The sequence below is a fragment of the Halichoeres trimaculatus genome, unplaced genomic scaffold (genome assembly GCF_033239565.1).
Source record: "Halichoeres trimaculatus isolate MK-OKI-2021-1 unplaced genomic scaffold, fHalTri1.1 fHalTri1_scaffold_11, whole genome shotgun sequence".
NCBI lineage: Eukaryota > Metazoa > Chordata > Actinopteri > Labriformes > Labridae > Halichoeres > Halichoeres trimaculatus.
Genome location: NW_027437189.1, coordinates 28,357,344 through 28,428,906, shown reverse-complemented (window position 1 = coordinate 28,428,906; position 71,563 = coordinate 28,357,344). Strand labels below are relative to the sequence as shown.

Here is a 71,563-nt window from a genome sequence, read left to right as displayed (position 1 = left end):
GGAGAAGGAGACCATTTAAAGAGCTTCTGGATCTGGATTAATGAGCACATCTTCTCTGTGATTTGATGGCATAAAGTACTGACTGGAAACACCATGAGAAGGATGATGGAACATGAGATGAGTGATGAGCTCAGACAATGCATGCTTGCATCTTTACACTGTTCTAAAAACCTTGGCACTGTGGATGTGTCTTTTGGGAGACAAATTGAAAGAGGACTCATGGAGGATGTTCAATTGAGGCTTCATCAAAACAAACATACTTGTGCAACACTGTCTGCACACGTTGAAGCTGTAGCTGAAATGGCTTCACTGATTGCTGTTGGCTCATGCACTTGAGGAACAGGAGAAGGAGCTATGAAAAAGGAAAAAATCATTTTCACTTGAAGCAGACATGTCTGCATTCATGGGAAAGGATATCACTTAGGAGCTTCTGGATCTGCATTAATGAGCACATTTTCTCTGTGATCTGATAGCATGGAGTACTGACCGGAAACACTGAAAAAAAGGATGATGGAACATGTGATGAGTGGTGAGAACAGACATTGAATACTTGCATTAACTCACCTCACTAAAAACCTGGGGACTGTGGATGCATCTCTTGGGAGACAAATCACAATACAAGGTAGGTGCTGAAACATGGAGACATGTTTTTATCAGGTTCTTAAGTGTAAGAGGGTTTTTTTTTCAGGTTGGATGATGAAGTTTTACAATCCCCTTACTTTGGATATTACATGGGGAAACTGGAGCTGATTGGGATACAGATATTAAGGCTTCGTCATAATCAAATATTTCAGTAACGTTGTCTGCACAAGTTAAAGTTGAGGCTGAAATGGCTTCACTGGTTGCTCATCAATCATGCACTTAAGAAACAGGAGAAGCAGCTGTGAAAAAGGAAAGGATGGTTTGGTAAAGGAGACCATTTAAGACCTTCTCAATCTGGATTAATGAGCAGATCTTATCTGTTATCTGATGGCATGGAGTACTGACTGGAAAGACTCCAAAAAAATAGGATGGTGGAACATGAGATGTGTGATGAGCACAGACAATGCATGCTTGCATCAATATACTGTTCTAAAAACTTGGGCACTTTGGATGTGTTTCTTTGGAGACAAATCAATGTAGGATTCATGGAGGATGTTCAGTTATGGTAAACACAGCAGGATTAAGCCACCAGCTGGCTCCAAACTCTGCACCAAGAAGACCAGGATAATTTACTTCCTTGTGACAGCTTGTGAAACCACAGCAACAAAGAGAATGGATGAAAGTCTTTTATTTCCCTTATGTTGTCTGCACAAGTTAAAGCTGTGGCTGAAATGGCTTCACTGATTGCTGGTCAATCATGTCCTCGAAGAACAGGAGGAGCAGCTATGAAAAAGGAAAGAACGGATTGACTTGAAGCAGACATGGCTGCATTGATGGAGAAGGAGACCATTTAATGAGCTTCTGGATCTGGATTAATGAGCACATTTTCTCTGTGATCTGATAGCATGGAGTACTGACTGGAAACACTGAAAAAAAGGATGATGGAACATGTGATGAGTGGTGAGAACAGACATTGAATACTTGCATTAACTCACCTCACTAAAAACCTGGGGACTGTGGATGCATCTCTTGGGAGACAAATCACAATACAAGGTAGGTGCTGAAACATGGAGACATGTTTTTATCAGGTTCTTAAGTGTAAGAGGGTTTTTTTTTCAGGTTGGATGATGAAGTTTTACAATCCCCTTACTTTGGATATTACATGGGGAAACTGGAGCTGATTGGGATACAGATATTAAGGCTTCGTCATAATCAAATATTTCAGCAACGTTGTCTGCACAAGTTAAAGCTGTGGCTGAAATTGCTTCACTGATTGCTGGTTAATCATGTCCATGAAGAACTGAAGGAGAAGCTATGGAAAAAGGAAAGAACGGATTGACTTGAAGCAGACATGGCTGCATTGATGGAGAAGGAGACCATTTAAAGAGCTTCTGGATCTGGATTAATGAGCACATCTTCTCTGTGATTTGATGGCATAAAGTACTGACTGGAAACACCATGAGAAGGATGATGGAACATGAGATGAGTGATGAGCTCAGACAATGCATGCTTGCATCTTTACACTGATCTAAAAACCTTGGCACTGTGGATGTGTCTTTTGGGAGACAAATTGAAAGAGGACTCATGGAGGATGTTCAATTGAGGCTTCATCAAAACAAACATACTTGTGCAACACTGTCTGCACACGTTGAAGCTGTAGCTGAAATGGCTTCACTGATTGCTGTTGGCTCATGCACTTGAGGAACAGGAGAAGGAGCTATGAAAAAGGAAAAAATCATTTTCACTTAAAGCAGACATGTCTGCATTCATGGGAAAGGATATCACTTAGGAGCTTCTGGATCTGGATTAATGAGCACATTTTCTCTGTGATCTGATAGCATGGAGTACTGACTGGAAACACTGAAAAAAAGGATGATGGAACATGTGATGAGTGGTGAGAACAGACATTGAATACTTGCATTAACTCACCTCACTAAAAACCTGGGGACTGTGGATGCATCTCTTGGGAGACAAATCACGATACAAGGTAGGTGCTGAAACATGGAGACATGTTTTTATCAGGTTCTTAAGTGTAAGAGGGTTTTTTTTCAGGTTGGATGATGAAGTTTTACAATCCCCTTACTTTGGATATTACATGGGGAAACTGGAGCTGATTGGGATACAGATATTAAGGCTTCGTCATAATCAAATATTTCAGTAACGTTGTCTGCACAAGTTAAAGTTGAGGCTGAAATGGCTTCACTGGTTGCTCATCAATCATGCACTTAAGAAACAGGAGAAGCAGCTGTGAAAAAGGAAAGGATGGTTTGGTAAAGGAGACCATTTAAGACCTTCTCAATCTGGATTAATGAGCAGATCTTATCTGTTATCTGATGGCATGGAGTACTGACTGGAAAGACTCCAAAAAAATAGGATGGTGGAACATGAGATGTGTGATGAGCACAGACAATGCATGCTTGCATCAATATACTGTTCTAAAAACTTGGGCACTTTGGATGTGTTTCTTTGGAGACAAATCAATGTAGGATTCATGGAGGATGTTCAGTTATGGTAAACACAGCAGGATTAAGCCACCAGCTGGCTCCAAACTCTGCACCAAGAAGACCAGGATAAATTACTTCCTTGTGACAGCTTGTGAAACCACAGCAACAAAGAGAATGGATGAAAGTCTTTTATTTCCCTTATGTTGTCTGCACAAGTTAAAGCTGTGGCTGAAATTGCTTCACTGATTGCTGGTTAATCATGTCCTTGAAGAACTGGAGGAGAAGCTATGGAAAAAGGAAAGAACGGATTGACTTGAAGCAGACATGGCTGCATTGATGGAGAAGGAGACCATTTAATGAGCTTCTGGATCTGGATTAATGAGCACATCCTCTCTGTGTTCTTATAGCATGCAGTACTGAATGGAAAAAAGGATGATGGAACATGAGATGACTGGTGAGAACAGACATTGAATACTCGCATTAACACACCTCACTGAAACCTTGGCACTGTGGATGCATCTCTTGGAAGACAAATCAAAATACAAGGTAGGTACCGGGGACATGTGGTTGTTGTCATTAGGTTCTTATGTCTAAGGGTGTTCCCCCTCAGGGGGGGATGATGAAGTTTTGCAATCTCCTCACAATGGTCATTACCTTGGGATGCTGGAGCTGATTTTAAATAAACTTTTTCAGAAGTGTGTGATCATGGCAAAGGATACCACTTAGGAGCTTCTGGATTAATGAGCACATCTTCTCTTTGATCTGATGACATGGAGTACTGACTGGAAAGACTCTGAGAGAAGGATGATGGAACATGAGATGAGTGATGAGATCAGACAATGCATGTTTGCTTAAATTCACTTCTCTAAAAACCTGGGAACTGAGGATGTGTCTCTTGGAAGACTAATCAAAACAGGACTCATGGAGGATGTTGAATGGAGGCTTCATTAAGGCTACATCAAAACAAAAATACTTCAACATATTCTGCACAAGATAAAGCTGTGCCCAAAATGGCTTCACTGATATTGCTCGTCAATCATTTACTTGAGGAACAGGAGGAGCAGCTATGAAAGGGTAAAGAACCATTTTCCCTTGAAGCAGACATGGCTGCATTCATGGTGAAGGAGACCATTTAAGACCTTCTGAATCTGGATTAATGAGCAGATCTTATCTGTTATCTGATGGCATGGAGTACTGACTGGAAAGACTCCAAAAAAAAAAAAAGGATGATGGAACATGAGATGAGTGATGAGCTCAGACAATGCATGCTTGCATCTATACACTGTTCTTTAAAACTTGGCACTGTGGATGCGTTTCTTTGGAGACAAATCCAAGTAGGATTCATGGAGGATGTTCATTAATGGCTAACACAGGTTGATAAAGCCACCAGCTGGCCCCCATCTCTACACCGTGAAGACCTGGAAAAATGTACTGCCGTGTGACTGCATATCAAACCTAGGCTCAATAAGAATGGATCAATGGGAAATATTTCAGCACCGTTGTCTCCACAAGTGCACAGTCTGATAGCATGGAGTACTAACTGGACACACTGAGAGAAGGATGATGGAACATGTGATGAGTGGTGAGAACAGACATTGAATACTTGCATTAACTCACCTCACTAAAAACCTGGGGACTGTGGATGCATCTCTTGGGAGACAAATCACAATACAAGGTAGGTGCTGAAACATGGAGACATGTTATTATCAGGTTCTTAAGTGTAAGAGGGTTTCTTTTCAGGTCGGATGATGAAGTTTTACAATCCCCTTACTATGGATATTACATGGGAAAACTGGAGCTGATTGGGATACAGATAATAAGGCTTCGTCATAATCAAATATTTCAGCAACGTTGTCAGCACAAGTTAAAGCTGTGGCTGAAATGGCTTCACTGGTTGCTGGTCAATCATGTCCTTGAAGAACTGGAGGAGAAGCTATGGAAAAAGGAAAGAACGGATTGACTTGAAGCAGACATGGCTGCATTGATGGAGAAGGAGACTATTTAAAGAGCTTCTGGATCTGGATTAATGAGCACATCGTCTCTGTGATTTGATGGCATAAAGTACTGACTGGAAACACCATGAGAAGGATGATGGAACATGAGATGAGTGATGAGCTCAGACAATGCATGCTTGCATCTTTACACTGTTCTAAAAACCTTGGCACTGTGGATGCGTTTCTTAGGAGACAAATCCAAGTATGATTCATGGAGGATGTTCATTAATGGCTAACACAGGTTGATTAAGCCACCAGCTGGCCCCAATCTCTACACCGTGAAGACCTGGAAAAAAGTACTGCAGTGTGGCAGCATATCAAACCTAGGCTCAATAAGAATGGATCAATGGGAAATATTTCAGCACCTTTGTCTGCACAAGTGCACGGTCTGATAGCATGGAGTACTAACTGGACACACTGAGAGAAGGATGATGGAACATGTGATGAGTGGTGGGAACAGACATTGAGTGCTTGCATTAACTCACCTCACTAAAAACCTGGGGACTGTGGATGCATCTCTTGGGAGACAAATCACAATACAAGGTAGGTGCTGAAAGATGGAGACATGTTTTTATCAGGTTCTTAAGTGTAAGAGGGTTTCTTTTCAGGTTGGATGATGAAGTTTTATGATTCCCTCACTATGGATATTACATGGGGAAACTGGAGCTGATTGGGATACAGATATTAAAGCTTCATCATTATCAAATATTTCAGCAACGTTGTCTGCACAAGTTAAAGCTGTGGCTGAAATGGCTTCACTGATTGCTCGTCAATCATGCACTTGAGAAACAGGAGGAGCAACTGTGAAAAAGGAAAGAATGGTTTGGTAAAGGAGACCATTTAAGACCTTCTGAATCTGGATTAATGACCAGATCTTATCTGTTTTCTGTGGCTGAAATGGCTTCACTGATTGCTGGTCAATCATGTCCTCGAAGAACAGGAGGAGCAGCTGTGAAAAAGAACAGAACTGTTTTGACTTGAAGCAGACATGCCTTCATTGATGGATAAGGAGACCATCCAGAAGCTTCTTGATCTGGATTAATGAGCACATCTTTTTGGCAATCCAATAGCATGGAGTACTGACTGGATATACTGAGAGAAGGATGATGGAACATGATGTAAGTGATGTGCACAGACAATGAATGCCTTAATTCGAACACTGTACTCAAAACCTGGGCACTGTGGATGAATTTCTTCTGAGACAAATCAAAGTTGGAATTATGGAGGATGTTCAGTTATGGTTAACACAGCCTGATTAAGCCACCATCAGGCCCAGATCCCTACACCGAGAAGATCCAAGATGCAGTACCGCTCTGCGGCAACATTTCAAACCACAGAAGCAATAAGAATGGATCAAATTTGTATATTTAAGCAACATTGTCTGCAAGAGATAAAGCTGTGGTTGAAATGGCTTCACTGATTCCTCATCAAACGTGCACTTGAGAAAAAGGAGGAGCAGCTGTGAAAATGGTAAGAACCATTTCCAGTTGAAGCAGACATGGCTGCAATGATGGTGAAGGAGACCAAATAAGACTTCTGGATCTGGAATAATGAGCATAGCTTCTTTGCAATCGAATGGCATGGAGTTCTGACTGGATACACTCTGAAAGAAGGATGATGGAACATGAGATGAGTGATGAGCTCAGACAATGCATGCTTGCATTAACACACTGCACTAAAAACCTGGGGACTGTGGATGCATCTCTTTGGAGGCAAATCAAAGTACAAGGTAGGTACTGGGAAGACAGAGACATGTAGTTGCTGTCGTCATGTTCTTAAATGAAAGGGGACTTCTTCTCAGGTGGGAATTTAAAGTTTTGCAATCTCTAACAATGGTTATTACCTGGGGATACTGGAGCTGATTTTAAATGAATGTTTTCAGAAGTGTGTGTTCATAGTGAAGGAGACCATTCTAAGAACTTCTGGATATGGATTAATATGCACATCTTCTCTGCGATCTAATGACATGGAGTACTGACTGGAAACACTCTGAAAGAAGGGTGATAGGACATGTGATGAGTGATGATGATGATGATGATGATTGTCTGCACATGTTAAAGCTGTGGCTGAAATGGCTTCACTGATATTGCTCATCAATCATGCACTTGAACAGGAGGAGCAACTATGAAAAAGTAAAAAACTGGAACAGTTTTGACTTGACGCAGACATTGATGCATTAATGGAAAAAGCTTCGGATCTGATTTAATGAGCAGAACTTCTCTGCGATCTGATGGCATGGACTACTGACTGGTAATACGCTGAGAGAAGGATGATGAAACATGGGATCAGCAGTGAGCACAGACAATGCATGCTTGCATTAATGTACCTCACTAAAACCCTGGGCACTGTGGTTGTGTTTCTTAGGAGACAAATCAAAGTAGGACTAATCGGCAAACCCTTGACACTAAGAGGAATCACTGGTCAGATCCTTTCATGACCCCTTGGGAATCCTTGCTTCTGTGGCTTTTCAGCAAAAAACAAACTCCAGAACTTGTGCTGGAAAGGTCTCGGATGGGATGACACTGTATCTGCAACATCAGCTGGACACTGTTTTGACTGGGAGTATTACACCAGCTGGAAAACTTCAGTATCAGAAGATGCTTTAACCCACTCATCTTAGGAGAAGAAACCTTTGCCTTAGCTGCATCATTTTGCAGGTGCAAGCTAGCAGGGTTCTGGTGTTACTTACCAGCCTGTTACTATCCTTTGCATGGAATCAACTGAAGCCACTGTGGCAGCTCTGATGGATAAACTGCAGAAAAAAAGGGCTTGGATTACAGGATCAAGGCAGTGTTTTGGACTGATGGCACATCTGTTCTAAAAAGAAGCATCAAGAATAAAACTTAAGGGTTTTGTGTCTTGATGGGGGAAAGGCAAGAAAAACCCGGTGTGTTCATGCTTTCAACCTTGCTATTGTACTAGTGAAGGTGAAAACAAAGAAAGGTCACAAGATGGTGGAAACTTGTGCCTTTCTCAACCCTGGAAGTTCAGCATCCTTCTGTACACTGGGTCTGATTGAAAGACTGAATCTATCTGGGAGAAACACAAGGATTCTTCTGCGTACCGTGCGGAAAGAAAAAACTGTTGACAATGGTATTGTCTCAGATTTGGAAGTTTCAGGACTGGATACTGATTGCTTCTGTGAAATGCCAGGTGTTTTCACTCGCAAAGGATGTCTGTAAACAGGAGCAATGTGCCACAACAGGAAGGATTTGGAAAAATGGCAAACCAGTCTGCAGTGACTCTCAGTAGAATCTCACTGTGAAACTGGATGAACTATGGAATCAACAGTTCAAGATGGACTTTCCGGAAGGCAGCCAGGACAGGCTTTCAAGGGACGATCATAAATTTTTGAAAATGGCGAAAAAAGGTCAAACTTCCCAATGGCCACTACAGTCTCAAATTGCCCTTAATAAACAATGGCAAAATTGCAGAGGAACTTGCTTTTAACTGGATGAGGAGGCCAACTGGCCAGCTGGCTCTATCTTCTGGTGCCAGAAGTGAAGGTACGCTGCAATTGTTGGATCTGCTTGCAGGTCTGCAGGTAAGTGAACACAGGTAAGTGAACACAGTTAAGTGCTGAAAATCAATACAAAAGTGTTCATTTTTTTGAAAAATCCAAATACAAACTTTTTCAAAATTCACAATACAGAAACAGTTATCTTAAAAATAAAATGATAATTTACTTAACAAATATACCAATGCCATAAAAAAAATCTGGAGGTCACACTCTGTAAAAGAGACTATACACTATGTCTTGTAAACTCACTGAGTCAAACTATTAAACAGTAATAATTGGTGCATCCATAGCCTCCTACACAGGAATAAATCCTAAACTGTAACTGAGCAGCATCTCAAAACAAATATAAAAGAGTATCTTGAACCAAAAACTAAAGACAAAAAACCCCACTGTAAGGGATAACGAAAGTAAAGCTCAACTAAGGCGATTTGAACCCTTCAACATCGGATGTGTTGGCGAAGACACATCACAGTCTGAAGGATGGTTATTTCTAAACGGTAAAACTTCCAACGGTTTGCGAAAGCTGAGACAGTTCCTGTGAATACACACCAGAGTGCCAAGCAGATGGATGACCACTGAGGTTTCAGCATGATTCTGGGACCAAAGGGACATCTGAAGGAGCAACTTCATTTAAAAAAGGTAACACTAGATAGGATGAACTTCATGATGAATGAGGCTCTCTCTTTCTAGTTTTTACTTTGCAAATTTAATAAATGTTACAGTCCTTAGTAAATGAACTTTTTACTGCAGTGTAATGTAAATACATTGATGAGTTTTATTATTGTTTTGTAAATACTTAATTGTTTTAGTCCAGAATTCTAGGCTTCTAAATACTGCCTTAGTTCCACTATTCTGTCACAAAACTTTTGATATATTTAACTTGGTTCTTATGTTCAAAGTTTATTCATTTTCAGTAAAACATTTTAAGTGTGTGCATTGCTTTAGTTGATATTTAATCCTGTAAAAATGTTATATCCTATTAATCAATGTTTCATGTTTTCTTTTAATTCCAGAAAACTTCAGTTTCTCTTTATTTGTGTTTTTATGTTTGTCATTTCTTCCCACTTTATTTGTATTTGTTTGTTTGTCATTTCTATCCACTTTATATGTATTTGTATGTTTGTCTCGTCAGAGTTTGTCCTGTTCGCCAAGTACGTCTTGTCCTGTGTCCCCACTCATGGCCTGCACCTTGTCGTGGTGAGTGGGCTTTCAACTAAGACAGGCCACCTGTGTTGAAAAGCTTGTTACATGTATTGTGTTATTAGAGGTAGGAGAAAGCTCACACAGCATTCATATTTCCAAGTTTTATTTGAATATCCACATCAGAAACAAAGTCAGAACAAGAACAGTCAACAACAGCAAAACAAACAAACACATGGTGAAGAAAGTGAGAAGCTGCAGTTTGATACTTAGTACCATATATGATTTGTAAACATCATGGCTACATAACTACTATTTTAATTTCATATGTTGTAATTATGGTATATATTGTATTATTCTGTAATACATAATTAACCTCTATATTTAATCCTTAAAGTCACAAGACTATTATAAATTAAACATTGTAATATTTCTGAGTCCAGTCAGCAACAAAAAGTTGTAAGGTTAATATGTAAAAAACCAAGCTTGATAAGTTTGGATGAAAACATCTTGAGTCACAGTTTCTGCTAGGGCTGGACAATTAATTGGATTTTAATCGTGATTTCAATTTTGCCATCTGACAATCATAAAAACAATATAATCGAAGAAAAACAATTAATATGCCACACAGTGTAGATGTATGCAAGTTCCTGTGCCTCATAGCTCTTCTGTGTTCCATGTGCAGCCACAGCGAGTGTGTGTGACGTATGTGTATCATTAATACTGTATGTGCCACTTGCTGGTTCTTTAAAGTTGTGTTTAAATCAGTACTGAAGTTTTTGAATAAGTTAATAATTGTGTATATTAATTGTGATTTCAATATCACTTAAAATAATTGGGATTCTTATTTTTACCATAATCACCCAGCCCTAGTTTCTGCTGCCATTTGCTGGTCAGTTTTTTTATTTTTTTATTTGATTTTTACCAGAACCATTTTCAGTTGCAGAGCAAATCTTCAATCTGCTTTAAAACAGAAGCATCACATGGGCTACTCACAGTCAACTTTATGATTATGTTTCAGTGTGTTTTTACAGAAGCTTCTCTCAGAGTCAGACTTCATTGCCAACCACTGACAACATGGGAGATTAGTTCTCAGAAGAGATTTACAATCTTCAGCAGGAAGAAAGTGTAAAAAGAAACAGCCACATTTAAAAGCTGAACCCCAGGCTGAAAGACGTTGTACTAAGAGTTGGTGGGGGACTTGGCAAGGCCGCCATGCCTGAAGAGTCAAAACATCCTGCAACTGACATTTTTAGTAATTGTCTCCAAACAGGGATATCAATTATTGTGGCAGAAACACAGTCTGTTTTTTTGAAGGCAGATCAATCAATAATAATAATATCAGGTTGGTTTTAGACATCACTGAATGTCGAAACCTAATCAAAGATGATGGATTTCTTCTGTTCCTAGATTTCTACAGGGCCTTTGATTCAGTAAAGCATCTTTTTATCATGTTGGTACTTGAACACTTTGGCTTTGAATCCAAATTTAGAAATTTTATATGGGGTCTGTATCAAGATATTAGCAGTTGTGTCATATTGCCAAATGGCACTACTCCCAGTTTTAAGGTAAATGTCTGGAACCCAAAAGGATCTCACCATATTTATTTATATTAGCTGCTGAAATGCCAGCAACTCACCTTAAAAATGGTAGTGACATTAAGAAACAAAATGTGTTAGGTATGGTTATCATCATAAGCCAGTTAGCATATGACACTACCATTTTCTTAAAAGACAAAAATCAGATTCCTTTAATTATTGAAAAAATAAAATAGTTCTCCAACGCTCCTGGGTTAACTTTAAAGTTGTGACAATATGAAATATTTGCCATATATGACACACCACTCCAGGATATTTGTAACATTTCCATCCGATCAAAAATCAAATACCTGGAAATTTACCTCACCAACACCCAGATTTAAACCAATTGCTGAACGTTGAAAACAAACTAAAAGAATGTGTAGCAAAGTTGCATATATGGCTCCAAATAGATTTATCAATTCTAGGCTGGATTTATCTGACTAAGATTTAAAGCTTATCCAGATGTATTTACCCAGTTTATCCTATTGTCATCCCAAGCAAATTAATTAAATCAATTAATCAAATCAATATGGATTTTCTCTGGAGGATAAAAGATAGAGGCCTCAAAGTTATTGATTTTGATTGTCTTAATGGTCCTTTTTTTTTTTTCCTCACACGCACGTTAGATTGGCTAATGACACCCCCCCACACACACGCACACACACACACACACACACACACACACACACACACACACGCACACTCACTCAGCTCGACAGAAATATGTGTCGACAACATGCCGCCTCCTTCGAAGAGGAGGGATATTAAAAAAAAATTTCGGCCAGCAGCAGCCACTGTAAGTAATGTAAAAAGATGTCAATGTTGTGGAGGTGGGGAACACACCACTAAATTCGCTACTGAAAGTCCGACCTGCATCGGAGTTAGCATAACATTAAACTTTGTGAACTTGCTAACCTGCAAAACTCGAGTAGGAAGCTTGTTCTGTTGAAATGTCCTACTCGTGCGAAACTTGCTACCGGAGGTTGATTTGACAGCCAAAGTACTACCATTGTTTTTCAGTTTGTTTTGTCGAGATGCATACAGGTAGAACATTATTAAAATCCCTTAAAGGATAAGTTCGGTTTATACAGTTTTTACATTATTTATAGAATGAAGTAGAACAAAATACTCACCCAGAAGGCTTTCCTTATCCAAGCAGTGCTTCAGGAGATATTTAGATCCAAAATAGTGCAGCGGACTATAATGGGATCCATCGGGGCATAGACCTCTTAACCGACAAAGACTTTGTTTACATTTGTGCCTCAAAGAAAGGAGAAAGTACTGCACATACGCCGTACTCTCTGGAGAGCTGACTCCTTTCTTTGAGGGGCAAGCGTAAACAAAGTCTTCGTCAGTTCAGAGGTCATTACAGCCACACAGCGCTGTCTGGAGTGACACAGACTTCAGCAGATCATCGATATCTCACCCAGAGCGGACCATGATGGAATATTGGTGAAAAACATGAGTTTTTGGACGATTAATGCAGTTTTAGGAGCGGCGCTGTCTATGCCCCGATGGATCTCATTATACGGACGTCCGCTGCACGATTTTGGATCTAAATATCTCCCGAAGCACTGCTTGGATCAGAAAAGCCTTCTGGGTGAGTATTTCGTTTTACTTCATTCTATAAACAATGTAAAAACTGTATTAACCGAACTTATCCTTTAATATAATACTTACACGTAGATGCTAGCAGGTATGCCGTGCTGACCGTTGAAATAACTTTCCAAGAACCAATTAAAGCAATGTATTACTCTTGTGGTGAAGGTCAATGTAGGTCAATTCTCCCATTAAAATAACAATTTTTCCTTTTTTTCTTTTTTACAAAGAAAACACATCAGCAACCCAGAGAGGGAGAAAATGAAGGGACACAGCAGAGAGAGAGAGGAGAGACAGAGCAGCAACCCAGAGAGGGAGATGTAGAGCATGCTGATGCAACAGGTGTATCTGGTGCATCAGGGTCTCAGGTGAGGTCTATCATTTAACATGATGCTAAATTTGCTAAAAATGCTAAAAATTCATTGTAAATGACATATTTACTTGTACAATTAAGTTAAAGCCATTCAGCCATAACTCATGTTGAGGTTATTTGTTTATATATATTTTAGGAGACAGTCAGTGGGAGAGAAGTGAGCACAGTGGACCCGAAGAGCAAGCCGTATCAGCCTGATTCAAAGTTTGTGGAAGAACAGCAATTTCAGAACAGGACACTGAGGTTTCAGAATAACTAGTACAGTCATTATCCCTGGATTCATTACAATCCTACATTGAAAAAATTTTTGTGTTACGAGTGTGTTAAGGCATACACAGTAAAAAAGAGCACATTAGAAAAGAGAAACGACCCTGCCTTCAGCTCAAATGGCTTTAATAACTGGAAGAATGCACTAGCAAGCTTCAGTCGACACCAAGCCAGCAAAGCACACCAGCATGCTGTGACCATCACTGCACAAGAGCAGACACCAGTGCACACACAGTTATCAACTGCCTGTGCTAAATCTCAGGCAGAGGCGTGGCACTGTTTGGAGAAAATAGTGGGTGCTGTTAAGTATCTTGGTCGGTAGGGATTAGCACTCTGTGGCCATCAGCCAAATGAGGGGAATTTGTTCTACCTAGTCAAGTTGCTTGCAAATGATGACCCGATTCTTTCCTCCTGGCTCTCCCACTGCCATGATTTTGTCAGTCCACAGTGCCAAAATGAATACTTAACCATGTTCGGCAACACAGAAACAATCAGGTTCTTACCAGTGGTTCAGTTTTCACTTATAATGGATGGCACACAAGATGTTCAGGGAAAGGAGCAAATGTCCATCTGTTTCAGGTATGTGGACCTTGACTTGGTGCCACACAAAGTCTTAATGGGATTGTATGAGATGCTAGGCTCAAGTGGTGAGCAGATAGCCAAAGTAGCTGTTGATGCACTCTTGAGATTGAATATTCCAATATCAGGTTTACGTGGTCAGACATATGATGGCGCGGCAAATATGTCCGGGCATTGGTCTGGGGCGCAGGCAGTGTTGAAGAGGCAACAGCCGTTGGCTCACTATGTACACTGTGCTGCACACTGTGCAAATCTCATAACACAATCAGCTTGCAATGCCTCTCCCCTAGTGCGTGACTCATTGCAGTGGGTCCATGAACTTGGAACTCTAAGCAACCAATCAGGGAAGTTCCAGTGAAGCCCCTGTGTCCAACTAGATGGACAGTGCGTGGACAAGCTGTTGATACAGTTCTTAGTCCGTATGAGGCTGTGCTGACAATCTTGGAGGAAATGGCCACAGCTGGTTCTGAATCTGGCACAAGAGCTAATGGTCCTCTAGATCGCTTCCAGAAGGGCAAAACTGTTCTGGGACTGCTGATGGCATCAGAGGTGTTGGGAGAGCTTGAGTGCTTAAACAAGTCATTACAAAAGCAGATGCAGCCAATCGTAGGCATGCAGGCTGCTGTTGGGTATGTCAGCTCAGCACTTCAAAGAAAGAGGAATGAGGAAAAGTTTAAAGACATCTTTGAGAAGGCAGTATGAAAGATAGAGTCCCTTGGTATTGAGCCGATTGTCATCCCTCACCAAAGTAAACCCCCCAAAAGGTTCAGTGGTGGGGCTAGTCAGCATAAACCAAAGACACCAGAAGAACACTACAGGGCAGATTTTTTCAAGGTGCTGGACAACATTGATGTTCAGCTCAAGGAACGGTTCAACCAACCAGATTTACAGACCTTGAAAAAAATGGAAGATGTTCTCCTTACTGGGGAAATGGATGATATCATTGGACAGTATCCAGAGATACAACAAGATAGTCTGAAGATTCAGCTGCCAATGTTTCTCTCAAAGCATACCTATGTTTCAGCTAGTGAAGCAGCAGAGATTTCCAGGGGAATGCCCAGTGAAGTAAGAGGCTTATTCAATGAGGTTGAGACACTGGTTAGATTGTTGATGGTCATCCCTGTAGCTTCAGCTGAAGCTGAACGAAGCTTTAGCTCACTCAAAAGACTGAAAACTTGGTTAAGATCTACCATGTCCCAGCAGCGCCTCAATACTGGAGCTTTATGCCATGTGCACCAAGAGGCCCTTGACCAAGTAGAGATCCTTGATGTGTGCCAACAGTTTGTTGGGATCAATGACCGACGAAGGCACCTGAGGAGAGAAAAAATAGATAAGAAATCAAACTGAGGTTTACCCCCTTCTCCCCAATTTTCATTTTTATCTTATTTATGTGGTCTTAAAGCAGCCTAAAGGAGCTTTCATTTTTGAGTGAGAGTGAGTTGAGTTTGGCTGTGCTTATGGACAAAAGCAGTAGTGTTTTACCTGAAGGAAGGCTCCATTTGTATTTATTTTTGTTATTCTCTGACAAAGACGTTTTTTCAGTTATTTTCAGTTTATTCATAAGAGACAATGTTGAGTGGTCTTAAGGCAAATGTTTATTTTTTGCATTCAGTTAAGAGATTATTAACAAGTTTGTATTGTGTATGTTAATATAATTTAAGTTATGTTCAAATATTGCATTTTAAATTTGCTAATAAAATCCAGACATTTATTCTGGAAGTTTACAAAATATTTCTTTAGTAGTTTTTGAAAATAAAGGTTTGAATCGAATGGTGTATCAGGTGAACCAATACACATGAAAGTTAGTATAAGTCAGTACAGATTTATTTTGCATTAATCATTTAGCCTATCAATTAATTAGGTTCATATTTGTGACAAATGTAGCCCTGACCCCCGTTCACCCAATCTGTTTGGTCTTATTAATGTCGCGCTCCCAGCAAAAAGTGTACATGCAGGTTATGCTTTTATATTGTCCCTACCAATGTTGAGACCAAACCTACACCCTTGGTTGGTACTGAAAGAAGCTTTTGATAGACTACAAAAAGCAATACCTCAAGCTAAATTCTTTATACAAAGAAATAGACATTACCTTCTATTTTAATTGATTTAAATTGTATGTCAAGTCTTTATAATAAGTAAAAGGAAAAATGGCTCCAACAATTTAAGAAAATTTGAAGAAGCTTCACCAATGGTTTAGAGTTGAGAGATGATATGCCCTTGTTTCCTTTTGATTCATGTTTTTTTCTATTTCATTTATTTGTTATTGTTATTATTTCTACTTTTATTGCTGTATTTAGTCCAATGCGCACTACATGCACTTTGAAACACTCTTTTTATTTATATTTTTCAAAGTTATTGTACTGTTAAATATTGTCATGGCAGCTGTTCTCCCTTGACAGCTTTGTACTATTACTGTTCTGTAATGTTTATAGTTATATTTTTACATAATCAAGAGTGTTCCATAAAATAAAAATAAAAAATGAAGAAAAAAAGCATGATTGAGGGATACATGGACTGTAATAAAATGGACATCATTTTGCTTGAGGTCGCCACAAAAAAAACTTCCCTGGTGGCTGGCTCCAGTATAGGTGAGAAAAACAATCCATCTCCCCAGCCAATCCAGATGAGCTGTGCTCGAACTTTAAAAAAAGTGATTTCACCTTGTTCAAATGTTTCTCACATCCTGTTGTTGTGGTGATTTGAAGATAATATTGGGCTTGTAATCAGGTCCTCTTTATTGTGAAAAGTTTAATTTTCATTATTTACAAGATGTTAAAAAAACAGGCTTTATGTCACGTTAATGATAATTGACAGCTGCCGTTCTTGTGTATTTTTATTGGGAATTGTAAAATATGACAGGAGGGAGAGCCAAGAAGAGACTAAAATCTCAAAATTAACAGTAATTAATAGTTTTGTCACCTGGCTCCACTCAGATTCTGTCCGAGTCCCTCATAGCCTCTACTGCGCAGACACAGGCTGCACAACGACTGCCAAAGGCTGGGCCTGTAACAGGGGTACTTTGGGTTCAAAATGTTCAAAACCGTACAACGGAGACACGCGAGAGCGGGGCAAGATGGCGGCTGAGTAGAAGCTCTACAGTTAGCAGACACAGACTTTTACAAATTATTTGATTTACCTGTTTTACCAAATCATATAAACTCTAACTGCATTATCAGTCAACGGACACTATCTTTAATGTTGTGATGGCCTCAGAATCCCCGAGAAATGGAGGAAAAGAAGGTACCGCCAAACGCCCACCAACAACTCAGAGTAAAGCTGAGACGAAGAAACAGAAAACCCTTGAGATGACTGATGATGAACCAGAACTTTCCAATACTGTGCTGCTGGTAGCTATCCAAGCATCTCTACATTCTCTCATTGAGCGTTTTGACAAGCAAGACAGGAGGCTTGATGACATGACCACTACTATCAAAGAACACAGTGAGAGCATCGCTTTCAACATGACAGAAATATAAGATTGTAAAAAAAATGTCCAACATGGAAAGTGCACTGGCAGAGTTATCCCGGGAAAACAATGAGCTGCGTGAGAGAGTCAAAGATGTCGAAAGATATAAAAGAAGGTGGAACCTTTGGATCAACGGGCTCAAAGAGCGAGAAGGTGAAAATGTAAGGCAGGATGTCATCAATGACCAAGGTACGTTTTATCAGTCTGTTTCCTGGGTATAAAAGACATGAACAGAAACAAGGAGTCAAGCAGTTTTTCCGTTTTTCCATTTTGTACAAAAATTGAAAAAACAGGAAATGGCTTGTTTCTCCGTTGTATTTTGCGCAAAAGACAAAAAAAAGGTCAGTTTTTTGTTTTTACCGTTTTTACACAAAAAAAAAAGATGATTCCACTCGATATTTCATTTTGTTAGTGGGCGGGGCTTTGAAGCCCGACAGTGCTGTGCCCTTTACAATAAAACTCCTCTGGCAGGCTTTGAGAACTGGACTTTCAGTTAACTGTCTGCATTTATCCAAATCATTTCTCAAATCAATTCTCTCTCAATCAATAGACAGATTTCTTCCATGTAAATCCTGTACTGTGTACACTACTTGTGTTGATTTGGATAAATGCAGGCAGTTCACTGAAAGTCCGGTTCTACAAGCCTGCCAGAGAAGTTTTATTGTGAAGGGCGCACCACTGTCGGGCTTCAAAGCCTTGCCCACTAACAAAATGAAATATTGAGTGGAATCATCATTTTTTTGTGTAAAAACGATAAAAAAAAATAAAAAAAACGTCCTGTTTTTTTTTTTTTTTTTTTTGTCTTTTGCACAAAATACAAAAACGAAAAAACAAGCCATTTCCTGTTTTTTTTTTCGTTTTTTGTACAAAACGGAAAAACAGCTTGATTTCTTGTTTCTCTTCATGTCTTTTATACCCAGGAAAAAGACTGATAAAACGTACCTTGGTCCAAAAAGACCCAGAGAGAATTCTGATCCAGAATACACAAACTACATAACGATTGCATCTCTTAATCATATAGAAGTCACAGGTGGCTTTGGTTGTTGTAAAAATGCTTTTTTTTTCCTCTGTGACTTTAGGGTAGTTTTTTGTACTACGGACATAGACAAAATTTGGGTTTCAGTTTCATGTACCCATATTAGGAAATTACATATCTATAATGGCTCATTCATATTCATTCAGTAATACTTTGTAAAGCCAACAGTTTATGATAGTTCATTAAATGTTCCCAGAATTCAGTGAATCTGTCGAGTATTCATTGCGATTATTATTATTATTATTATTATTATTATTATTATTATTATTATTATTATTATTGTTATTTTCATTATTATTAAATTATTTAGTTAATAAAATATTTTAAGAAAGCTAATTTGGTTATAGACACAATAAGTGTTACTACTTCTTTTTGAATATGTAGTGGAGTTAACTCTATGATTTAACTGATTTTTTTTTTTTTTTTTTTGTTACTATAATTTCTCCATTGTTTGCAAAATTGCAAAGTTTTCTCTGTTCTGACTTTCTGTTTGACTGTAGGTTATTATTATTTTTTTTATCAGAATTAGGATTGATGTCCTTCACGCGTTCAAAATAAACAATTTCTATTCCATTCCATGTCTCTAAATGTCATTACAGTTAGGACTGTACATGTGCTCATGGTTGGAAAAATGATGGATTCGTTGACTTTTCCGCACTGACATGGCATGGGCCCTAAATGCATCAGCATGTTTACTGGCTGTCTATTGGTCCATTCTGTCACAACTCCAGACCAACCGCGGCGCAAGGGGGCAGAAGCATGCGCCCCACCTTGTTTCGGTCACGTGATCTGACGTAAGCCTACGAAGATGGTGGAAGTTTCTTCTTCCTCGAAGTGAAGCTCGGACTGAAACCCAAACATCCTGCACACGGAGGGCTGGGGTCCTACTGCAGTGCTGTCAGTTTCATTTAGAAAGCCTTCCTTCGGATTCGGGTACGTAACTGATGCAGTTTTCTCCCTTTCTGACCGGCGGTGTTTGTTTTTCGTAGCCGTTGGACTTTGGGATTTCCAGCCAGCCATGATGATGACACCAGCTCGTAGGCTAGCAGTTAGTTAGCGTGTTTGGGATGGCAGCAGGCTGTCAGAAGAGGGGACCAGCTGCTGTTCGGCATGTCCTGAGAAACTCCTGCGAGCACAGCCCCCGTAAAATACATACTTTGAACTGTGCTGTTTCGTCGCTCACCGGGACACATTGTTCCTATCTGCACGGCTTAACTGAGCTAGCTAGCTATCCAGTTAGATTAAATTATGTAATCTTTATAATACTAACAGCCCAGCATACGAGAGATGGGATTTAGAGGGACAAAGATTACTAATATGTGATCGCTGTCAATAATTTATTGGTAATCTAAAGATACTTGTTAGTCAGGAAAGTGACGAGACCAGATAAGATAAAGCACCGGTCATACATGAAGCAATCTAAAGTACTTAGTAAAAGTAGCACACTGTAACGAGTCTGACACCTGCTAGAGCAGGCGTTAAATAACAAAAAATCTCAGAAAGTTACATAAAATAAGCTTATTTGGTCCGATCTGAGTAATGCAACAGTGAAAGCCCAGGATTAAATTTACTTCCGTTTTACTATAAATTCGTCAGCTTTAATTTCAGTTGCTGACAAAAGTAGTTTTTCCTTTTATCAGACATCGATGGTTAATGTTTTTCCTTGGCTGGCTTCTCTTCTATTAGATTCCATTAAACATTAATACCTTGTTGTTTGGTGTTGCCAAGTTAAGTGCTGTGACATTGAAAATACAATATTTGATTGGAGCCACTCCTCAAAATTACATATAGTATCCAGTCAAGAACAGAAATTTGAATGAGTCTTCCCCAGTGAGCTGACCAGTTGTAAAAAAAAAAAAAAAAAATGTAGACCCCAGCAAAGAGGGTAAATCTCTCCGTCATTGCTTTTTAGGACCACATTTCCTGCTTTTTAGCAGCTGTTATTACAGCATAGTTTGTCCCCATGCAAGAGTAATTGTGAGTTATGCGGGCAACACAGATAAGCAAAGAAAGAAGGAAACAATGATTCATTTGTCACAGTTGCCAGTTGTCTGCTTGGCAAATGTTGGCTGTGTTGGTTTGTGAGCTTGTCTGCTTGCTGGTGTCTGGTGAGTGAACAGGGGAGGGTGGCTGCTGCACTCCTGTCTGTGGTCTTGGAACGCCTTGTTGTCAGAGGAAACTTTCTGACTGATAAAGTCTGAATCAGTACAGCATAGTGTCACTGTGCAATTAGAAGAAGTTAAAACACAGAATAATTTACAGTATTTATCCGGCTGGTACATATTGGCTCCATATTTGCCTTTTAATGGTTTACAAAAAATATTTGGTATTGTTTCGCATTTTCCAAATAAGAACACGACTAGCCTATGTTTTTCATGTGTTATAGTGCAAAAAAAAGAAAAAAAAAAACAAGACATATGAGTGAAAAAGAAAAAAAGGTGTCAGATAATTTGTTCTGCGAGCTTGTCAGATCCACTGTTGGAAATCTATGACATGTCACCAGGTCAGGGCATTTTATAGGAAAAACAAACAACATGATTATGATTTCAAAAACATGATCTGTTTGGGCTAAGTCACACTCTTCCCACTATATATCTTTGTCTGTCTTTTTTTAGGATTTGCTTTACATCAGATTTTTGATTTTTTTTTTATTCTTTATTTTAACAAAAAAACAACCTTGATCATTTTATTCCTGACTCTTTATGCATTTTTAGAGGATAACCTGTGCATTGCATCCATAAAGACACCAAAGAATTAAAACAAATTTCCACTGATCATTATTATTGGTTTTACATCTTGGATATAAAGTAGCACAGGTACAGTGGTATCAGACTAACGCCTGTGGAGGCAGGACTCCAAAAAGCATCATGATGGAAGGCAATTGTTCTCATATCTTTTCTTATAATCTTGCCAGTCTCAGAGGAGTGTATTGTAGAGCTGAATTATTATATATGTGCTCAAATAATGTGTAGACAGTTTTTTAAAGCAAGCAGTAAAATAATTAAATACAATCAAAACTGTAAACTGTGGTCGATGAACTAGTGATGGAGAGTTTGCTGATGTTTAAGCAGTTCATTTCAGGTGAGATTGTTCAAAGCTGACTGTTTATCTACACAACCACCTTGGAGAGATCATACTCAGCTCTGTGGTCGAGGAAATGAAGCAAATTGAGCTCAAATTTAATTTGAAATGCCTCACAGCCTCACAAACACAATTTGCAGAGCTGTGTTTGGATGACGTTTCTCAGCTTGTTAAAGGAAAAAAAAAAATCTAAACTTGATATTCAGCGAGCACCCTCATCTACGAGACGTAGTCGGCCTGCTTGAGAGGCTGCAATGTCAGCAGTTGCGATTAATTATTGACAGAGACCAAAGCAGGAGCCGAAGGGAAGTTTACCCAGAAGCTCGTCTCTTTCTTCTGCTGTGGCGTGTGCGTAGAGGACGAGACAGACTGAGGAACATGCATTATTCAGGGAGGCATGAAGGTAGCAGACCAGATTCTGGGAAGGATGTTAGGACCTGATTCCTGAGGCAGCAGGACAGTGACTTGTATTTTTAGGGTTCTCATCTGTTGCCATGCAGCTCCTCAAACAAACACAGTAATTCTCACCTTTGTTGACATCCATTAAAGGATGATTCTCACCTTTGCCGTTGTCCTTACTTGTTAAGATTGTATTTCTGTAGTAGCTGCAGTTGGTTACAGAGGATAGTAAAGTTTACAGCAGGGTCTCTGTACAGAATGTGTACGACCTGGCTGTAGTTGTTGACAGTTGTGTAAACAGTTGAGGGTCGTTGTTTGCAGTCGGGCTTATTCAGCTGTCAGACACAGAAGAGCAGCCTGTATTTTGCAGTCAGTGTAAAGTGGTCTACTGTGGTTTGTAATTTAGTTTTCACCTCCTTTAATGTGTGTGTGCAGGTTAGCTGGCAGGTCTTTGTGACCCTCGGTATGCAGAGATGTCAAAAAGCATCCTTTTTGCTTCCTTTGAGAAGCTCCTATCTTTTCACTCCTCACACAGATAAGTGAGAAGCTTTGGCTCTGAAGGACAGGGGGAAGATAAAACACCTACAATGAGGTCACGTTGTAAAAACTGTTGCTGTGAGAGTTTTAGAAACACAGAATTCAAGATTTCATTATGTGTCCTTTATTAATCACAGGGTTTTCATACATGCTACATACAATTACTGGCTGAGATCAACTCAGACAATCACAAACAGGTTCATATATCAAAGCAGAGGTGCCAAATTTAAGGGGGTGGCAAACAGGCAAGTGGTTGGTGGTTCAGTGTCTGGCTCAACTAACTGAAGATGACCCTCCGGTTCCTACAGACTGAGTTACAGCTTCCTTCCAGAGTGTCTGCTATAGATCAGTAACTGTCCTCAGGTTTGTGGGATCTGATGTTTTCAGTTTGTCCATTCCCTTTTTTTCTGTGTATGTAACTGCAAACTTAAAGAGTGACACAGGAGTGGTCTTTCACTCCTGTCCCATCCCAATCCCACAGAAAAAAAGTCCCAGTCCCACTACTGTTAAAATGACTCCCACTCTCATCCTGCTCCCATTCAGAATGACTCCCATTCCTGTACTGCTCCCATGTTTTCCCTTCTTTTAGTTTTTAGGCAATACATTGAATTTGATTCAATTTTCTCCCCATTCTTTTTTTAGGTTACTTTGTGTTATGCAGCTTTATTTCTATAGATATGGCAACAGGTAGAGCCCATTCGTGGTAAAATTAAGAGCCGTTTATTGCCTCAGTCCAAACAAAAATGCCTACCTTAGTGTAATAAACCCAAACAAATGGAGTTTCATTTTACTAATTTATTGAGGAATTTTAACAATTAAGCATTGACAATACTTTCATGTTTTAATTGTAAAAAAAACTGCATAACTGCATAACAAGCAGCACATAGCGTGCCAATGCCGTCACACTCAACTCGTGAAGCTGAGCAATATTTCCAACTTCCCAGCCAGATCTGATAGGAACTTATTTTTTTGCGTTGCAAATTATATTTTGGCACATCAGATTCTACGCCAGTATTCACTCCCTCCACTGCTTTTCTTTTTTCAATTCCAATGGAAGACAGCGGCCAAGAGCACTGTTGACTTCTGGGAAGTGTAGTTCTTTTTTACTTGCTTTGCAGTGTAGGCTTATTGGAAATAAACTACAAAATAGCGGCACATGTCCCGTACTATATTTTATCTCCCTGACTGGTTCCTGCTCTTGTCTGTTCCCATTAACTTTTTGTCCTGTACCATCCCAATCATGTGATTAATACTAAAGTTGACTCCCATCCCGTGGGAACCCTACGGGAATCCCACAGGAATCCGAAAAAATTTCAGCCTTAAAAATAGTCTTCTGGATTTTCTTGAAACAATTAAATTTCTACTTTTACAGGAATAATCCATCTCAATTGTCTCCTGCAGGCCTCTACACATGTGTTTCAGTGTCTGTGTCAGCCTCAACCCTCTCTTCAGCCTGTATGTTGATGTTCTGGTTGTATTTTAACCTCTTATAACCAATGAAAACAAAGCTTTTCATAAAAAAGAGGACTTTAATACAGGGCAGCACAATAATAGGTTTAAATCACCACAGCTTTCGGATGTGAGAAACATTTCTATGAGCTGTATTCATTTTTTACAACCTCTGGTCTTAGAATATGAGACAATGCGGAAGTACTAAAATCTGCTGTTTCTTGAGTGTCCGCTTGAGGCGGGCTCTGGAAGTACCGAAGTCACATACACACCAAGCCAAAAAAAGCTGTTTTTTTCCCAGCAGAAATTAACCTTTTTACAGCCTGGTTGAAAAAATGTCTCCTGTCTGGGTCGCTAATTTCACTACCGGCACCCACGGTACAAGGGGTGAATTTTTTTCAAACTTGGCCGTTCAGAGGATTCTAAAATTGCAAGCTCGCCCAATCAGAGGCACAGCTCAGGGTCACGTGACGGCCAGGCGCCCCATAGCTGTACGCGAAGCCTCTGCCACTACCAATATGGCCGCTAGGCCAATCTGCTTCATTTTCTGTTTCAGTAACAGATGGGTGACATTGGGGAGACTACGTCCATGTTTTATACAGTCTATGGTTTGACCACAGCCCATCTGGAATGGCAGGGGAGATGGATTTTTTTACCTATACTGCAGCCAGCCACCAGGGGGAGCGTTTTTTTTTTTGACGACCTCACTTTGAGCCAAACAAGTTGACATCCATTATTTTACAGTCTATGGCAGTGATGCATACTGACATTTCATTGTGACATGGCTCCAACTTGTCTCTTTGACATTAGATTAGAACCAACTAAGCACTAGCATTAGCTTTAGCGAGTACTGGGTTCTTTTGATAGAAAAGGGGTATTTTTTTAAGCTGGTTGAGACTGAACAATGACACCGTCCCTGTGCTGTGAACAAATACAGGAAGCTACTGCTTTAGTTTATCCTCCTGCTTTCATCACAGTATGGCTGCTGCTTCTTGCAGCAGCTCCTGCTCTGTGCTTTTTTCCTCAATGTTTCAAACCTTATGTCTGCATTAAGAAGTTAACTTAAGTGATATTTAGATTTCCAACACCTGTAGTAAACTTCACTTGTGTTTTAACAGAAACCATAAGAATTTCTTGTTGGGAATATTTCAGTCTTCTTGTGTAAGGGTTAATTTTCTGTGTATTTCCTCTCTGTGGTGTTACAACTGCAGCCTCCAGTTTCCCAGTCTGGGACTGTTTTGGCGTTTTGAGGTTACTGTCTGTTTAGAAGAACTTTTATGGTTTGTATTGTTTACCTGAATGTATTGTCATATTTCTTTCTAATTCTGAAAGGAATCTGGTACCAAACTCTTTGGGGACTTGGTCGGTGTATCAAAAAGCCTTTCATTATTAAGGCAGGGCTGCATGATGTGTTTTTCTTATTATTAGTGAGTAGTGAAACATTCTGAAGTGAAAATCTGTCACACAGCGGTCTAAAAATACCTGATTAAGTGACCTGATGTGTTAGCTCCTAATGGGGTGCAGCGTTAGAATCTAATTTATCACCAGACTAATGATGTGTTGTCTACGCCGCAGGCTTTTATCCCAGCCCTATGTCATGGCCAGTGGAGTCACCAAGTCGGGCACCACCAACGGTTACCCTATGAAGGCACAGCTACAAATCATCGGTAAGTCTTCAGGCGTTGTCAGGATGACCTGAACAGAGCATTGCACCTTTTTTATGCAGTCTTGTTCCGCTTTTTATAAAAAAAAAAAACGTGTTCCATATTTCCTTGTGCTTCAGATAACTGTGTCCTTGTCTCTTTTCTTTGTGCAACAGCATGACTGACTTGTTTCCTGCTCTATTTCTTCTCCCAATCTTCCTTTTTTTAGTGCTATCAGCAAAACTCAAAGAAAACAAGAAAAACTGGTTTGGTCCCAGTCCGTATGTGGAAGTCACGGTCGACGGCCAGTCCAAGAAAACTGAGAAATGCAACAACACACACAGCCCCAAATGGAAGCAGCCGCTCACTGTGTGAGTCAAAGTTTTGCTGGGATTACCAGACCCACATGACACCTGGTCACATTTATGATCCTTCTACTTCACTTTTCTGCTGCTACAGAATTAACTGGATCCAGACCAGTATTTAAAAGTCAAACCTTTAATCCGCTGTGCTGCCTGCATGACAGATACGACCCAGATTGAATGTTAATGAAGGAGCATTTGCAGAAAAAAATCTTACAGACAACTTCCTGAGCTTTGATCGACATTTTACCCCACTTGTTAGTCAGCCGGTTGTGTTATATGTCACCAGTCTTTTTTTCCAAGAAGCTCAGAACAGCCTGAACTGATATTTTACAGAAGCTGTCGCAATTAAGTGTGTGACTGTAAGCACATTTTGTCTCTTTTTCCTGAAGCATTTGTTGAATACAGACTGCTAGAGGAGCTCACACTCTGGTTTTTGGGCTGTTGAGCTCAACAGCCACAGCACAAGAAACACTGTGACAACACAGTGACAGTTTTGTCAGCTTTAAGTTGTTTATCCAGAAATCTTTTTTAAAAACTGTTTGCAGAGAAGACAACATGGAAAAAAAACACACACAATAATTAATGTCCTAGGAAAGCGGCTCCTATTTTCAACCCACATACCTCAAGCCAAAAAAAGGTAGCTCAAATTTAGTAGCCCAAATATAAACTATTGAAAATAAACTTTACTTTTAGTCAGCACAATCTTGCCTCAGTGTTTGACTTTGATGAATGGAAAGACAAATTATTTTCCTCAAATGTTGCCTATGGATGGACAACTCAACTTCAACTGAAGATCATTGGTACATTACTTTTTCATACTTTGAAAGCAGTTATGAAATTAAAATGTCAGATGTTGATACTTTCTTGTGATTTTGAGGCCAGCATGTGTTGGAGTAATCCATAAATGAGATATTAGGCTACTCTGACTAAAATGAATCTGAAAGTCGACCAAGAATTCCACATGCCAGACATGAGATTTATTAAACTGTAACATCACCATTTGATGAATATTTTTAAAAGAGCCTTTACCCAACCGTCCTGGGTCAGATTTGGCAGACTTTAGATTTATTTTGAAATTTGTCATTTTAAATAAAAAAAACCAACAGTGGAGGAGGCTCCTTGAGTGCTTGGCAGAGTAACTTTTCAAGTGATCAGTGACACAAAACTATCAGGAGGGTAATATAGAACCTGAAATTGAACCTCAAATCACTTCTTCAATCCAAACATGTTTTGGAAGAATTTGATTATTTGAGTTTCCCTTTTGAAAGGTCAAAATTAACCTCCGTTACAAGCAAAGAAGGAAGTGGAAGATTAGAGTGATAATTAATTAGAGGAAGTGGTTTTCAGTTGACATGTGTTTGCTATATCTGCTTGATAGTGTTCAACTGTATCGACTCCTTTGACAGCTGCAGTGTGTAGGATTGTTGATTGTATACAAGTGTAAACTTTATGTCCAATAATCATCGTTTTGAAGCCATTCATTCATGGTTACAGTTGTATTCTGCTACTGTGTGAAACCCAGCTCAAATCAAATGTTTACAGATGGTCTCTTGTGGCTACTTGAGGTTTCTTCTAATCCCCACAGATGGAATTACACAATTATTGTTACCAGTGTGGTGATTTGAGGTTTGGCGTTGGGAAAGAAGCAAATCTTGAAAAAGATGCTGACGCCAGTATTTAGCGTTTCCCTGAAGAGGGAGTTTTCTCAAGCATACAGAGATAAACTTCCTTGTAGCTGGGTGAAAGTGCTGCTCCAACACATGATCTCTGTTATTTCAAAGCCTCCGGTGCTTCTCTGTCTTTATGACTCATCCTTAGTGTGTTTGCTGGAAGTCTGCAGTGTAGCTCTGAGTGCAGTGTAATTGTGTTTGGACAGTTTAAAGTACAGATTTGATTTCTCATGGCGGTTGGCACACAGAGGGAAAATGCCACACGCTGGTGAGATTGTGTGTCCGGTTCGTTTACAGGAATCCTGTTTCTAAACATATGCTGAACACTTAGTGCATTCGCACAGTCCAGCATTCTCACACATCAGATGTCCTCTTAATTTTAGCCTGTCCATGATCCTTTACTGCGCACAGAGCCCTTCTTAATATAGACTTCTCCTACAGTTTCTCTTGGACCCATGGGTGCAGAGGTGTTACATAACTAGTGTTTACTATGGGATGTAATTGGACCTGGACCTGTGTATCCACAAATGTTTTGTCCTGGGGCTTCTGAGGGTGCGAGCGATCTAAATATTTGTCAGTATGATTGTTATTGACACTCGATGTCCCTGTATAGCTTTTGAACTTTATTGTCTGGGAGGTGCTTTCATAAAAATGTTGCAATTGTCGCTGCCAGCAGCCACATTCTGTCAACTGCCTCTATATCCTGAGCTAACACTTAATTCAATTTGATAAAATTAATTAAAATGATAAACAACCGGCTGTAATGCCATAAATCTTCAAACTGCACTTGATATAATTTGAAGTTGTTACTGAGAGATGATCAGATTACCCTCCCTGAAACAGGAAGTAGTGCTCACTGAATCCTACTGAGAGCAATCTGTAATTCAGGAAATGTTCAGTTCCTGATAGTAAGGTCACTGAGGAGTCACTTTAAGCTGATTTTATGTAGACAAAAGCAAACCTCTGTCATCTGTCACCTTAAAGCTGTAATGTGTTACATGTAACAACTGACTTACTTTGTTTCTCTCTTTGTTTTCACAGGATTGTGACTCCCTTCAGCAAACTGGTGTTTCGAGTGTGGAGCCACCAGACCCTGAAGTCAGACGTGTTGCTGGGTTTGGCCACGCTGAACGTCAGCGACACATTGAAGTCTAATGACATGAAAAGTGAGCGCCTGAAACACAACAAACACAGCTGTTCAGGTTTTTTCTACTGCAGAACAATTTAACCGCTGAGCTACAGTGACACCACCTGAGAAGACACATCATCATTGTGTCATCACAATTCTTTTAATTTTTTTTATAAACCATCCTGGACCACATCTCATTGACAATAACTCTTGGAAACCTGGTGTTCAAGTGAACTTTTTGCCCATAAGGTTGTCCATGTTAGTTACAGCTGTAAATTCCTCGGTGAAAGCCATACTGTCAAAAATAACAGCTTTGCTGCTCTGCCTACCGGGCCTAACAATTATATTTATATTAAATCTTTTAATTTTTTTTCTGTTATATTAAAATTTCCTCTGATTATTGGGGCTGTTATTGAACATTTTGATAATAATGTGTTTAATTTTAGTGATTGCGGATATATATTCTTAAAAATAGGACTGAACGATTTTTGGTTGATAATCTAATTGCAATTTTTTGGATCAATATTGGGATTGCGATTTAGCATGCTGTTTTTTTTATCTTTATTTTTATTTATTTATTCATTTTATTTATTTATTTATTTATTTATTTTTTTTACGTTTTTTTTTTTTTTTTTTTTTTGGGGGGGGGGGGGGGGTTAATCTTCTACATTATTCACTTAACACAAGCCATAGACTTTTAGTATGACCAACACAACAAATATTACTGTCATCATATAAACAAGTCTTTCCTGTAGGCCAGGCCTACATACAGTGAGATGAATTGATGCATGACTTGATACAAATAAAAAATCTTTAACTATAACAATCACAGCAGAATATTGACTGATTGATTTAACTTCAAAACTTGTTGACGAGTAATCAAATTATCATTAATTTCCTTGAATAAAATCAGAGAAAGAAACAAAGCACTGCAGAAAAAGAGGCCTCGTATGAACAAAAATGAAAAAATTATGAATCCTCTCTTCCATGAATCTCACACTAGATAAAGAGCAGAAATGTACATAGACCAAATCTGGCTCAACCACTGAAATATGTCAACATGTGGAATGCACTTCTTTATGAAATGAAAAAGAAACACTGTAACATATCAAAGAAACACATAAATATCAAATATATTAAAATCTTAGTGATCTCTCATCAGTAACAAAACATAAACTAAATTGCAGAAATGTAAATAAAAACAATGTTTTGGCTCAACCACTGAAATATGTGGTGTCAACTCATGGATTGCACTTTTTAGATACCCTTTATAACTTTTTCTTTTTTAATTGCAGCCTTTGCTATTTGAAAATTGCATTTTGCTGCAGCTGAGCTTTTCCCTTTAGATCTATTTTTACTGTGTCACTCCATGTACCATGAAGAAATGTCATTACTTTACTGAAGCATAAAAAAAGCGAGCACTGTTTTATCTGTGAATAAACCACAAAAGTGAACAGCTTCAGAGAAAAAATCATAAGTTGAAGTATCTCAGTTTCATGTAGCACTAGTACAAATTTTGGGTTAGGGTTAGGGTTAGGGTTAGGGTTAAATTTTGACTGAATAATTTTAATTTCTGTCATAAATGCATCACCTGACCTCATGAACTACCAAAGATCTGTTTCTATCGGCCCTGAAAACATTTAAACACCTTCTTGATGCACTTGATCCAACTACGTGGTTATAATTCAAGCCAGTTAGGATACTCAGACAATACTCTTTGTCCCTTACATCTTCTGTCTTCATATTTAGAGGCCATTTTTGCAGTTGGTAGACCAAAAATTAGTGTGGAGGCAAAAGAATTGATTTAGCGTTGTATTCAAGCTGCAACTGTTTTCATTTTGAGTAAACAACATGGAAAGAAAGAAACAAATTTGAAAACTGGGAGATTACTTTAAGAGCTAAGAGCTTACCTAATCCAATTCAGTTCTTCAGAGAAGGTAAATAATAGATTTAAATCACAAGTCAGAAGCTGATTGACGGTCCATGTCTGAGTGGGAATGTAAGAATGTAGATCATATTGTGGATTTTATTTGTATTTGTTTGCTGATTAAACTGTCTTTACTCCAGAAAGAATACATTTCAGCCTAAAAAGCAACAGCAGGATTTATGCCCTTCATTTATTCAGAACATTGAGCTTAATCTGTAAATTCTCTCGATGCTGGGGGCTACTGCTGCTGAAAATATTCAACATTTGCATGAACGTAGCATTATTTTATCTGGTGATCACTGGCTGAAAATTAAAGTGAAAATGCATCTTGTCTTTGATTGGCTCAAGATGTGCTTGCATCATGCGTCTCAGGCAGTTACTCATGTCATTATGATCTTTACCTCAACTCTGACCATCTCGTAATCCCTCTGCAGTCTCTGAGGTGGTGCAGACCTTACAGCTGTGTGCAGACAGGGACCAGTCTGATGTAGTGGGAGACCTGTCTGTCTGCCTGGACGGCATGACTGTCGACCCTGAGATGTTCGCCAGCGCCGAAGCCGACCATCAAAGTGAGTCACACAGAAGAAGAACAGCGTTTGACACAGAAGCTTTTTATATCAACAGGTTTAAAAATAAAACCTTGTGTTTCTCTTTACTTCAGGTACATCTAACGGGGAAACACAACCGAATGGCGATCACAGTATAAGGTAAATTTTATTTTCCCTTTCTTTGTCGAGTTTATCAGATCACAGTCCTTATGTCTTTGTTAAACTTGCTGTATTTTCTGCATCCCTTCCAGCAGGCGAAGCCGAGATAGCTCTCCAGCCGTGGACAGCATAGAGCACAGGTCCTCTCCAAGTGGACGGAGATCAACAAACAACACAGGATCTCCTTCAGTATCATCAGGAAGCTTGCGGCCCCTCAGACCTCCACGGCCCTCCAGACCTCCCCCTCCGACCCCCCGCAGACCAAACTCATCACCAGGTCAGACATTACTGAAAGATGACGTGATGTGTCCTAAAACTTTTTAACCAAGAGCATGAGGGAAACAAAGGTTGGATGCTTGTCTAACAGCTGTGACGCCAGACTGTCATAATCTAATCCATGTTAAACATTTACACTGAGGCTGTGTGAGCTGTTAGGCCAACACTCAGCTCATTCCCACAGTTTCCTTTCTGCTTTTGCATCTTTACTTTCCAGCAATGTAACTCCATCATTAATTCGTTTGATCTGTAATTAATGCAAAAAACGAAAACAGGTCCCACCCAAAGCCACAAAGTGAACCCTTATTATTGTTTTTATTTTTATTTTGGTTTGGTTGTTTTTCCTCTGATTTAAACCTGTGGTTTCTGATTCTTATCTCAGCATTATCCAGCAACGGCTCGGCACCAGGAGACAGCAGCGATGGTCAGTCAGTTCCTGCTACACCAGTGCGAACAGCAACCACCTCGGCTCCAGACTCAAGTCCATCGTCAGGCTCAGACAGGAACTCCGGAGCTGCAGCAACCAGACAGCCAACTAGCAGCATCACCCCGGCTGTCACTCCCAGAGTCCCTGTCAACGCTGGACCACTGCCCCCAGGGTGAGCTCTCAGTTTTAGATCCTTCCAGAAAAAACTTTCCTTGTGGCAAAAATAGATCCTATGTGGAATAGTAACGTGAGATTATTATCTGATTCTCTTGTCATGCTGAGAAGAAAGCCAAACAGCTGATTCTACAACTACTACAAATATGAGGTTTGGATTAAATCAAAGGAAGTTTAATAGAGTTAAGACTGGAGAGGACTTTGAGAGGACTGTGTCATTTTTTTGAGCAAGAACAAGAGTCTAATCAAAAGCCAGTCCCAAAAACTTGAGTTAACGTTGACATTGACATCAAAGGAACTAGAGACTAAGGGTGGGTGATATAGCCTCATAATTATATCACGATATTTAAAGGAAATTTGCGATGATGATATTCATGATGATATTGGGGGAAAAAACAAACAATTTATTATTAGTGGTTGCTGTTTCTGAATAACAGCATTTTTATTGCACACACGGAATGGAAGCCACTTTTCCATTCACTTATTACTACTTCTCAAGCTTGAAATGTAAACATAGTAAATTGGTCAGATCCAGAGGAAATCTGACATTTTGGGGGAGGAAAAGTTAAAAGTTTGGCTCAACCAATTTTACCGATTCCATCCTCCTCTCGTATCTTCATAGCCTGGCTGTATTGGGCCGTGTGTTTCAGCTTTAGGGGGTGGAACATGTTTGTGGTGTTGCCACCCTTGATGTTCATAGTTCTCCTTCACATTTTTCATTTAACGAGTTTTGCTGCGTGTCTGATCTTTGGTCATCCAAACCACCTCCACATCACTGAGGTAGCTCCTCTTTTAAGCTCTAAATCCTCATGTGAGGAACAAGTTGATGCTGCTGTGCTACTTTCGCTCTCAGCTGTTGTTTTGTACACAGCAGGGAGCGTCGTACGCATAGACTGCACAAAACACGGACGTGGTCTCCCTGATGTCACCCGTCTGTTTCTGAAACAGAAAATGAAGCACACCAACTATAGCGGCCATATTGGTAGTGGCAAGAGCTTTGTGTACAGCTAGAGGGCACCTGTCCGTCACGTGACCCTGAGCTGTTACTCTGATCGGGCCATCTCGCGATCTTAATATCTTCTGAACAGCAGAGTCAGAAAGAATTTCACCCCCTGTACAGTGTGTGCTGATAGTACAATTAGCGACTCGGACAGGAGACGTTTTTTGAACCAGGCTGTAAACAGGTTAATTTCTGTCATGAATAGCTTTTTTGGCTTGGTGTGTATGTGACTTCTGGTACTTCCAGAGCCAGCCTCAAGCAGTCACTTGAGAAATAGCGGATTTTAGCACATCTGCATTGTAGGGCTGCACGATTATCGCAATCGCAATCGCAATGTCAGCACATGCAGTTCAGATTTTTCTCCATGATAACCAAGCAAGTCTGTAGACTCATCATGACACAACTTTTTTTATTAAATCGCGATTCACAAGCACAATCGCAATATTGTCCACCTAATCGCAAATCGCACCTTTTCCCCAAATCGTGCAGCACTACTGCATTGTCTCATATTCTTAGACTGGAGGTTGCCCCTTGGTCATATGCCATTGCATCTCGACACTGTGAATATCGCATAATGACAAACCTATATTGTCAAAAAAATTATACCAGTATTATCTTAGATGGTATGATATGGCATACCCTACCAGAGATCTATCTTGAATGTTTTCGTTCCCTGCTGTGCTGTGAGGTTACTTCATTGTAATGTTACAATCATCTATTAGCCATTTGATAGGGTCAGTGTTTGCATGTTGATGCACGCCATGCTTTAAGTTTCCAGCTTTCATTTCTAACTGCAGCGTCTGATTTAAAAAATATAAATGAAGTTAACAGCAGCAGGATTTACTTATATTTCTTTCCATTCCATTGAATTTCAAGATTTCCCTGCCTTTTTTGGATCAAGCTTTGTTACCATGACATTGATAACTGGAAACCTTCACTCATAAAATAACTGAAGTTAAATGAGATCAAACTACGTGCGAGCTATGATGTCAAAACCTACTGATAGGTGTCATAGATCCAACTGTGTTGAGACTGAAATTAAAAAAGTTCAATGGTTGTAAAGATGAAATAACTTTATTCTTGTTTTAAATAAAAGTCTATAACTCCAAAAAAGATACAAGGGGAAATAGTACATAAAGATCAGAAATTTAAAATGCAAAGTCAAAAACTGGTGCTTAAGATTTCACCAAAATGTTGGGAAGTTAGTTTTTATCCTCCCAGTTTCCTCTGGGAGGATCCCCAGACCCCAACTCATACAGGCTCCTTCTTTTGGGAAAAGTGTGTTATCTTACTTAATGAAACTTACGACTTATTGGCCGTATATAAGATGCAGATGTTGCTTTTTGTCCTTTGCTGATCATCTTTGCAAATGACTCTCCTTCTGACATATTTTTAGAGCTCAGGATGTGTGAGGACAACAATGATGTGGTATTTCTGGTTAGTTGGGTTTCAGTTTCACTTCAAGCCTCTACTGAAATCTAAACAAAGACATTAATACTCTTACACACACACACACAGCAGCCAGAAGTACAAGTTAATTGACAAATGTGAGAGGTATGTTTTTATGTTTTCAGACTCAGAGCAGGTTATTTCTGACAGAGGGGTGACTGTTGTGTTACAGAAAACCACCCAGGTGTGCCCTTACACGCAGAAAGTCAACAGAGTGTGTCACTTACAGCGTTTTACATTGTTCCTGTGGTTGTGACTAACTGACTCCATTGTTATTACTGCTGTTTTAGGCCGTCACTGTGAAACCTTTGTGACTTAAAGCGGCTCTTTGCTGCGTATGTATAGGATGACTCATGCTGTGATGGCTGCTTTGAAATCCACAGATAACCTTAATGGCTGGGCTGGAGCTGTGCACCGTGACTTCATGCTTTGCTGCTGTTGTTTTATCTCAGGTGGGAGCAGAGGGTGGATCAGAACGGCAGGGTTTATTTCGTGGATCACGTGGAGAAGAGAACGACGTGGGAGCGCCCTGAACCACTGCCCCCTGGGTAAAATTTCAAACTCCTCCCTCTTCATCACGTTGTTAAGATTCCAATCTTCATAGATCATATAATAAGCCTAAAACAAAATGATCCTGAGATCCTGTCATGGCCCTTATCATGTTATCTATTTTAGATATTTATAACAGTTCAGCACCCAGTGACTGTGGTAGTGTCACACATCTGTAAACTGTGTGCCTACCAGTTAATTGAATACCTGCAGAGATCTATCTTCAGTTTTTACAACCTTGAAAATGTCCGTTCAAACTTTTATTACAGGCTGAGGAAAAAAGACATAAATTAATGGCCCAGTCAATGTCAGAAGCTGAGCCATAAATGCTTACAAAGTGAACTCCCATAAGTGCCTTTATTTTTCTTCATCATTTTTTATCAGTTAGTGAAACGTTCTTTGAGCATCATACGTCTAGTTTACCACACATCCTCTCTCTGTCAGTTATCTGTGACGCATTTGGTGATATACATTTTTCAACGGCATCTTCCTTTTGAAACCGGGGAACAGATGGTGTGGACTGCAGTCAACTGTTCTGTTCTTCTTTCACTTTCTTGGTCCAGGATTTCCGAAGATACTTCAAATTTTGGGGAACACTTACCTTTTGCAGTTACGTTTGTTAGTGTGAGCAATATGTTCAAAAATTCAGGAGTATTATGTATTTGAGGCCTATTTGGGACCTTGAAAAAAATAACAATGGAAACCAATGGATTTTTTTCCTAATTTTAGCAACATACAGGCAGATTTTTGTTCAAATGAAATATGAAGGAATATTTAAATCTCATGTTACACTGTCTTATTTATTCAAAATATAAATAACACTAAAAAAGCTAAGTGAACCTTGAACTCAAGCACGTTATCAGTACTTTGAAGTACCGAACGTTGTAGCCAGTCCAACTAAAAACACTCTTTTTCTCTTTCTTTGATTTCTTCTTCTGTAGCTGGGAGCGCCGTGTCGACCAGATGGGACGGGTTTACTTTGTCGACCACATCACAAGAACCACCACATGGCAGCGCCCCACGGTGGAGACAGTGCGTAACTACGAGCAGTGGCAGCACCAACGCAGCCAGCTCCAGGGCGCCATGCAGCAGTTCAACCAGAGGTTCATAGTCGGGGTGAGACTTCCTCTTTGTGATATCATCCTGTCAGACTGCGATACCATGGGGTGTCAAACTGCTGTTTTACACCTCGAACAATGTAGCAGTGGATTTTTATTCTTATTAAAATGTTCTGATTATCTGTGTTGCAGCTTCAAGACCAGGCAGCAGCCGCTCAGAACAAGGAGTTTGACCCCCTTGGCCCTCTGCCACACGGATGGGGTAAGAAATCCAGAGTTTTCTACTGAATGCACAGACCTTTGAGACTCCTGAATACTAATATAGTCGACAAAATACTCCATGGTGCTTTTTCTCTCTAACTTTTTTCCTAAAATAATGTAGTTTTAAAAAAGATAGATATCATAATGTAACTGTTTGTACTTTCTCTTCTCAGAGAAGAGAACAGACTCAAATGGCAGAGTTTACTTTGTTCATCATCCTACACGCTCAACACAATGGGAAGACCCAAGAACACAGGGGTACAGTTTTTTTTTTTATTTTCTGTGGCTGTCATCTCTGAAATGTCTCCTGAAATTATTATTTACTAAATGTGGTTTTGATCTTTTCTTTTCAGGCTGCTGAATGAGAAACCACTTCCAGAGGGCTGGGAGATGAGGTTCACCGTGGATGGTATTCCTTACTTTGTTGACCACAACAGGAGAACGACCACATACATTGACCCTCGCACTGGGAAATCCTCACTGTACGTTCTCACATTGTTTTCTGTTGTATTAAAGTGTTCAGGTTACAAGCTGAAAACTTAGTATCACTCATTTGGGATATTAACTTTTTTTTAAATAATTAGATAATTAAAAATTAGCAACTCAGTATCAGCAAAGTAACCTTCTGTACTGTTTTTAAAGGACACTGGCCCTCATTTATCAAACATGCATACGCCCGAAAAATGGGTGTACGCTCCTTTCCACAAACAGATCGGCATTTATCAATCTGAACGTGGGCGTTGGGTACACTTAAGTCCCACACCAGGTCTGAGTTTGTGTACGCAAGTTTCATGTCAGTGGGCAGCACGGTGCATCAAGGGAAATCTCTTTGTGGAGGAGAATTATTAGATCATCTGAGTGCAAATCATTCTCAGACAGAAAAACTGATGTTTGTAGATTGATATTTAGATCGTTAAGTTAGATGATACCAAGAATGTTTCTAACATTTCACTCTTCTTCCGCCAATCTGTAAAATGTATGCAGTGAAAGAGCAGCAGCGCGAGCTGTCAGCTGATTTTTCTGCATAAAAATATGCTCTTTTATCGGTTTACTTTAAAAAAAAAATAAAAAATGGAGATGCTGTTATCAGTTTTTAATAAAATACCATGTCCATGATAAAGTCTCAGCAGAGAACATTTAGAGGACGCTGGATCAAACTTTTAGCCTGGGTTTTTATAAGGAAGCTGTATTGATTACAGGATTTACTGTGAAGATTATTTCACTCCTCACAATTTTATCATATAAGGTGAACTGTGTGCGAAAAAGTAACTATTTCATAACAAAAGATGTTCAGTTACACAGGATCACAAATGGGATTGTTTCGTGGTATGAATAATCATAAGCTCCGGTCTACTCGTGCATAATTGTGCACGATCGACAAATTTCAGCTCCACTCCCTCCTCAGTCTGTGACAAGTTCAGGCTGGAGTCTGCAGCTTCTTTTTACATCTTTAAAAGACAACTTTTCACGTTTCTGAACCTGAACTGAAACATTTAATAATATTGTGGCTCCTTGACTAACCGAGGTATAAGCGAGGGCTGTGTAAATTAAATGTTAAAACTCTGCTGTAGTTTAGTTTGTTACGTCCACGCTGTTGAATCACTTCAGTGGTTGCCTTGCAGGTGGTTTTTTCTGATTCACTCTACTTTTCCACCACTTTTCCGGCTGCCAAACAACGGGGCATCATTTCCTCTCTACCTCTGTTGCTATGGCGTTGTCGATTACCAGCATGGAGAAGTTTCCTTTTTCCCGTAATGCGTCCCTCCGTGTCGTAAATTCAGTGAGTTCGACCTGCTGAACCTTAAATATTTAGGGGCGTGTTATTTAAATTAGGATTGTTTTCAGCTGCCACATTTGTCAACAGCTGGTCAGGCTTACGCCGTGATTGGCACTGAGACGCACGTTTCATAAATCACACGACGATCTGCCCCAATTCCCACGCAAGACTGATAAATGAGAGCCAATGTGACTAAACCACTGAGTAGATGTGGCAAATTTGATCTAGTGTTTCTATGAGTTTACTTTAAGTTTTCTGTCAAGCCAATTTTCTAAACATCCTAGGAAAGCACAGCTCCACTTCATGGTAGCTACAGACAATGTCAGAGGAAACAAAGAAGATACTTCTCTGCTTTAGGGAGAGGTTAACCTTGTGTAAAAGAAGCTCCCTTGTTATTGTACCTCAGAAACGTGTTACCAGGAGTCTTTGCCGATTACCTGGCTTCAGTCTTTCCAGTGCTACTGCATACCAGTCATGAATGAGTAATGGGTGTTTCCAGTCAGGGAAGCCCATTTAGTACTGATGCTGACTAACTTACCAATCATAGCAGGCCTATAATACCTGTTAAAATAAGATATTCACACTTTTGTCACCTTTTGGGTTGTTCTGATATTAATAAACATGCAGCTCTTCATGAAGCATCACTTCTCAGACAGGTAGTTCAGTTTTACCATTTTGACATAAGTCAAGATATCCCAAATCTCTTTAGGATCTTGTGGCGCATTATCCTGCTTGACTGATGAGTCAGTCTCTCTGATGTAACACAACAGATAACTCGTCATAATAGCCTGCATGCAAAACATGACTCAAGTTATGACTCTGGCTCGGTTTCAGTTGTGGGAAAACCAGTTTGGTGACTTTGTGAAGAATGTGAGCGTATGATCTGTCAGGGATGGACACATACGACTAACATTCCTAACATTTTTAACCTACAGTGACTATAGCATCTTCTATGACACTTTTATATAAAAAGCACATGCAGTGCTGCATGAAAACTGTAATATACATAATATCAGATCAAAAGAGTGTCCTAAAGAAATGCCCCAAGTTACTTAAAAGATTTAGAATCCACCTCTTCTTCTGTTTTTTTTTCCTCTCACAGTGAAAATGGACCTCACATCACTTACGTTCGAGACTTCAAAGCCAAAGTGCAGTACTTCAGATTCTGGTGCCAGGTAATACTTGTGACTTAATTCTGTCTCTTTTACTCCTCACTTAAATTCTTCTTCAGTACATGTTTCTATCCAAGAGGTCACCAGTCATTTTCCACTGGAGAAAGAGAGTTGCTTATGTTACTGAAAAACACCTTTTTATATTTCAGTCAAGGCCAATTACAACTATTTATGAGATTAAGGGCTTAAGCAGTGTGGATGGATTTTTGTAAACACCTGATGTGACTGTTAAACACTCCACATTCAATCCACTATTAGTTTCACAAGCTGGTTGAACATTATCTTCATATACAAATGCTCATTGTTTATAACTAAATCAGGTCATGTAAGACTTTTTTGTAACTATTAGGAGTGTTTGTGATTTTTTATGCCGTTGCCTGAAAAGTTTTTTTTATCTAAAATCAGCATCTAATATTTTTCCTTTTTCTTTAGCAACTGTCGATGCCTCAACACATCAAGATCACAGTATCCAGAAAAACCCTGTTTGAGGATTCCTTCCAGCAGGTACAGTGATCTGCTCTTTGAGGGGATTTTCTCTTAATGGTGGCTTTGTTCCCACCAATAATGTAGTCCCCAGATACTCTTTTTATCTATTTTCAGTTTATTTTACACTTTCCCAGTGTGATGTCCTAAGTTCCTAAGAAATAACATCAGTGGATTGCCTGCTGCTCGTATTTTAAATTGCATATAATGTAATGTTATATGTCTTTGTCTTTTTATGTCTCTTGGACGGGATGAAACTGAAATGTAATTCCCCCTCGGGGAACAATAAAAGATATCTGAATCTGAATAAATTACCTTGCAGTTAATACAGACTTTTTTAGAGACACAGAAATGGGGTACTTAAAATCTTCAATCCAATCCTGAAACCTCATGTTTGTTTGGGTCTCTTATTTTCCAACCACAGTTTTTATGCTGATTTATCTAATTCATTTACACCCAAAAAGTAATGGTCTGTGAAGGATGTTGCCTTTACTGACCCCAGGTTGATGTGAGGAGTGACTGACTGGCACATAAAGGGGATGAAAGCAAACAGATGTCTGATCCAATTCAGGGAGCATAATAAGAAAACAGTTTACTTTCTTTTTTAATTAAGTTGTTATAAAAAAAACAAATATTTGGACATTTCTTTCTGCTATGCTTCATTTTTCTTTTCTTAATTTTTCACCTGTACACAGACAGAATGTGCAAATCAGCTGAGATTTAAGACTGTTCATCTTAAGATAAGCAACAGTAAAGGGAAAGGTTGATGTGGCTGCAGAGATAATCTTGCTGATAACGATTTTGCTTTCAACAGCTGAGTTTTATGTTTTAATTATGTTCAAGGATGGATGTAAGGAAATGATTTCCTGCTCTGTGAAACATGCTGAGATGATAGTTCTGAATGTGTTGAGGTGAATGTGTCTAAGTAGTGAATCAAACAAATTAACCTGTGAACGGTGAGAAAATTCACAGTTGTGTAACAAGATGAATTTCTTTTATTAGATAATGAGCTTTAACGCTCAAGATCTGCGAAGGAGACTTTGGATCATCTTCCCTGGAGAAGAAGGCCTTGACTATGGCGGTGTCGCCAGGTGAGATAGAAGATTATTTTCCCAAGAAGTGAAGCGTCTGGTCATGGATCGATTGGAAGTTTGGGGATTAGTTTAGTGACCTGTCATAGTTTCTGAGTTTAAATCTGTTGGCTCTATTTAATCTGATGATTTTTCCTACAATTAAAGTGTGTTGTTGCTTTTTGCACCTCTGGCATTGACACAAGTGGCGACCTCTCTTGTAGCTGCGGTGTTGTCCCTCTTTACTGAATTCCCCTCAGGATTAAGTAAAAGAAAAGAGGCTGAACCAGTGGTGTGTACCAGTGTGAATTTTCTTTACTTTTTCTCTACATTTTAAAATGTCCGTGGTGTCCTCTCTTCCAGGGAGTGGTTCTTCCTGTTGTCCCACGAGGTCCTGAACCCCATGTACTGCCTGTTTGAATACGCTGGTAAAGATAACTACTGCCTCCAGATAAACCCCGCCTCCTACATCAACCCGGACCATCTGAAGTACTTTAAGTTCATCGGACGCTTCATCGCCATGGTTAGTTTCTCTGTCATTATGCTGTTTCTAATGAGCAGGAAGATCGTTTTCTTCTTCAAACAAAACTAAGCACTGTGTTTTTCTGTCCTTCAGGCTCTCTTCCATGGAAAGTTTATCGACACTGGTTTCTCACTCCCGTTCTACAAGCGTATCCTGAACAAACCTTTGGCCCTCAAAGACCTGGAGTCAGTTGATCCTGAGTTCTACAACTCGCTTATATGGATCAAGTGAGTTCACAGAGAGATGTGTAGCAGTGTAACTGCTAATACTGTTCCAGCTAGATGTAAAATAAGGCCCCACATTTTTTTACTTCTTTTTGGGCTTTTGATGTTTTTCTCAGAGTAGACAGGGAAGTGGATAGAGCAGGAAGCTGGGTGAGAGTGAAGAAGTGACATGTGGGAAAGGAGCCAGGGGTCAGCTGTCTGCTCAGCTAACTGCATGGAGGCACACAACCTGCATACCAGAGCCCCCCAAAAAAGTTTTCATTTTTAAAAATACTTCTTTAAGTTTAGTTAAAAAAGGTCAACTTGATTTCAGTTAAAACAAACAAAATACTACAAGCTTGGAGCAGCAGATCTATTGAATATCTTTGTCTCAGGGTGTTAATTTCAAACTTGATCTGCTTGGATCAATTTCAGTGTGAGGTTGAATATTAAGTGACTGAATTTCAGTGTTGTCAAACCAACTGTACATGAAATTTCTGCTGCAACACACCCTTGAGGTTTTGTTGTCATCACTCCGTCTCTGCACTTCTTCAGTGGTGTAATTTTGGTTTCCCAGTGACTTATTCCATATAGAGTAATGACGAAGTGTAAACAAGCAGCACACTCCATGAACACACAGAGACACACAGTGTCATTTTTAGTCCATTCAATTGATTCTTCCTCAGTGACATTCACACTGATAGCAAACAAAAGAGAAACAGGTGTCGCAGCCCCGCCTTGAACATGCAGTGTTAAAGAGACAGTGTAGTGAGACAAGCCTCGGGTGTTTCCTGAGACTTGTACGTCCCTGGTAGATGTGGTTATTGAACTTTGCTGAGGAGAGCTGACAGAACAAGCAGTGTCATTGATCTGAAAGGTTACCATCCTGTAAAGGAGGATTTTTCACTGCCCTTGACAGGTTTGTTTCAACCCTGCGTCCAGTAAAGGCTTTTCTCCTCCCAACTGAATATTGATTATTCCTCATGAGGAAGTCTGCTGACCTCAGTTAGCCTTTGTCAGGTTGTATGTCTCAGGTCATGTATGTGGCTGTCAGAGAAGAGACGGTGGAGCAGAGAAGAGTCTGGGTGGAGTATTGATCATACGTCTTTCCCCCTAGAGTCAGAACCATCCTGTGCCATCAGTGCAGCTGTTAATCCTTAACGAACAGCTCAAAGAGACAATCTATCACTGAAAAAGAAAGCCTGTAACCTTCTGCTGCCCTGTTCATTGATTTCCCTCTGACCTGAAAGTCACAGTACAGTGCTGTTGGAGATGTGTTGTGATGGTCCGTTTTTTCTCTCAGGGATAACGACATCGAGGAGTGTGGGCTGGAAATGTTCTTCTCTGTCGACAAAGAGATCCTGGGAGAAATCTCCACCCACGAGCTGAAACCAGGCGGAGGAGACATTCAGGTCACGGAGGAGAACAAGGAGGAGTACATCAGGTGGGTCCACTTTTGAAATAAATCAGCCTGTCAGTTCATTTGATAAAACATTTCCCAAAGTGATTGAGCTGGAGTGTTGATATCTGTTTGTCTTTGTCTCCCCCTGCAGGTTGGTGGCAGAGTGGCGGTTGTCCAGAGGAGTGGAGGAGCAGACACAGGCTTTCTTTGAAGGCTTCAACGAGGTCCTCCCTCAGCAGTACCTGCAGTACTTTGATGCTAAAGAGCTGGAGGTGAGGAGGGAGACAGTTAAACTGATTGCACTGGAACAGAGTCTTGTGGATGTATTAATTATTTTTTGTTGCAGGTGATGCTGTGTGGGATGCAGGAGATCGATCTTGCAGACTGGCAGAGAAACACCATCTACAGACACTACGCCAGGAGCAGCAAACAGATCCTCTGGTTCTGGCAGGTTCGTTTGTACCAAACTTCACTTTCATGAAGTGAGGTGTGAGGGATGTCAGAAAAACAATACAAGTTTGTTTAAAGCTTCACCTGTGTGAGTAACTTCTACCTGTTTGCTTCATCCTGTTGATGAAGAGATGAAAAAGGTTCATAAAGTTTAGAGAACTGGGGTTTATGGTATTTTTTCTTGAGGTGAGAAAGCTTTGAGATGAGGTTGTGCAGATTGTGAAAGTGGAAAATATGTAGATACCATGAGAAATAATCTCACACTGACCAACATTTGATCTAAATGTAGAACTCAAAGTTTGCTACGATTCCTTTTTTATGTTAAACTGAGTGTTGATGTATCTGTGTGTGCTTGTTTGCAGTTTGTAAAAGAGATGGACAACGAGAAAAGGATGAGGCTGCTGCAGTTTGTTTCTGGAACCTGTCGGCTGCCTGTTGGAGGCTTTGCTGACCTCATGGGTAATGATCACAGAAATAAAACCTTTAACCTTCAACGTTTAAGTCAAATACTTAGCACCGCAGCTCCTCCAAGTCTCTCAGATCAAGGCTGGATGTTACTGCATTTCCGTTTTACTCTAAACGTGTTTGTCATTCATGTGACATGTTTGTGAAGCACATTAAGACATTTTAATCTCGACTGCTTGATCTAATTATTGCTGATCATTCCTCAACAGGAAGCAACGGTCCCCAGAAGTTTTGTATCGAGAAGGTGGGAAAAGAAAACTGGCTACCCAGAAGTCACACATGGTGAGTTCATATATCAGAAGTTTGAGCATTTGCTTCATGTACACAAATTTTTCCTGTTTTCAAACACCAGACAATTTTGTGGATCTTGAAGCTCTTGAATGAGGCTTTGAGAAGCTGTAGATCTGCTGCGGTTTCAGAACTATGAGGTTTTGTAGTAGTGTGTATGAGCAGAATCTGACCTCTGAAAATATTGCAAACACACCATTTTGTCTCTTTTTATTACATTTTTTAGGATTTTGATTGAGTTTTTATAGAGATTTTAAACAGATCTTACATTGATTAAACACTAGAGGATGAAAAGTTAATACAAGCCTTTTTCCACCCCAGCTTTAACAGACTGGACCTGCCTCCCTACAAAAGCTACGAGCAGCTGAAGGAGAAGCTGATGTTTGCCATTGAAGAGACGGAGGGCTTTGGACAGGAGTGAGAAGAAGCTGAGCCAGCGAGGAGAGTCTGAAGGAATTAAAAAAAAAAGACCACAAGTGTTAAATTCAGGGAACCTGTTGAGACGAGGCAGGTGTCAGCTGTGCTTGTGCTCATGCATGCATACACACACCTGTGAGGTACCCTTATGGGTTTGTGTATCAGACTGTTTCCTGCATGTTGTTGCAAAGGAGAGCTGGTGTTTTCATTTCTTCTGCGTGCAGCAGGTCTGAAAGTTTTGTCCTCTTTAAACCAAAACACTGAGCTGCTCCTGTCTCTCAGAATGTGCGACACATTTTGCATGAGATCCTGAAAACTCACCCTCTTTAACATCTATCTAAGGGAATGCAGTATATTTTTCCTCCATTACTGTGATCATTTGATGGTGCGCTGCAGCGTGGGTTAGAGGTAACAGAATCTCACAGCTGTGTCCTGTGGAGGCATCTTTGACTCTCTCAGTTCTCTGTGTTAAGTTGCTCTGCACTAAAGCGTCTGATAAAGGTCGAGGTTAACAGAATCAAGAGTGTGAGGGTGTGACGTTTTTCCTGAAACAGGGTTCATTTACCAAAAATTCAACATTGCTCGAAGATTGTTTGTTGCATTTTAACAAGTTCCATCTGTTTTTCATCCACCTCAGTGTCCTATCCCTGGATTTCTTTCTTTTTTATCATTTGACGAGGGTGAAGCTTATTTTTAACGAAACAATAACACGTCAAAGATGAGTGCTCCAAATAAACATATTACTAACGGAAGTCAGATTTGGGAGACTTGACAGCTCTGGTTTCAAGTATTTGATCTGTGAATCACTTCATGTTGGTTAAAAGTGTTAAAAGTCCGTTATTTAATGTGGTGGGAAGAGAAACCCAAATGGACCCTAGTTTTATAGGGTCAGAGTTTGAATGTTGGGATGCAGGATGGGATTGAAGTATTCTGGGAGAATTTATAAATTATTCTTTTTAATCTCGATCACTTTACACCTATCCTCTTTGAATCTTGGGATGATGTGTTTCTGTTTGGCAAAGCATTTAAAGCGCTAAAGCTGTGCCCAAGTTGAAGACAAGCAAAACACCATTTACAAAAAGCCAAATGCAAGTCGAACCAAATCCATGTTTTCAAATCATGTCGAACAGTAAATAACAATTTCAGAGAGCATTTTTCTGCATGTTGCTCCTCAAACAAATGTAGCATCTAAAAAAAACACAGAGCAACAAAGCTGCTGTTTTATTTCAAAATTTTTCTTTCTTTCACAACAGAAAACAAAAACAGTCATTCTTTCGTAAACTTAAAGTTCTTCTTGAGAAGATAAATTCCTACAAAGAAGAATTTTACCTACAAGTGTTTCCTCCTCACAACAGTCAAAAGCTAAATCTCCTGACCCATTAGTGTTAAATCAAAAAGATAAACTCTCTAATTTTGCTGAAGTGTTGATCACCATTAATGTTGTTTCTGTTAATTATAGAATTATATCTACAATAAATACCTTTTGGTTTGGTTTGTCTGACTTAACGCCGCAGCTAATCTCGCACTGGATATAAGAAGTGGACAAAGGCAAAAAAAAATTTGGAGTGTGAAGGTTTGCTGTAGATCATTTGAGCTTAAAGTGACCAGTTTTGGTGTAAGTGCAGAGCTATTGACAAGTTTTAAGGCACCACTGCTCTAACTTTTATAGCCTGCTTCATTTATAATAAGAGCTAGGAGCTGGTTTTGAATAAAGTAAAAATATAAATAAATTGTGAGAAAAATAAAAAATAAAATGTTTGGAAAATGCACTGGAAAAAACTGGAAATCACTCCAACGAAATGTTGTACAAGACATTCGCTGTTCATTTTTAGGGCTACGTGTCGATTACAACGTAGTCATGCTTCATTGTTGAATCGATGGGTCCAGATTAGAGATCAGAACCAAAAGAATAAACACAAATGTTTACTGAAGTAATAAGTTAAGAAGTAATGGTCATCTTTGGTAAACATGCATGAATCTGACTAACTGCAGCCAGAGGAGTCGCCCCCTGCTGGCTGTTAGTAGGATTGCACTTAAACCTTGTCGCCACCATCAAGCCAGGCTGTGTCCACTTCTCATAGCCAGCCTGTGCTTCTGAACGACAATTACCCATTACAAAATGTTTTTTTCTTTAAATCCTAAACTCAGGAGGGAGTTTCTTTCTTTGGAGTGTGTTTTTGACTTAATTATTCAAACACTGCGGAGCCCGGTGTAGTTACTGAGGAACATTGTAAACTATGTGATGGCCTTGTTTCCACATCTCGGTGGTCTGCCATGTTTGTCGTTAGCCTTCAGGTAGCCTTATGTTGACCCTCAGACATCAGGTATTCAGACCCAGAGGACTGAGCCGTGTTCTCTTGAAGAAGCTGCACCAGCGCTGCAGAGTGAGAAGACTTGAGCTGATGAACCTTGGCTTAAACTGTGACTTCAGCTGAGTGAGAACTACTGAGTTAAAAACGTCAGTCTGATAAAATGAATGTATCATGATGAAAAGATGATTGGTTAAGTTGCCTATTTACATTTTTGCCTCTGATTTTTACCCTGTGCTGATGAGTGCTGTTTTAATCTTGTTCTGGGGATGTAGAGTAAATAAGAAAATATGTAAATATCAAATTAAAACAACCTTTTTTTTGTTGCTCCAGAATTTTCCATGTACAACTAAACCACTGTCACTTTCCTGTACATGAAGACAAGTTGTAAATGGTGTCAATAACAAATTTTCTTTTGTAAAAGAGAGGTTTTAATAAGAGGTATATGGTATAACACTATATTTTCTTTTCCCTGGTTTAATTTCTGATGTACATGAGAGATGTGTAATATAGAAATTGTCACCTTAATAAATTAAATCAAAAATATGTGGCTGTGTGTACGATGAATGTCAACCCAAGAAAACATTTTTTCTGATTTTTTTTTTTTTTCCCAGATTCTGTTAACCCTCTCAAGGCAGATGTTGTAGATTTGCAACAGCTAATTGCTAGTTACCTAATTACTCCACATCCACATTTTTCAAGCCTTTTTTTTTCTCTGAAGCACCACTGCAGAGCTTAGATGTGCATTAGCAACAAACAGTTTCCCACTATCCCACCAATTGTCAATTGTGTCACTTTTAACATGGCTGCCTCCTTGGTTTCACTGAAACAGATTTTCAAGGCATCAATTTCATGTAAGTTTCACATCCAACCTCTATTAATTTAAAACTAAAACTGCATAAGATGAATCCTAAATATATATGGATACAGTACACGCCAATTAGTAGATTATATCTCCTCTGGGTTTTTCCCTAGGGGTAGCTTTATTTCAATGTTGCAACATCCCAGAATGCATTGCATGTGAGGGTCTCTCTCAAAAAAAATCAGAATTGTATATAACTACCCCATATGATATTTTTCCCCAAATATCTGACTTTTTCTGTCACTAAAACTTAAATTGAGCCTGAAAGGGTTAATAATCTGATCGTTTTAAGCTAGAATTTCTATAAGCAACAATTTGATGAATGCACGAGACATGGTTTCAATTTTAAGAAGGTTAACACCTCAAAATTTAAACTCACCTGCAGTTATGAAATCTCTGGCAGCGTGTTTGTCCATGACGATACATTACATGAGAAAAATTCCAAGCAGGGGTTTGTGTCTTATTTCAAGACATTAAAAGTCAAGAAATGAAACCTGAATTGCCAGTAAATATTTCAATTTTGTTTTCTTTCCAAACAATTCAGGCGTCATTTTTATCTTTTAACATCTTGTAATAAGACATTTTCCTGGACTTGTCAGGCAAATGTGGCTCGTATTAAGCCTATTAAGACCATTTTTACTGGAAATGAGACAAAAACACTTCCAGCTTTCCCGTGAGCTACTTATGAGTGTGACTTCTGTTTCGTCACCTTTTTAGTCTCCAAAGTCTGTAAAAAGACAGCTCTCACCACTTAAGAGTGGTCTGGGCTCACTTGAAGAAACACTCTTGAAGAGCGATGTCCGTTTAATAACTGTTGACATTCTGGCTTTTATTCAGCACATCTGTCTCCATCCATCTTCATGTCTGTGTTGTTGGGAACATTAAGGGCCATGTGGTGGGCTGTGATCTTATTACAGAGGTAAGAAAACTGGGTGGAAATCTCTGGTACTGCTTTAAACTGGTTCAAATGCTGTCTCGAGGGCAGGACTTTCTTTGTTGAATTTGGTAACTGTGTCTCAGACCAAATGGCCCTGACCTGTGGGGTTCCCCAGGGTTCAATCCTGGGACCCCTATTGTTTAATTTGTACATGCTCCCATTGGGTCAGCTAATACGCAGCTGTAATGTGTCCTACCACAGCTATGCTGATGCCACTCAGATCTACGCGTCAATGACGGCAGGCGAACATGGGTCTGTAGATTCACTCTGTCGCTGCGTTGAACAGATCAGTGTGTAGATGCAGAATAATTTCCTCCAGCTGAACTCAGACAAAACGGAAATCATTGTCTGTGGCCCACAGAAACAAAGAGAAAGGGTTATCAGTCACCTTCAGACTCTCTCTCTCTAAATGTGAGTAACCAGGTTAGAAATCTAGGGGTGATATTGGACTCGGACCTGAACTTTAACAGCCACATCAAATCAATAACATCAGCGGCTTTTACCATCTTAAAAAAATTGCCAGGATTAAAGGAATAGTGTCTAAACCTGACTTATTGAGACTGATCCATGCGTTTGTCTCCAGCAGGTTAGATTACTGTAACGGCCTGCTCACTGGACTCTCAAAACGAGCTGTAAGACAGCTGCAGTACATCCACAACGCTGCTGCTCGGGTCCTGACCAGAACCAGGAAATAGGACCATATTAGTCCAGTGTTCAGGTCTCGGCACTGGCTTCCTGTGGCTCAGTGAATAGACTTTAAAACAGCTCTGCTTGTTTACAAGTCTCTTTATGGTTTAGCCCCAAAGTACATCTCTGAGTAATCTCGAGTCAGGACTAAACATGGTGAGGCTGCTTTCCAGTTTTATGCCCCCAAAATTTGGAACAGTCTGCCAGAAGATGTGAGACAGGCCTGAACTCTGACAATGTTCAAAGCCTGGCTGAAAACAGCTCTGTTTAGCTTATCATACAACAACAGAAAGTATTTTATCTGCACTCTCCTCTTTTGATTTAATTAATCATTTTTAATGTTTTATAAAGTATGATTTTATTTTACCTATCATGATTTTATTTTGTTTTAGCTGTAAAGCACTTTGAATTGCCTTGTGTATGAATTGTGCTCTACAAGTAAACTTGCCTTTCCTTGTTTTCATTAGAGCACAAGGATTCCAAGTGTGGAAAAATAAGACAAACAAATAAGTGTTACATTTTGAGTCAGACTGATCATATAAAGCAGTGAAAGCAGGATGTTTAGTTTCCAAAATGCAAAACTTTATAAATATGCACAAAAATATTCTGCCAGACATGTTTAAGCTTATACAACAGGTAGTTTATGCAGCATAAATAAATTAAAAAAGTGTTGACGGATTTGACATCATGACACTTATAATGAACCGCTGCAGCTTTACAGCCCAAAACTAGTGCTTGAGTTCATCGAGAGTCTGCTACTTACTTTGGCAAAATAAGTTAAACAGCGAACATATAACTCTCCAAATCATTTTCACTTGTAGCAAAAAACGTAAAAGCAGCACAAATAAATAATGTTTTAATTTAAAACAAATATTTAGAGTTTCTCCGACCCTGCCGGTTTTCATAAATAATGATTGAGTGTGTTTGTTTGGTCCATGTTCAGAGAATATTTCTACAGATGAAGCTCAGAACTACAAACATGGCTGCTGCAAACAGTTTTCCCTGCTCTGCATCTGCTCCAGTGCTTCATCACCGTTTTTCATCCCATCACCATCCTCCTCTTCCTCTCTTCCTCTTTGTTCATCAGTGGTAGTGATGGACGCTGCAGCCTGACATCCTTCATCAGTCCTTCCCTCCTCCTCTTCCTCCTCCTGTGCTTCCTCCCCTTCCTGTCCGTCCTTTGAGCTATCCTCTTCATCACCTTCACTCGTCTCTTTTCTTTTCCCTGTGAACTGTCGTCTTCTGTCCTCTTCATCCCTTTCCTCCTCTGTCACTCCTCCCTCAGCCTCGTCTCCCTCCTCCTCCTCTTCCTCCTCCTCTTCAGTCCCTCCTCCTTCAGCTCCTGTCCCATTCCCTGCTGCGGGACACTTGTGATCTCTGTAATAACTCTGTCTGGTGAATCCCTTGTTGCAGGTGGAGCACCTGAAGCGGTAGTTGTCTGTGTGGGACTGTTGATGCTCCAGCATGTGAGCCCTGCGGCTGAACGCCTTCTGACAGAACAGACACTTGTAGGGTTTGATACCTGGAGGAGAGAAGAGATACAAGTCAGTGTTTTGATGCCTGTTTGGAAATTTTAATGTCCAGTGATACAAACAGCTCTTTGACTTTTGGTTCCTCTGGATGAGAAGTTCCTAAAGGCACGTGACGCTATTTTTCTTATCGCTTTTTTAAAAGTATAATTTTGATGTTAACTGTTTTTGGAGTTTTCTCTTCTGGAGACTAGATAGGTTTTTCCAAGCAGAAAAAAAAGATAACTTCACTTGCCCCTGAGCCAAACTTAATCGACAGATCAGTAATGTTTTCTTTCTGTGATGTTTTCTATCACTGTGGTAAAGAACGCTGCATAAAATAGCCAAATCAAGCTTTATTTTTCTTAAAAAAAAAAAAAAAACTGACTTGCACATAAATCATCATTAGAAGAATTTGCTTTAACTTTAACCAACAGAAAATATGTTGGAAAAAAACAATTCATTTTCTTATTTTACACTTTGATCCATTTTTTAATACAAAAGTGTTCCTGCTGCCAGCCACCAGGGGGAGCTCTAAAAGTTTAAGCTTTGATCTGGAGTTTCTTTCAATCCATTGATATGTTCATGTGACCAGAACAGTTTTATTTCACAACCAATTGTCAAGAAATCCTCTGAAAATATCTCGACTCACCAGAGTGTGACAGGATGTGAGCCTTCAGTTTGTCCGGCCTGTTAAACTCTTTGGTGCAGCCAACATGTGTCCTGTGATAGAAACCCCAAAAGAAATGCTAGTGTCAGGACAAAAACTTGAAAATGACAGACATAAGAGAACATGTGAGGAGGTGGTAGCTTGGAGAGAAGTTTGAAGAAGTGTGAAAAGGCACAAATGTGAAAAATGAGACACCCAAAGATACAGAGATTTTTTTAAATACTGGAGCCCCTCACCTGAAAGGACATTTGTATTTCTTGAAGGGTTCGTGGATGAGCATGTGTCGCTTCACTTTGTCCTTCCTGTTGAACGTCGCCTCACAGAGGGAGCATTTATACGGCTTTTCACCTAAAACATGGAACAAGTGTTTAACACGTCTCAGCACATCTCAGATGTTTGCACAGACAAGGCTCTTTTATATAACTGCGTTTCCACCAAGCAGTACGGGTCGGTTCAGTACGGTTTGGGACGGTTTGGGACAGTAAAGTCTCATCCCGTTTGCGTTTCCACAGCAAACTGTGCCCTCTCGTGGTGGGCGGCGTGTAAGCCGCATGCCGGAAGCCACAGCTGTTGAACAATAGCGCGACGCCGTAGCAGCTTACCCTGCGATTAAATCCAACAAAGAAGAAAACGCGACACAGTAAACAAAGAGCACGGATGGAAGAAACGCAGCATTTCGTCCTCTCTGTGATTTTCATGTAACTCTCTGTTACAAAGTGCAATCAAGCTTCGTTTCAGAGAAGTCTGTGTGCCGCCAGGAGAAATGCAGCCGCTGTCGGGGTAAGTGACGATTCTTTTGACCAATCAACCGTCTGCAGTGTGTTGCTCCACCTCCCGAGAGCGGATCGGTTCAGTCTGGCACCCATACGAAAGGGTCCCAAAAAAGTGGGACGGCTCGTCTCGGTTTTTAGGGATCCGTCCCGGGATGAGTCTGTGGAAACGCTGCTAAAAGCGCACAGTACCGAGACGAACCGACCCGGACTGCTTGGTGGAAACACGGCTTAAGTTTCACCCTATTAAGAATTTAAATCCTAGAGTTAAACACCAAAATGTTATTGAAAGACACACCAACATCAGCTCATTTCATATGAAGCCCCAGAAGTTTATCCAGGCGTAATAACAGAGAAAACAGTCCTCCCTCACCTGAGTGAATCCGCATGTGCAGTTTGAGGTAGTGCTCTGTCTTGAAGGCCTTCTTGCAGATCTGACACTTGAACCTCCCGCCAATGCCATGAGTGGGGAGGTGACGTCTGAAGTATCGCTCACATGGGAAAACCTGAAAGATCAGACAGTGCTGACATGAGAAACAAAAACCCCAAATACCTTTAACCTGACCTAATACCCTGGGCAATTTTTAGAAACAGAGGAACTGAGACTTGTTTGTATTAGTGCACAGAGCTGTGTTTGCACCTTTTGACAGTGTGGGCAGGGATAGTTGTGTGAAGCAGTCAGAAGATGTTGTTCCAGGGCTTCCTGGGTGGAATACCTGCTTTGGCATTTCACACACCTGAGGGGAAACATGGTGAGAAGTGTCAGTTTCTGAATTTATAAAAAAATTCAGACCCACAACAACAAAGTTACCCCACTCAAGCAGGAACATGAATGAGCTGAGGAAAAACTGCAGTCATTTTAAGATTAGAGGATTATCAGACTGAAAATCTAAGGTATGAAGAGTAAAAACAACAGAGGGGAAGAAAGAATCTGTTCTGTCTGCATAGTTGAAAGTGTTCATGGATCTGCGGAGCCAGACTGTTGCTTTTGTCTTCTCACATGTGATCTAAACACAAATGTTCAAGCTGACCTGTAGATCGTTGCTTCCTTGCGTGTGTTCTGTTGTGGGCAGAAGCAGTGGGAGTACTGGTGGACTCCCAGTTCAAACAGCGAGGGGAACACCTTCCCACAGAGGTGGCAGCGGTAGGTCAGCTGCTCCTGGTGCGTCCTGATGTGCTCCAGAAATTGATCCAGCTTGTGGAAGGTCTGAGAGCAGGACTTCAGCACACACTTATAAACCTGTAAGGAAGTCAGCGTTGTTATTAATGAGGGGACTCAACAGAGAGACGTCTCATCCCACTGTCACTCCTGTTCTCACCTGCTCCCCTTTGTGCTGGGTCAGATGGGACTTGAGCTGGAAGTAGGTCTTGAATTTGCAGGCGCAGAACTGGCACTGGTAGGAGCTGTCGATCACCACGATCTGTTTGGTCGGAGCCTGGCACTGCTGGTTCTGGTTGGACTGCACCTGAGAAAGCCCGTTCTGCCCGTTCTCCCCTTGGCCACCCTCTGGGTTTGGCTGAGCCTCGGCTACAGTCTCCTCCAAATTGCCTCCAGCATCTGTGATCAAGCGTTGTCATGAAGTCACTGGACAGGATCTGGAGAAGCTTTGGCTGTTTTTCAAACCACCTACTACACTAGCAGTCCTACTATTTTTGCTGATATTCAGTACGTAGTAGTCATCCAAAACTTGCAAAATCTGCAGTATGCCAAAAATCCCCTGATGTCCTACTGATCCAGGAAAAGTTCTCAGACCAATTTATCTGGCATACTGTTTCCCACAATGCACAGCGCTGACACTGTTTGTCAATGCGGGTGGCAGGTTTCGGTGAATTACTGCCATCTACTGGAATGAGTCAGCACTATAACCACAACACAACAACATTAACGTTACAAGGTCTGTGAGATAGAAGTGAAGTGATGAGAAAGAAACACCAGTAGCTCTTATCACTTCTGGTTATAAAAGAGGCGTCTGCTTCTACAAATTCATTAAAGCCCCAAAAAAAAGACTAATTACCCCTTTTTAACCATGGGTGGAGTGTCTTTTTCATCAGCTGTAAAAATAAAAATCCAGATGTATTTTCAGTCGATGACATAACTTTTGGTGTAAGACTAAAAATCAAGCAGGATAATTCTGCTGTGATATAGGTAACAAAATAACTAAATGCAGAGATCTGCCCATAGCTTGTTTTGTATATTTATATGAAAGGCAAAAAAACGACATCATCTGTAGCTCCGCCTTCCGAGACTGGAATCCAGAGTAGTGCACTACAAAACAGACCCAACAGATCAGCCATACTACATACAAAAGTAGTAGGTAGTATGTAGTGCACACTACATATTACATTCACATGTAGTATGTAGTAGGCCGTTTGGAAAACAGCCATTGACTCCAACACTCAGATATTTATATCACCTGTCTGAGCTGCTTCTTCCTCTCGTTGTGATTGGCTGCTCTGCTGTTGTGACCCCTCCTCTTCAGGTTCACCTTGCTGCTGTGGCTGCTCTCGACACCCCTCCTCCTCATTCGATGACACCGGCACCACCTTGACTGTGATTGGTAACCTCGACACAGTACTGGCTACACCCATAGGCCACACCTTCAAGAAAAGCAACAGCTGCTGTTAGCTCATTATTGTTTTCCAACATTAGTAATAGGGAAGAAAGTTTTTCATCTACTCATAACAGTTCACAATCTTTCAGTTAAAGCTGCTAATCTTAGTCTATCTGAGGTAAACTCTCTGTTAGAATTTGCTTTGTTAATTTAGTCCATATTTTTAGGACTGAGCACCCACATTAAGCACACATCAACTAAAACTGTCTGTGCTTTGACAGTGTTGTGCAGTTACAAGTGAGATAAAAAATAACAAACTACTCCAAACCTTATGCGTCTGCATGTGTTTCTTCACGTTGGATTTCTGGGCAAAGGCTCGACCACAGACGATGCACTGAAACGGTTTCTCTCCTGTGTGGCTAAGATTTGGAAATTTGAAAAATCAGGAGATTAATGGTCTGATCATCCGTTTAAAGAAAGTAGACTCATCTTTGCAGACCAGTAACTCACCTTCTGATGTGCTGCTGAAGATCAAAGTTTTTGGAGAAGATTTTGTCGCAGAAATTACACTTCAGCTTCGGACCTTTTCCTTTCAGTTGTTCTGCTCAGGAGAGAAATTCAGTGAATGTATGATCATCATCGAATTCTTCATTGGGAATCAAAGCCTTTCCTCTCGTACCTGTAGCTCCGTCTGGACTCTTTTTGCTGCTCCTCGGCCGTTTGGGAATGATGACCTTTTCAAAGTCGCCCAGCTCAGTTAGGTTGGTGGTGATGCTGCAGAGCTTTGTTTTGGTGCCTTGTTTACCCGGGCTGTACACAGGTGGAGTGTTATATGACTGGCTCTCCACACACTGACTGGGTACCTAAAGATGAAAAACAGTGGTTTATATTTATCTGATTTATAGCTTGAGCTGCCTGTGCACATGATTTCATCATTTGTTTAAAAAATCGAGTTTAAGTTTTCTTCCATACTGTGAGGAGAGGATGATGACCTTTTCCTTTAACTTCCTGAATAACTTTGTCAGAAAAACATTTCTTCACTTACCTGCACAGGATGAAAAGGCTGCGGACCGAGGGTGTGAATCTCTGCACCTCCTCCTCCTGCCATGTGTGGCAGCGTGCTGTACACCTGCACCACAGAGTTGCTGTGACTGGCTGGCACCTGTGAAGAGAGCGGCTGCTGGGGGGGCTGTCCAGCTGGGAGGGGGTGGGCCTGTGTCTGATTGGAGGGCAGGGGGTGAGAGGACTGCTGCTGCTGCTGCTGCTGTTGGTGCTGTTGGTGGTGATGATGATGATGATGATGGTGGTGATGGTGATGCTGCAGGTAGGACACACCAGCTGTGTGCATGCTCAGGTTACTCTGCAGAATGAGAACAGAAGCAGATGTAGTTGATGATACTGCAGCAACTGTCTCAATTAAAAAGATACTTTATGCTTTGTAGTTATGGCTTTAAATGAATTACATTTTGAACACCATGTGGCAGAGACGGATTATTTCACATGACCAGGACACACAGAGGTGTCAGGAGAGAAGTTATTCATTATTACCTGTATGGGCGTCTGCATGGAGGCCATTGGCTGGTCGATGGAGGTGAACGCTGAGATGGCCGACATGAGAACATCGTCACTGACCAACACATTGCCTTGGACCAGAGTGTGTGTAAGCGGAGATGGAGGCACTGTGATATATGTTGATACCTGATGACGAGAGAAGACAAAATAGCACAGGATATCACATATGACTATGTAAAAAGAACAAATGATTCTTCCCTACTTGGCAGTCTTTGTATTATGATCTCCTCAATCTGGTTTGCAAGAGCTGCGTAAATGTGCGCTTTGTATGTCATACTGACAAAATTTTGGCTTTCCTCATGTGCAAAATTTTGTGATTTTTCCACCTGAAACATTTTAAACTAGAAAAGCCCTCAGAGAGTGCAGACCTTCACTAAGCATACTGTGATTGTCACCAACACTTCAGTCCTACTTTAATGTTATACCTCCTTTCAGCAGACCGTCTGCTACAATTTGGTGTTAGTTGCAGGTTTGTACGATAATTTGTTTCCTGACAGTGTTGAAAATTATGATGACCCTGTACATATTTTATATTCCAGATCTCAGTATCCAGAAAATTGGCAGGATCTGTATCATACTTTAACATCTGTCAGAAATTATGGTGACCTTGTCTTGTATTCTTGTGCAAAGCAATCTGACCATTTATTGTGGAGTTATATACACACATGGTGAAAACAGCCCTATCTCATAATGAAAAAGAATCTTTTAAAAAAATTCCTGGATCCAGACGGTGATTCGGATCAGCTCCAAAATTTAATCCCTTCTTCCTTATCCCATTTTGAACATTTCCTGGAAATTTAATCAAGATCTGTTCGTTACTTTTTGTGTTATGTTGTTCACAGACAAACAGACAAACACTCCCAAAAACATAACCTCCTTGGTGGAGGTAAAAATTTCCTTTCATGTTAATATCCTTTACGAGGCTCTCAAAAGCAGATATTTCAAAACTGCCGCCATGATGATCAGTCTCTGCAGAATAATAAGTTCCATGTTCACTTTTTACATCAGTCAATAAAACTGAATAGTTTTCCAACCACATATGACCTGACTTGCTGGCTTGTACATATCTGTTGAAAAACAAAAGTCACCAACATCAAAAAACAACCCTGTCCATCTCACCTGTCTGTTTGCAGGGGTCGGAGGTCCGGCACTGATTGAAGGGACGGGGGTGTACGCATTTGTAGAAGCAAGACTCACTGTAGACAGGGAGGGGGCGCTGGACTGGCACTGCTCTCTCTTGTGCGTCATAAAGGCTGGCAGGGAATTGAACTGTTTCTTACACTTCCCACAAAGGAACACGTCTTCATCATCTACCGGAGAGAAGAACATGAAGTTTTGAGGGAAAACACTCTCCACAGAGATGTGCCATGATGTTATCACTTTCATATTATACATTCACAAATTCTGAGAATTTATATTCTGACCATTTATGTTTGTTAACATGGCTCCTGGTAGGTCTTTTGAGTAAGATAGTAAGGACCTCCAGGCTGTCAGGATACATTTTATATTGCATGCAAAGTTGGAAAGAGTTTGTCTGGGATAAAGTGAGAAAAACAAGATCATGGCGCGCTGAAAAGACAGCTTTTACACAAACAGCGTTTTTTAATGAAGTTACTCATTAACCAGAAAAAAAAAAAACATGGCGCCCATAAAAACAATGTTATAGCAGAGCGTCTTCAGAGCCCAGAAAGCATGCTAACTTGTATTTGTTTTACAAACAGCTGGACTAGCCAAAACATCAGAAGCATTGGTTGAAATCACACAGCTGGGATTTACTGTGTCTGCTCTACAAACCCATAGACTGGATGGTGGATGTCCCAGAGACATTCTGGCTGTTTGGGTCAGGAACTCCACCTTGACCATCCAGGAGAGACTGGACTGCCAATACTGTCTGGTTGTCCATGCCTGAGGAGAAATCAGAGGCGGAATGATGGAAAAATCAGCCAAAACCTGAGCTCTAATGGTTGCGCTCATGTATACAACTCATTTTCAAAAACAGTTTTGAAGTCTACCAAAGGGTCTAGAAAGTCATCAGAAGAAAAACAGTAGATTGTTCTGTAGATGAGAAGAACCTAATGTCAAGTTAACAGGAACCAAATAAGAGACTCAGTACAAAAAAACTACAGGCAAATGATGATTTATCATTAAGTCCAGCAAAAATAAATGACAAGTAATGATTTTTTTTTTAATGTTAAGACACATAAATTACACATGTACACGACAAAATAAGCAAAGGCTACTTCTCCAAAATCAAGACAAACTTAAATTATGAGAATTTTCCTTTTAATATGTCTACTTGCTAGCTAATTGATCATGAAATATTCTCTTATATGTTGTATTAAATTCAGTGATTTTGTCCCAGTATGATAAACGTCATTTTACAAAAGGTGGCACATAAAGACAATCGTATTGCAAGTAGTAAAAACACATTTTATAGTAAGGATGTCTACATGCTAACGGATTTAAATGACTAATTTAAGTCCAAGGATAGGATTTACACCAGACCTAATACAAGCTAATACTTTTTGACTTCATGGAACTCTAATAATAAAAATTTGAACAAATCTGAAGGAAAAAGCCATAATAAATTTCACATAATCCTAAAATGCACAAAGCATAAGCCAACTGTATAACTCAAGCATTATATAAAAACCACAGAGTGATTTTATCTACTGCAAAATATTTTTAGGTCGTTAAAGTATGCGGGGTTTGTGCATCTTTACCGTCTAACCGCAAAACAATGACAATATTCAGCCATAAAACTTACACAAGATCTAAGAATAATCAATCTGTATGTTTGTTTACAGTGACAGTAGCTCCCTCTACTCTATGGGGTGTTTTAATAGCTTCAGCATCGTTCTATAGAGCATGTTCAGTTGCTTTAAAATGACTTCTAAAATTGAATTTGTGTAAAATGCATGTTGAAACATTATTTTTGCTGTAGTTACACATTAATTCACATTTTTTCTTACCTTCAAGCACTTCAAATATTGCCTGCGCCATCTTGTTGCTCTTCTACTGCGCAATCGGCGTTTGATTGGTAAGGGCTGCTTGTTTGTAGCCCGGTAGGAACCAAACTGAAAGAGATACAAATCAGGAACTAATTATTTTTACGTTTATTTTTGTGTTTTTGATCCTTTTATTTTTCTAAATGACTACAGGTACTTCTTATATTCATTTAGAATTATAGAAGAGGGGGAAGATTTCAGGATCTTTTTTCCAAATAATTTTTTGAAGGCATAGAATTATGTTGTAGCGAACGTCATTACATTTGTTTTTCAATTTCGGACCAAAAATTGTATTGCCTAACGAAAGTAATGTGGAACGGGTTGATTGATTGATTGATTGATTGATTTTTTTGACCATTTGTGGACTAGGGAGTTGCAGCGATAAGTTAAGTCATGACCTGTAGTTGGTTTTCTATAAGACACTAATAAATCAACGTTTATAATGAGGCTTGAACATTTTATAGGGATTACTGGTTTCATTAGGAATAGTGAGCTAACGAAGCGAAAACCTTGACAGAACAATTTACTTCATGTTCTCCTTATGGATCATGAACACATCTTCCGAGCGATGAATCTGCGCTTGATTTAATGACAGACTGCCGCTTCCACCAATCAGAGCACTCTAGTCCCGCCTGGAGTCCTATTGGTCCCGCCCAACGGAAAGAACCTAATTCCCACCAATCACACAGGTCAGATTGGTGCACGTGGCTGTTTCGCGGCAAAAAAGATTTCGCGCGAAAACTGTCGGATCCTTGTTTAGATGTAGATCAGCTGGGACAATAACAACAATAACAGCCGATATCGGGGTCCGGAAGAGGGTTTTGTGAGAGGACCGCACCCGCTGGGATCCACCGAAGGACTCACGGATACTTTTGTAAAGCAAGTGCTCCGAAATCTCCGCTTTATTTTCTCACATTTCCAGTTTTGTCGGACTGCTTCCTGCGTGCCCCAACAAAACGAGGGGGTTGAAGAATTACGGCTAATACGCTAGCATGCTAATTTGTCCTATATATTCTCATTTACGTGAATATCCACCTGTTTAGTCCATGTTATAGTCGCTTTGTTGTGTTTACTCTCACAGATGTGGTTTAGCTGCGGTGATGCCTTTTGGTTGGTAGATAATTTGTTTCGATAGCTCACTCATGGAAAGCTGCTGTAAAGTTTTATTAACCACCTAACTAATCTCGAATTTATTAATACGTGGATATAACCCAGTTTTATACCCTTATATGGGTAACTTACTCTTTACAGCTACGTGTTTGTTCACTTGTATGTTTATTTGTTGGTAGGAAACACGTTAGCTCGTTAGCAGGGTTGGTAGCTGTGTTGGGGACAGTGTGGCCAGGCCTCACGGCTCCACTTCACTGTCAGGAGAGATGAAAACAAAAGATTAGGTCGCTAATCTCCTGTATCTATATTCTCCACGGATGGTTTGAGATCCTTGCTCTGAAACATCAGCAGCTGAGCCTCAAATCGAAGGATCTGTACGTATTTAGCAATATAGTTTTATTTGCCAAATTTGCTTTTTGGCTGAACGTCCTGTGCTGCCTTTTTATTATCAGTGCATACATTAGGGACATTGTACGCTAACTTGTGAGTGAGCTTGTTCTTTAAATGTATCAGATGTAGTTTCTGAATAGATTAATAAAAGAGGAGCCAAAGTAACTTGAAGAAATGCGTAATCTGCCTAAACATAGCTGCAGGCAAACTTTAAGATGATTACGTCTTTGTTCCTTAAATTCTTTCAGCAGAGCAGAGGACAGTAAGTGCTGATTAGGGGTGGGACTTGCATTGCACATGATAACAATAGCATGTTGCAGCTATTTTGTGGTTATTCAGAAGTTACAAGACAATCATATATTGATTCATCATCTTAAATGATTAGCAGAACAATGCATACTGCTCCAAAAAGGTAAAGCAGAACATTTCTATGTCCTAAAGTAGTGACCCACAGAGTGTAGTAAAAGAAAAATTTAAGATCCATATTTTGTGCCAGCCATACATGGTTCTATCACACAAGCCAGGAAGACATTATAGTCCTGTATTTTGTCACATTATAGTGTGGATAGTACTAATCAAGTATAAGGGGCACTTAGAGACACACTGCCATGTCAGAGACTCTGATAACGGGGCAGACATCGGAGGACTTGTTGGCTGATTTTGAGACCCTGCTGAACTCTGGGAGTATTGACCTGGGCCAAGACCACCAGATAGTGATTATCACCAGCCCCAGCAATGAGGGACTCCATTCAGCTACGGCCCCCAGCAGCACAGGGGAAATCCTGCTCTTCGCAACACCACAGGGTCCTGCTGATGTGGGGATCCATGACAAGAGAAGACCAGCGCTTGGAAGACCTCCGGTGAGGACAAGGGAGGGGGAGGTGTTAAAAGAAGTGAAAGAAAGATAAGGGAAGTGATAAAATGGGTGTTCCCTGATTATATTATGTTGAAATCTTCATATGGATGATTTTCTCAAAGTCCATCCCAAAGTCCACCAGCCTGTTGCTTTCAAAGTTTCACTTTTGTTTTCTGTCTTTCCTCTTTATTTTAAGTATGCAAGAAAGAGTTATTCCTATCTTTTTTATTCACTGAATGTCTTTAACTTAAAACATTTCTATCTCTTCAGGTAAAAAGAAAGCTGGACCTGGATAGTGACCATCAGTATGTCAGCACCACTCGACCATCTATAGGTCAAGCACCACCCTCCACACCGGCCCCTCCCAGAGGTACACACACAAACACACAGTCACTCAAAGTATAGTGGACTGATTTACATTGTTTCCTAGAATTCAAAGCAGGAGCGGCAACACGTCAGCTGCACATGTGTCCTACATCCAGCTATCCATACATGCACACTGTGACCTTTGCTCCGTCCCCTTTGTCCCGTAAACAGCTGTCCTTTTGTGAGCACAGACAACAGCCTGCCGACATGTCTGTGTCCTCACTGACTCCTCACTTCAACTCCTGGTCTATTTGAATGACAATAGAGACAATAAATCACACAGGAAGAAAAACCTATGTCATTATGTATCAGTTATATTGTGTAAATTGTACATGTTTACAACTTTGACCCAGATTTATCCCCTTTATTTGTTTTCTATTCCCTCCTTATTGAGAACAAGAAAAACAAGTTTGATTTGGAATGTACAAAACCATCAGATTCTCATGTAAATTTCTGAACACCCTACAAACTCACTTTGTGCCACTTATTTTGGGGTAATTTAGTCCAAATACCTTAAGCTTGTAATGCCTGTTTAATAAACTTCATATCTAGCAAATAGTGGTGTAGAATAACTGTATTCCGAATTAAAAGAGTTAAAAGTGAATAACCAACATTTTTAATGTTTCACATACTTAAATCTTTTTTATTTCTAATCTGTGAGGTCACTTGTGGATTCAAATTTCATATTCAGGCTGACTGGTTTACTAATCTAAGAGTCCACATTTAGGACTAAAAGGGACCTTGTGATCCACTTATATCATGAAAAGGGGAAAAGATTTACCAAAACAGGGAGAAACTTTTCATCTGGCCTAAATCAAGACCTTTAGGATTCACTTACTCAGTATCATTCTGATCCAGGGGAGAAGCGTGACAGTAAAACTGAAGTTGCAAAAGTTTATGTTTGCGCTTCAGAAATGTGTGACATCAGAGCTCCACAACGCACGCAATACCAATACATTAAATGAAATCTGAGTGGAGGATCAGTGAACCTGACCCCCTTACAAACAGGATCCTTGCTCAATACATTACACAAGGACACACTGATGTGAGGACATAAACATGATGACGGTAATTTCAAGATATTCCCTCTTGATAACTGTCCTGCTACTCTCTCGATTATGTCTATCTACTTCCAACAGACAGAGGAGTCTGGATTTTAGTCTTTGAGCCATCATCATTATTTCACCTAAGAGAGAAAGTTGCTCTGATTTGATGTGTCACTTCGAGGTGTTTTGGACAGGAAGTGCAGAAGTTGCTGGGGATCATAAAACTTTGTTTTGGTCATGTTTATGATGTTAGATGAAGAAGTGTTTGGGATACTTAAAACAGTGAAGATGAACTTCTTTATCACCTGTAAGAGTAAAAACTATCCCTGAGAGATGTATTGTGTCAATCTGATTTGGAGCTCAAGCAAACAATATCTTTCATGTCGATTTAATAGTAGGTTAAGTGTGGATAAAAAATTCCCAGAAAAAGAAACAGCAGGGAATAAATGTGCATGCTCTTCAGATTTTCACAACAGAAAAAAAAAGTTTAAGAAGAGTCTCTGAACCTGCTGTGGATCAATAAGGATGTGAGATATTAAACCGCCGTGTCCAAAAGACATGTTGTCAAACTCTGTTTCTGTTCCTCTTTTATGTTGTGTCTGTAGTTCCTCGTGTCACAGCTGAGAAGTCCCGGTATGACACTTCCCTAAACCTGACCACCAAACGCTTCCTGAACCTTCTGTCCCAGTCTGCTGACGGTGTAGTGGATCTGAACTGGGCCTCGCAGGTCCTGGACGTCCAGAAGAGACGCATCTACGACATAACCAACGTCCTGGAGGGAATCCAGCTCATCTCCAAGAAATCAAAGAACAACATCCAGTGGCTGTGAGTAGCAGATGGCCAGTGTCATGTTTCAGACTAGATACTGGGTCCACAGATTACTGCAAATGTAGAGTGAATATAAGATAATGGTGTGAAACATGGATAAGTGCAACAGAAAACACTATGAGAAAATTCAAGAAAACAAAAAGGCTCGAAAAGATAATTGACAGCAGACTAACAGGAAATGTATTTTCTGTTCTCTGACTGACGTTCTTCATTTTCCCCCTGCAGAGGTAATCGAGTCGACGCAGCGTTGGTCTCCCGTCACAAGGACTTGCAGAGGGAGGTGTGTGACCTCACAGAGGCCGAGCAGGAGCTGGATGAGCTCATCAACAAATGCAACCTGCAGCTGAGGCTGCTGACAGAGGACCCACAGAACAAGAAATATCCTTTGAGCTGCGGTGGATGCTCTTAAACAAAACTAGTTCAAACCAACCTGCCCTCATAGGGATTGTTTTCTTCTGGTGCCAGTGAATTATTCCTTAACTGTAGTGGTCTTCACGCTGGGCTATGTACGATGCCAGGACTTAAGAAAGTCTTTTGACTCCCCGGACCAGCTGGTCATGGTGATCAGAGCTCCACCAGAGACACAGATGCAGGTTTCAGAACCCTGCAAGGTATGGCCCTTGGTTATTCAGCCTCTTTTATATTACACTCTGAGTTTTTTTTCACAACATGTGCTCGTTTTCTGCCCTCAGGGTTACCAGGTGTCACTGAAAAGCACAAGGGGTCCAATCGATGTCTTCCTTTGCCCAGAGGACAGCTCTGGTGTCTGCAGCCCTGTGACTGGAAGTAGTCCATCAAAACCCGGTGATAACCCGGCCATGCTCCTGCCTCCTGCACAGCCCACCGACCAATCACAAGCCGGAACATCCACAACCGGCCTGGACCTTGGTTTATCATCGCCAGCATCGACGTCGTCCACGGTGACGGCAGCTTCTCAGCAGGACCCGTCTTCACTGGTGTTAGGTGGAGACACAGGTGAGTGCTGAGTGTGAATTTATCAACAGAAAGGAAGTGAACAGAAAACGTCTGCACTGTCAGTTCACTGATAATTCATTTGTAACCAGTGGTTCCCTGTGGTAACATATTTTTAACACCTGACTTCCTGTGACAGAATCTCTTCTTGGAAGCGACCCGTTCACCCTCGGAGACATGCCTGATTTTGACTTTTCCCCCCTGTCCTCCTCGGACTTCCTGAACGGAGAGGGCTTCCCTCTCCCGTTGGACGGCTTCATCAACCTGTCCCCTCCTCCCAGTCACGACTACCACTACGGACTCGAGGACAATGAAGGCATCAGTGAACTCTTTGACTGTGACTTTGGGGACCTTTCACAAGTTTTGCAGGATAGTTAGACAAGAGGAGGATGACGAGCTGGTGGGCTGTTTGGTTTGTAAAAAGAGGGCTTGAATTTCAGGACATACTTGTGTCAAAAACCCAGACTTCAGGTCTTGATTCTGGGTTGTGGGAGAGGGATGGTGTAATTATTAAATGAACCCCAAATCTCAAAGTCCCCAAATTGTACAGCACATTGTTAGCACTTCTTCTGGCCATTGAAACATTTTAGACCAAGAATTTAGCTTTAGTACAGCTATTTAAATTATTTATATGAATGTTATTTTGTTATTATTAATGAGGTTTTATCCATGTGGATATAGCAGGAGTGTGCATTCAGGTTTGTATCTATGAGTGTGTGTAAGTGTGTGTGAGTGTGAGATATAGAGACTCATAGGGCTGGTTTTCCCAAACACTGGTTAGCTTACAGCTACGAGTCATTCTGCTGGTCTCATAGAGCAGCTGTGGAGTTCTGTGGAGTTATTTTTTTCTTTTATTGCAGAAAAGAAAAGTTTGCATCCCACAGAGGCTGCTGCTATGAAACTAGCAATAAGAGAAGAGCGGGTTCAACGTCCAAAAGCATCTCTGTGTACACCCTCAGTGTACAAGACACAAAGGTAAAGACGTCTCATTGAGTCGTTTAGTTATCTTAACCCTGACGTCCTGATAGATTCATTTCTTTCACAAATCTTGCACTGTTATATGAGTTTTTAGGAAGTATAGACCATGGGTGCCGAGTAGATGTAGTCACCTTGTTCTTGAGCGTCCTATGTGGCCTCAAGTTTTGCTCCTAAGTGAGGCTGGAGAAAGAAGAAAACGATGCGTCTAATTCGGTTTCCTGTACATCTAATATTCAAACAGGCTCAACACAAAGTTAACACTAGTTTTACAAGCTGGTTAAGTCTTGGAGCTGTCCTTGTTTTCTGCATAGTTTGAAAGTTTTGGGCTGTTTTGATATCGCAGCGTTCACTAGATTTATATTTTTGATTCTAACCAGAGTTTGATAATTTGAGGCATTTCTGCGTTTTCTGGTCTTATTTACCACATGTAAGACTTTTGCAAAGTGAGCACTGTGCTCACTTGATACTTCTTTACGGCCTGCAAAAGCAAACAGGACTATCTGCAATGAGACTGCAAAAGTCTGTTGTGTTTTTAATCCCTGTATCAGCCGAGAAGGGGTTTGATGATTGACAGCATGTTGGAGAAACAGTCTTACTCAAACTGAGTACAGCATTGGACCGTTTAAAGAAAGTTGTCTTTTCTAATTCCCATCATATCATAAACAGGACGATATTCAGTGAAGTCCACATGGACACCAAAAAAGACGTACATAAAAAGTTTTTTAGAGCAGCTTTTAGTCGACTGTAACCACAAACTATTGCTGAACTTCTTTAACTTGTAGATTTTCTTACAGAAAGATGCTGCAACCTTCATGGAGTTGTTTATATTAACACACATTGTTTTAACTTTCCCCTGAACTGGCTTCATCAGACATGAATGAAGCCAGTCTCTTTGTGGAAAATGAACAAAAACAAGAACAGAGATGCTTTTGGGGAGCTGGACCCGTCTTTCTTCTCATGAAAGAAATCGTAACGAACTCTTCACTCTTTCCTGTAGCTGTTCTGTCTGGTGTCACTGGTTGTTTCTAAAGCCATTATAGGGACTGAAAAGGACAAAGCAAAGTGTTCACAGTGAGGTGATTAATGTTGTTTGAAAGTGTTTGAGGTGTTGGTGAAACGAGGTGATAATAGTCTGTTCTTAATTTGTTAGCTTTAGTCTCAGGTGTTTGGAGCAGAGCGAAGTCTTAAACCAACTTTTGATGCAAACGTGTGTAAGTGTTGGAGACACATTTCATGGGTTGTTAATAGGTTGATACTAACATGTTTAGAGAGTGTGTTGTGTGTTTCTTTTTGTCTGTCACCTGTTTTTAGCCAAGGCTTTGAGGGAGAAAAGTTCACTTGGTGCCTGTAAACGAATGCTCCTTAAACTCTCCAGCTCCTCAGCAGGTTCTGACTCGCAGCTGAAGTTCACCAGATCTTCTGATTTAACGCTCAGACACGTCTCTGTTTGACTGAACCAATCAGCGCAGAGCTGAGTGAACTTTAGGCTCTCGATGAGATTTCCAAACAGGGGCTTTGTGTCATGATATATGCACTTCAGATCAGTTCAGAAAGTCCATGCCTTAAATCAACGACCTTCACTATGTGCAGAGTAGGTACCTGGAAAATCTTATCTTGGCCCCACGTGGATCAATTTCTTTGGTCGTCTTTAACCAGCTCCCTCCTCACGTGCTTCTTCTCATTCATCCATTAGAAATCAGCAACAAAAACACACATTTTCACATCATGTGCTCGGTGTATGAAAGGAAAATCTGTCCTGTAATAAGTTGTATATATTGTTATTTCTAGAAACATCTGCGTCATTTTTCCTCTTATTTTAAGTTATGTAAGCTAACATGTTCCTGCATTCCTGAAGTTTTTAATGTGTGCATGTGTGTGAAGAAAAGTGTGTTTTTTTTAAATCTATATTTATTTAAAAAGGGTCTTAATGGAAAAATGGTACAAGTTTTTTCATTGGTTTTCTGGCAGGAAGCGACTCGTTTATAAATGTTTTTGTTTGTGATTAAGCTTCTCATTAGTAGCACCTTTAATTTTTTCATGTTTTCTTCCACAATAGAGTTTTTTCCTGTCCCACTCTTAGTGCATGTGAAACCTTTGCATTAGCCAGTGGTGCAGAAAGAATTAGGAAAACATTCCCAACTCTTAATACTTTGTTCAATTCTCAATGAATGTCAGTTTTTGTGACTACTATTTGATGTTGCAGGCAGCATAGCTAATCTGAGGTTTCACATGAATCACAGTTTAACTCCTCGGTGCTTCAAATTGTCAGTCAAGAAAAACAAGAAAAAACTACATTCACTTTTTATTTCTCTGATTCTCTCTCTGTCTTCTGTGCAAACTTCAGAATCCAGCCTGACGTCTCATCAGCAGCTCACGCGTTCTGCTTCAATTTTACCTGTATAATCACCTCCGTCATGTCCTGTTTTCCTCTTTATCTTGCACTTCGGTCTGATCGACGACGTATGCAGAGTGTGAGCTGTTCAAGCTGTTGATCTTGTGTTCGTTTTGGTTCCCAGCAGGACAAATGCAGTGCCTTGCTAAGGTGAAATGTGGATTTTTTTCATGAATACTCAAATCAGGATTTTGTTTGGTGTCAGGTCGTGGTGAAAAAAAAATGCAATGTTTTCAGGTTTGTGTGGTTTTTGTGCAAGAAAAAAAAGATGAAAGGTAATTTTTGAACCAGAGTTGGATCAAATCACCTTCAGTTAAAACCCCCAAAAGAATTTGACGAGACAAGCAGGAGAAGGCTTTTTGAGCCCTACATGCTAAAAAAAAAAAATTAGATCTTATTTGATTCTATACAAAAGTGTATAAATTTATATCAGAATGTATTTAAATTCCTGTCGGACAGGAAAAAAAAACTCTGAGTTAAAGAGTTCCCTGGTTTAAACTATGGAAGGTGAATTGGCTCTAGCTCTGAGTCGCTTTTCAAAGTGCATTTAAAAGAAACGTATCCAGCAACTTAACAATCACTCACAGTTAATCTGTTATTTTCTTTTACAAAATGTTATTTTTATCAATACATACTGGAAAAAACTGGTTTGTACTTATGAGGTATTAATGGGCCCAAGTACGCCCCTTTTTGTATCAAATGTTCTTTGACAAAAATAAAAAAATTACTATTTTGATTTGATGATTCCTCTTTCTTCTCTTTCTGTGTCCCTCACACAGCAGCTTAGGTCAGGTTCTGTTACCTTCAGTTTAACCAGTTTAACTGTAAGTGAGTCAAACTTCTTTCACACAGAACACAAACGGCGCAGGACACAACATGAAGGTGCAATTTTTTAGTCCTTGCCTGGCTCATGCTTTCATGACCTTCCTGCTTTTGTTTTGTTCTCATTTTTTTCTGCTTCCACCGTAACCTTGAAAAAATAATAATTTGAATTACCAAGAAAATCCATCATTAACAACAACAAAAAAGTCTGTTTCACTTGAACCAGGGGGGGAGAAATAGTTGCAGGTTTATTTTGGATTGTCGGATCTCATTTATGATGTTGAATAAAGCTCATAGCCAGCTCAGAAAAAAAATCTTTATTCCTCCCTGGTGTTTAACCCTTATTTCAGCCTCTGTTCATTTCACTTTGTTTAAGCCATTGTCTCTTTAGGGCTTCCCACTGAGCACACCCCTTTCCCCCTGATTGGAGGAGGCCTCTCAGGGCCAGGGCTGTAGGTAGACCTTGGTGTTTCAGGCTTGCATTGTGAGCTGTATCAGTTTACAAACAGATTCAGAGATTTTTACAACCTATAAAAAATTAGAAAGGATGAAAATATGCACACATTTAGTTTGAAAATTTAGCTTTGTTACTGTTTGAAATATGGGAAAACACCAACTGTTGAATTGCTAAACCCAGCAACACAAACAACACTGATTTCAGTATAAGCAGTAAAGATCAACATTTATAGAAACTGAAATGAAGAATTTTTATGTTAATGTTAAAGGAACCTCAGGTGGAAGTAAGTTCATTTTAAAGCAATCACATGAAGATTAATTTGAAGACCAAAGTAGAAAGATCACCTATGAATGTTTTCTGCTGTTTTCACCTGATTAAATGAGAGTCTCTTCTTCAAGCAGCTAGGGGGAGCTCTTCACCCAGCTCTGCACAAAGAGGACACAGCAGAAAGCAGAAAAAGCTGTAAAACTGGTCAACAGAGCTTTTCACTTAGCTGTTTTCATCTGTTTTTACCTGTTTTTATCTGTTTGCCTGTTTTTTTATGTTGATTGTTAATTTCTGGGCAGAAATTCTGAGGGTTTTTTTTCTATTTTGTTGAGCATGATGTAGAAAGTTGTACACTAGGTCACAGTTAAAAGTGATTAAAAAGTGAAGTGGAAAGGTGTCAAACACAAACTTCAACAAGAGTCAAGATTTTTAAGGAAGTTGAAAAGTTAAGTTATTAACTCTGCTCAGTGTTCTGCTCATGCACAAATAAAATTACTCTATTTCACCATTTAGCATCTTGTGCATCTATCTCCTCTTAGTTCATAAAAAATCCCCCTGTTGTCTAAAATACATTTTGACGTAACCTCATGCTGTAGTAGTTTTATTAAGGTTTTTTTTCTTCAAGACTGAGCTATTTGAAAATACCTATGACAACCCATCCCAGGCTCTTGTTTTTTTCAAAGAGTGATTGAAAACAGCTGGTGCTTGAGTTTTTCATGAAGCTATCTCCACCACTTGTGGAGGATATCAGAAAGATGTTGGACAGAACACAAAAGGAGAATAACGTATTTGATGACGTGCCAGTTAAGAGTTCATCAGAGTTTACATTGGCAGTTTCCAAAGAAAGATCTGCCGAGGGTTGTTTTTGTTTCACTTTAATTTTTCTAGAATTTTGTTTTTGTTTTGCAGCCAACCTCTCAGTACCTCTTTTCCATGCTGGCTGACATGAGTCATCTGTAGCAGGGGCAGCGCCATGGATAGGCCCAACGGTCCTGGGCCAACCCACTCTCTGGCTGGTCCACCTTAAAATTTTCTTTGAAAAATATATTTTTTCACTACTCTTTAAATGATATCACTGGAGCAATTGCTGTCTGATGCACTAAAGTTTTATCAAATGTTAGAATATTTAAAAGCAACCAAATCTGCTTTAAAACATATGTTAACAGTACTTGGTATCAAAATCTATATAGTAAAAGTTATTTACTGACTTTTGTAATTTAAGGCCCACCCAAAATTGACATGCTGGCTCCGTCCCTGATCTGTAGATGTGAAA

The 71,563-nt window shown here is 40.0% G+C and overlaps 3 protein-coding genes across 4 annotated transcripts; 2 read left to right on the top strand and 1 right to left on the bottom strand.

Moving 5' to 3' along the window:
- Positions 1-19,342: 19,342 nt before the first annotated feature.
- itchb (itchy E3 ubiquitin protein ligase b) lies at positions 19,343-47,734 on the top strand. Of its 2 annotated transcripts, none has more exons than XM_074681342.1 (24): positions 19,343-19,513; positions 25,622-25,713; positions 25,919-26,060; positions 28,766-28,890; positions 31,215-31,349; positions 31,442-31,487; positions 31,583-31,764; positions 32,146-32,362; positions 35,266-35,361; positions 36,304-36,478; positions 36,613-36,682; positions 36,855-36,939; positions 37,035-37,163; positions 39,561-39,633; positions 40,063-40,134; positions 41,116-41,204; positions 41,547-41,706; positions 41,800-41,933; positions 43,213-43,353; positions 43,463-43,583; positions 43,658-43,762; positions 44,124-44,220; positions 44,436-44,508; positions 44,836-47,734. In XM_074681342.1, the coding sequence occupies exons 2-24, from the start codon at positions 25,644-25,646 to the stop codon at positions 44,933-44,935; spliced, it is 2,637 nt and encodes an 878-aa protein (XP_074537443.1). In that variant the 5' UTR covers positions 19,343-19,513; positions 25,622-25,643; the 3' UTR covers positions 44,936-47,734. The 2 variants fall into 2 exon arrangements, with proteins under 2 accessions (XP_074537443.1, XP_074537442.1); XM_074681341.1 differs by having other exon boundaries at positions 31,580-31,764.
- A 2,604-nt stretch (positions 47,735-50,338) lies between these two features.
- On the bottom strand, positions 50,339-59,843 carry znf341 (zinc finger protein 341). The gene is made up of 16 exons (XM_074680503.1): positions 59,771-59,843; positions 58,593-58,703; positions 57,918-58,108; positions 56,775-56,924; positions 56,272-56,586; positions 55,906-56,089; positions 55,737-55,827; positions 55,555-55,645; positions 55,089-55,272; positions 53,994-54,232; positions 53,706-53,914; positions 53,315-53,411; positions 53,048-53,180; positions 52,141-52,252; positions 51,887-51,957; positions 50,339-51,248 (listed from the first exon to the last, which is right to left on the bottom strand). Exons 1-16 carry the CDS (start codon positions 59,799-59,801, stop codon positions 50,698-50,700), a joined length of 2,760 nt encoding a protein of 919 aa, XP_074536604.1. The 5' UTR covers positions 59,802-59,843; the 3' UTR covers positions 50,339-50,697.
- Positions 59,844-60,573: 730 nt separating this feature from the next.
- e2f1 (E2F transcription factor 1) lies at positions 60,574-69,412 on the top strand. Its single transcript, XM_074682409.1, has 7 exons — positions 60,574-62,166; positions 62,433-62,532; positions 64,180-64,399; positions 64,628-64,780; positions 64,899-65,013; positions 65,095-65,377; positions 65,514-69,412. Exons 1-7 carry the CDS (start codon positions 61,915-61,917, stop codon positions 65,750-65,752), a joined length of 1,362 nt encoding a protein of 453 aa, XP_074538510.1. The 5' UTR covers positions 60,574-61,914; the 3' UTR covers positions 65,753-69,412.
- The last annotated feature ends 2,151 nt before the right edge of the window (positions 69,413-71,563 follow it).

Bases quoted from the DNA above. Each gene is read 5' to 3' on its own strand.
- itchb (XM_074681341.1), top strand. From the start codon at position 25,644: ATGGCCAGTGGAGTCACCAAGTCGGGCACCACCAACGGTTACCCTATG. The intron at 36,940-37,034 runs GTACAGTTTTTT...TTTTCTTTTCAG, and splicing joins GAAGACCCAAGAACACAGGG to GCTGCTGAATGAGAAACCAC. The intron at 40,135-41,115 runs GTACAGTGATCT...TTCTTTTATTAG, and splicing joins TTGAGGATTCCTTCCAGCAG to ATAATGAGCTTTAACGCTCA.
- e2f1 (XM_074682409.1), top strand. From the start codon at position 61,915: ATGTCAGAGACTCTGATAACGGGGCAGACATCGGAGGACTTGTTGGCT. The intron at 64,781-64,898 runs ATATCCTTTGAG...AGTGGTCTTCAC, and splicing joins GAGGACCCACAGAACAAGAA to GCTGGGCTATGTACGATGCC. The intron at 65,378-65,513 runs GTGAGTGCTGAG...TTCCTGTGACAG, and splicing joins GGTGTTAGGTGGAGACACAG to AATCTCTTCTTGGAAGCGAC.
- znf341 (XM_074680503.1), bottom strand. From the start codon at position 59,801: ATGGCGCAGGCAATATTTGAAGTGCTTGAAG. The intron at 56,925-57,917 runs GTGAGATGGACA...TCTCGTCATCAG, and splicing joins CGACCCCTGCAAACAGACAG to GTATCAACATATATCACAGT. The intron at 55,273-55,554 runs GTTTGGAGTAGT...CTTTTCTTGAAG, and splicing joins AACACATGCAGACGCATAAG to GTGTGGCCTATGGGTGTAGC.